The following is a 72,089-nucleotide window of genomic DNA, read 5'->3' as shown; positions in this document are numbered from 1 at the left end:
TTTACTCTGATTGGTCGAGCGAACATCTTAAAAATGAATATTCTGCCGCGGGTATTATATTTATTCAGAGCTATACCTCTAGAAATATTGCCATCTCAATTGCAGAAGCTACAGGCACTTTGCTCCAAATTCTTATGGGCCCCCGGGAAACCTCGTAGAGCCATGAGATTTATGTCACTTCCAACTGCAAGGGGTGGATTAGAAGTACCTGATTTCGTCTTGTATAATTATGTTTGTTTTTTACAGAAATCAACCAATCAATCAATCATGGCATTTATATCGCGCACTACTCACCCGGAAGGGTCTCAAGGCGCGTGGGGAGGGGGGTCTGCTACTGCTCGAACAGCCAGGTCTTGAGCTGTTTCCTGAAGGCGAGGTGGTCCTGGGTCAGTCGCAGGTGGACGGGCAGGGAGTTCCATGTCTTAGCTGCTAGGTAGGAGAAGGATCTTCCTCCGGCGGTGGCTCTCTGGATGCGAGGCACGACGGCGAGGTTCGCCGATCGCAGCTGGCGGGTGGGCGTGTAGAAGGTCAGGCGGTCGTTGAGGTACCTAGGGCCCAGGTCGTGGAGGGATTTGTGTGCGTGGGTGAGGAGTCTGAACGTGATCCTCTTGTTGACAGGGAGCCAGTGTAGGTCTCTCAGGTGGCTCGAGATGTGGCTGCGTCGGGGGACGTCCAGGATGAGTCGGGCGGAGGCATTCTGGATGCGCTGGAGTCTCTTCTGAAGCTTGGCTGTTGTTCCGGCGTAGAGGGTGTTTCCATAGTCCAGTCTGCTGGTGATGAGGGCCTGGGTGACCGTCTTCCTTGTCTCGGTGGGAATCCATTGGAAGATCTTGTGGAGCATGCGGAGTGTGTGGAAGCAAGATGAGGAGACGGCGTTGACTTGCCTGGTCATCGATAGGGAGGAGTCCAGGATGATGCCCAAGTTGCGTGCGTGGTCTATTGGCTTGGGTGCGGTGCCTAGGGCTGGGGGCCACCAGGAGTCGTCCCATGCGGAGGGGGATGTTCCCAGGATGAGGACTTCTGTCTTGTCCGTGTTCAACTTTAGGCGGCTGCTGTTCATCCATTTGGTGACGTCTTTCATCCCTTCGTGAAGGTTCGCTTTGGCGGTGTCGGGGTCTTTGGTGAGGGAGAGGATCAGCTGGGTGTCATCGGCGTAGGAAATGATGTTCAGGTTGTGGTTGCGAGCGATGGCAGCTAGTGGTTTCATGTAGATGTTGAAGAGAGTGGGGCTGAGCGAAGATCCTTGCGGGACGCCGCAGATGACTTCGGTGGCCTCCGAGCGGAACGGCGGGAGGCGTACTCTTTGTGTTCTTCCGGAGAGGAATGAGGTGATCCAGTCCAGGGCCTTCCCCTGGATGCCGGTGTCGTTGAGTCGTTGGACTAGGGTGCGGTGGCAAACAGTATCGAATGCAGCGGAGAGGTCTAGGAGGATGAGTGCTGCTGTTTCACCGTTGTCGAGCAGGGCTCGGATGTCATCAGTGGCTGCGATGAGGGCGGTCTCGGTGCTGTGATTGGCTCTGAATCCGGACTGCGATGGGTCGAGGGATCCGTTCGTCTCGAGGAAGGCCGCCAGTTGCTTGTTGACGACCTTTTCGATGACTTTGGCCGGGAAGGGAAGGAGCGAGATGGGGCGGAAGTTCTTGAGGTCGGTCGGGTCTGCTGTTGGTTTCTTCAGTAGTGCGCTGAGCTCGGCGTGCTTCCAGCTCTCAGGGAAGGTGGCTGTGTGGAAGGAGGTGTTGATGATGTCTCGGAGATGGGGTGCGATGGTGGGGGCCGCTTTGTTGAAGATGTGGTGGGGGCACGGATCGGTCGGCGATTCGGAGTGGATGGTGTTCATCATGCTTGTCGTGTCTTCGGGGTTCACCTCGGTCCATGTCTGGAGGATGGCGGCTGGGTGCGTAGGTTCGACCGGTGGGTGCGGGGATTGAGCGCTGAAACTGTTGTGGATTTCGGAGATCTTGCGGTGGAAGTACGAGGCGAGGGAGTCGCAGAGGTCCTGTGAGGGGGTGATGTAGTTGTTGCCGGTGCTGGGGTTGGAGAATTCCTTGACGATGTTGAAGAGCTCCTTGCTGTCATGGGCAGTCTTGTCCAGTCGTTCCTTCAGAGATTTCTTCTTTGTGGTGCGGATGAGCTGGTGATGTCTGCGGGTGGCGAGTTTGAGGGCGGTCATGTTGTCGGTGGCCTTGTTGAGGAGCCAGGTCTTCTCGAGGGTGCGGCAGGCCTTCTTGGAGTCCTTGAGTTCGTCTGTGAACCAGGGAGCCTTCTTGCTTCTGGGTCTGGTGAGTGGGTCCTTCAGTGGGGCGAGGTCGTCAGCACTTGTGGTCAGCCACTGCGTGAGGTTGCAGGCTGCTGTGTTAGGGTCCGTTGTTGTGACGGGTGGTGTATTATTGGGTGGAGCGGATGTAGGTAGTACAGCAATAACTAGTTCTATTTTCTATTTAGTATTAGGAACAGTAGCTAATCGGGGTTTATTTCAGGAAATTGAAGGGAGTTACTATAAGAGGACTAGGTTCAAGATTATGGATGCAGCCTTAAAAACATGGAGGGAAGTACGTAAATTAATTGTCTTAGAAGCTCTTTCTTATTATACACCCATGAATGCGACAAAATTGCTCCCCACAATATTTTGTGATAGGGTGGCTATTGGTTGGCGAGATAAGGGTGTACATCAGCTAGGATATTTATATGACGAGGGGGGACTTATCAAACAGTATGCAGACCTGGCTAAGTTATATAATTTACTGCAGTCACAGTTTTTCAAGTTTCTTCAAATACAGGTTTTTTTGTTACATAGAAAACTGAATCTGATCTCAAATCCTCTGATTGAGGCTATTAAATTTCAGAGCAAAATAGGTGTGTTGTACAAAATATTGATTTCATTCAAAAAGAATGATTTGGAGAAACATAATTTACATTGGTCATCGACACTGGGAGAAAGTGAAACTGATGTATCAATAGAAGATGCACTTGCAAGATCAAAGGAAGTTTTCTTATCTGCAAATTTAAAAGTGCAATTTTTTAAAACTTTATTTAGATTATATTACACCCCAGCACGCATTCATAAGTGGGGTGACCGCTTTGATGGTAAATGTTTTTGTTGCGGGGTGATAACGCTGATATTGTGCATATATTTTTTAGCTGTGTCAAATTGAATAAGTTCCTACAAGATATTGAATTTTTTTAATCTATTATTCTTGGGTCTACGCTTAATATTACTCCGGCCTTAATGCTCTTAGGGATGGTGTGACTAGTCACAAGAGGGAGTGTTTTTTATAAACATCGATCTCTATTGTTTGTAGCAATGACAACTGCTCATTTGTGTATTGCTGGGGACTGGTTATGCCCCGAGCCACCAAGGTTTGAAATCTGGAGGGCTAAAAAGTATCGATTAGCTAATCTAGAATTAAGTTTACATTAAATAAAGGGGGCAAGGAAACGTAAATTAGGAATGAATATATGGGAGCTTTTCGCCACTCATATGAATGTATGATTTATGGTTTTCTACTTTGCTTATTGATATGACTTTCTATTTTATTTTTATTAGCTCTTTTTTTATTATTATGGATGTAATTTTTACTTATGTTTGTTTATCTGTTATTGCAGAACTGTGGAAATAAAATAGTTAAAAAAGGATCAAAGTATGCATGTGAGAATATGATTTATTTTGAAGACCACTCTTTTTCAGGACACTCAATTAACTGTGTTTCCTTTTTTAGGTCTCGGCTAAAAGACGCGCGTAAGCGCGTCTCCGCCGAGATCTTATGTCAGCGAGTAGCAGTCCCAGGAGACAGTCCTGGCCACGCGCATCCTTCCAGGCGATTTCTAACTGGAACGCGCGCTGTGGCCAGGCGCTGTCTCCTGGGAAGCGCAAGCACCCCACACGCATGCGCATACACACACACAAGCGCCCATGCACGCACGCACATACATACATACAGAGACACCCCCCCTGACACATACACACACGCGCGCACACACACACACACACACACACGTGCACCGAGGCCCCCCCTCCCTCCCTCCCTCCCCCGCCGTCACCGTCGCACGCATACATACACACACGAGCATACACGCACACACACACACAAGTGCACCAAGCCCCCCCCAGCCTTTTTTTGAACTTACCTGGCCAATGTCGGGGACTCTGCTCAGCACGCGGCGCCCAACCTCCTGCTGGCGCGGCCCCGGGGCTCCACACCGCTCACAGGAGCCCCGGGCCGCGAGACGCAACGACTCCGCCTGCCTCCTCTTCCGCTCTGAACGTGGCTCCGCCCCCGTCACAGGCGACCGTGCCTGACTTCCGGGGCGGGCGCGGCGGCATTCCGGGGGCATACTCGATTCTATATTTAAAGTGCCTCCTACTGTGTAATGTGACAGGCGGCCTGAAATTATGTTTTGCGAGACGTTTTCATGATGTAAACTTTTAAAAGATCTCTTTGAAAGAAGAATTTGCAGACTAAACAAAACGACGGCATTGGAGACAAACAGGAAATGTACCCGCATTTTACAAACAAAAGACGAAGTATGGAACTAAATAGTGACAAGGAAATAGAACAGTCTCTCACAAAAGTATGCAGAAAACGGTGAGACCTATTAAATGAGTGCAGAGTGAGTGCAGAGTTGTAATGCAGAGTAGTGAGTAGTGAGTGCAGAGTGGTAATGCAGAGTAGTGAGTGCAGAGTAGTGAGTGCAGAGTGGTAATGCAGAGTAGTGAGTGCAGAGTAGTGAGTGCAGAGTAGTGAGTGCAGAGTAGTGAGTGCAGAGTAGTGAGTGCAGAGTAGTGAGTGCAGTGTAGTGAGTGCAGTGTAGTGAGTGCAGAGTAGTGAGTGCAGAGTAGTGAGTGCAGAGTAGTGAGTGCAGTGTAGTGAGTGCAGTGTAGTGAGTGCAGTGTAGTGAGTGCAGAGTAGTGAGTGCAGAGTAGTGAGTGCAGAGTAGTGAGTGCAGAGTGCAGAGTAGTGAGTGCAGAGTAGTGAGTGCAGAGTAGTGAGTGCAGTGTAGTGAGTGCAGTGTAGTGAGTGCAGAGTAGTGAGTGCAGAGTGTAGTGAGTGCAGAGTAGTGAGTGCAGAGTAGTGAGTGCAGTGTAGTGAGTGCAGTGTAGTGAGTGCAGTGTAGTGAGTGCAGAGTAGTGAGTGCAGAGTAGTGAGTGCAGAGTAGTGAGTGCAGAGTGCAGAGTAGTGAGTGCAGAGTAGTGAGTGCAGAGTAGTGAGTGCAGAGTAGTGAGTGCAGTGTAGTGAGTGCAGTGTAGTGAGTGCAGAGTAGTGAGTGCAGAGTAGTGAGTGCAGTGTAGTGAGTGCAGTGTAGTGAGTGCAGAGTAGTGAGTGCAGAGTAGTGAGTGCAGAGTAGTGAGTGCAGAGTAGTGAGTGCAGAGTGGTAATGCAGAGTAGTGAGTAGTGAGTGCAGAGTAGTGAGTGCAGAGTAGTGAGTGCAGAGTAGTGAGTGCAGAGTAGTAATGCAGAGTAGTGAGTGCAGAGTAGTGAGTGCAGAGTAGTGAGTGCAGAGTAGTGAGTGCAGTGTAGTGAGTGCAGTGTAGTGAGTGCAGTGTAGTGAGTGCAGTGTAGTGAGTGCAGAGTAGTGAGTGCAGAGTAGTGAGTGCAGAGTAGTGAGTGCAGAGTAGTGAGTGCAGAGTAGTGAGTGCAGAGTGCAGAGTAGTGAGTGCAGAGTAGTGAGTGCAGAGTAGTGAGTGCAGTGTAGTGAGTGCAGTGTAGTGAGTGCAGTGTAGTGAGTGCAGAGTAGTGAGTGCAGAGTAGTGAGTGCAGTGTAGTGAGTGCAGTGTAGTGAGTGCAGAGTAGTGAGTGCAGAGTAGTGAGTGCAGAGTAGTGAGTGCAGAGTAGTGAGTGCAGAGTAGTGAGTGCAGAGTAGTGAGTGCAGAGTAGTGAGTGCAGAGTAGTGAGTGCATAGTAGTGAGTGCAGAGTAGTGAGTGCAGAGTAGTGAGTGCAGAGTGGTAATGCAGAGTAGTGAGTGCAGAGTAGTGAGTGCAGAGTAGTGAGTGCAGAGTAGTGAGTGCAGAGTAGTGAGTGCAGAGTGGTAATGCAGAGTAGTGAGTAGTGAGTGCAGAGTAGTGAGTGCAGAGTAGTGAGTGCAGAGTAGTGAGTGCAGAGTGGTAATGCAGAGTAGTGAGTAGTGAGTGCAGAGTAGTGAGTGCAGAGTAGTGAGTGCAGAGTAGTGAGTGCAGAGTAGTGAGTGCAGAGTAGTGAGTGCAGAGTAGTGAGTGCAGTGTAGTGAGTGCAGAGTAGTGAGTGCAGAGTAGTGAGTGCAGAGTAGTGAGTGCAGAGTAGTGAGTGCAGAGTGGTAATGCAGAGTAGTAATGCAGAGTAGTGAGTGCAGAGTAGTGAGGGCAGAGTAGTGAGTGCAGAGTAGTGAGTGCAGAGTAGTGAGTGCAGAGTAGTGAGTGCAGTGTAGTGAGTGCAGAGTAGTGAGTGCAGAGTAGTGAGTGCAGAGTAGTGAGTGCAGAGTAGTGAGTGCAGAGTAGTGAGTGCAGAGTAGTGAGTGCAGTGTAGTGAGTGCAGTGTAGTGAGTGCAGAGTAGTGAGTGCAGAGTAGTGAGTGCAGAGTAGTGAGTGCAGAGTAGTGAGTGCAGAGTAGTGAGTGCAGTGTAGTGAGTGCAGAGTAGTGAGTGCAGAGTAGTGAGTGCAGAGTAGTGAGTGCAGAGTAGTGAGTGCAGAGTAGTGAGTGCAGAGTAGTGAGTGCAGAGTAGTGAGTGCAGAGTAGTGAGTGCAGAGTAGTGAGTGCAGAGTGGTAATGCAGAGTAGTGAGTAGTGAGTGCAGAGTAGTGAGTGCAGAGTAGTGAGTGCAGAGTGGTAATGCAGAGTAGTGAGTGCAGAGTAGTGAGTGCAGAGTGGTGAGTGCAGAGTGGTGAGTGCAGAGTAGTGAGTGCAGAGTAGTGAGTGCAGAGTAGTGAGTGCAGAGTAGTGAGTGCAGAGTAGTGAGTGCAGAGTGGTAATGCAGAGTAGTGAGTGCAGAGTGGTAATGCAGAGTAGTAATGCAGAGTAGTGAGTGCAGAGTAGTGAGTGCAGAGTAGTGAGTGCAGAGTAGTGAGTGCAGAGTGGTAATGCAGAGTGGTAATGCAGAGTGGTAATGCAGAGTGGTAATGCAGAGTAGTGAGTGCAGAGTGGTAATGCAGAGTAGTGAGTGCAGAGTAGTAAGTGCAGAGTAGTGAGTGCAGAGTAGTGATGCAGAGTAGTGAGTAGTGAGTGCAGAGTAGTGAGTGCAGAGTAGTGAGTGCAGAGTAGTGAGTGCAGAGTAGTGAGTGCGGAGTAGTGAGTAGTGAGTGCGCAGAGTAGTGAGTGCAGAGAGAGTGTGCAGAGTCGTGAGTGCAGAGTAGTGAGTGCAGAGTAGTGAGTGCAGAGTAGTGAGTGCAGAGTAGTGAGTAGTGAGTGCAGAGTAGTGAGTAGTGAGTGCAGAGTAGTGAGTGCAGAGTGAGTGTGCAGAGCAGTGAGTGCAGAGTGAGTGTGCAGAGCAGTGAGTGCAGAGTGAGTGTGCAGAGCAGTGAGTGCAGAGTGAGTGTGCAGAGCAGTGAGTGCAGAGTGAGTGTGCAGAGCATTGTGTGCTGTTGAGTGCAGAGTGCTGTGTATTGGCAATGTTAATGACAATGCCATTTATTTTTGATTTAAAGAAAAAAAAATGTCATGAGCAATGCCAATAGCTCTACCTTTAATGATGCCGAGACCATTGCATTGCAAATGCTTGTTCTTATTTGTTCATGTCTGTCACACTCAGCATCTAATTGCCGGGTTGCAACCCGATGAATGTTGAGCATACTGGCTCATCCATTTCTTCCTTTTGCAAAATCAATAAAAGAAATGTTAACAAAAAAAATAAAAGAATGAATCCCACAACCACAGAGTCTCAAGGCAGACTAAATTATCCCCTCACAAATTTGTCACTTCAGTGAAAAATCCCCCAGCAACAACAGGTCCACCATATCATGGTGGCAAGCCAGACCTTACAGCATATCATTTATTTTCTGAAGACATACCGCTAAAGTAGGGTTTGTTTTGGTCAGTCAGTCAGTCAGTTTTTATTGATTCAAACCTCTGCAGAGATCAGTAATTAGAATAAATACAAAGTCAATACATTATTACAAAGCTTAATGTTTATAAATATAACTTTTATTGAAACTGTGATACAAATATTAAAATAATGTATACAAATTGTAACAGACGGATTAATTTGGGGGTAAATTAATTAAGGGGATCAAGTTGTTAATAGTAACTAGAATATATCTAAAACATATGGGTTTTAAAGAGTGAAGTCGAGCTTGTACTGGGACTTTATTGGGCCAAATATATAGCAAGTGGGCTAAATCTTGTTGTTCTCCTCTACATAACTTGCATAATCCTGTCTTGTCATGTGTTTTGTCCCAATATTTACTATAAGCATTTAAAGACAAGATCCCTAAATGATGCATGATAATACAGAGTTGAACGCTGCTTTGCAGTGTAATCTCAAAATATTTTTGGTAGGTCTTGTACTCTAGAGAACCTGTATAGGGCCTGTGGTGGGATAACTGAGAACAATGTGCAGTGTCTAGGTCGAAGCTTAGGAGCTGTGTCGTATTTTTTAAGAGCAATTTTAAATGTGCGTGTGACCAAAACTGTAGAAGTGATATAGGGCCATATGTATCATCAACCGGATTTGCGATTCTGAAATAGCGATTTTTTAGAAATCGCTATTTCAGAATCGCAAATTGGGATGTATGTACAAATTCGCTATTTTTTTGCGAATTGTTAGTATGCCTTAATTGCGAATAGCAAATTGCGAATCACAATTAAGGAATACTTTCCCATTCATTTCTATGGGCCAGGAGGCCCAAAGGAATGAATGGGAAGTTATTCTCAATTTGCGATTCGCAATTTGAGAATCGCAAATTGAGAATAATTTCAAGGGTGCAGGGGTGTCCAAAGGACACCCTGTTGCACTCCAGAAATAAGCATGTGTGCACATGTGGCGCACATACATAACCTAAGGGCATGTATGTGTGTCACATGGCACTTTGAAAAATGCAAAAATTTGCATTTTTCAAGGAATTCGCAACTTACCACCAACTTGAAGTTGGTGGTAATTTGCGATTCCTTAAGGACAATTTGCTAATTGTTTTTGCTTCATACATTGCATTTAAGGAATCGCAAATTTTGCGATTCCTTAAATTCAATTGCAAAATAAGGAATCGCAAATTTTGTGATTCCTTATTTTGCACCAGATTTTCCTTAATACATACCATTTAGCAAATTTGCATTCTCAAACGCTGAAATTCTGCGAATTTCGGCGTTTGTGAATGCAAATTTGCTTGATACATATAGCCCTTTGTGCCATAGAAGTGTAATGTACCTTCTGCTAGATTTTAGTTAAAAGTACAATTACTCATCCCAATCTTGAAGGTCTTGTGCTTTAGAAGAGCTCTCAACGTATCTTTTTCTGCATGTAATATATTATATGCCCATCTAATTACGTTGACCAAGGCACTTGCATAGGCACTAGCCAACGAGAATTCTAACAGAGTGCCTGAGCTGGAGTGGCTTGACTTGTTGTAGTTATTTTTCAGAGTAATTTCCCTTCATTCTTATTCAGGATATGTCATTTGTTTATCAGAATATATTCTAATGCATATGAAAAGGTGGGAGGGATGTTTGCACAGAATATTTGGAGAAGCGGATAAAAATTTATTTTTCCAGAGAAAGACTACAATCTCTTTAATGCACTTATGTGGGCTGTAGCCTTATATTCCAAGTGCTGAAGATTGGAATTATTTTCAAGTGTATGTGCAAATACAATCGCTAGGTAGGTATATGCTTTTACTACCTCTACAGGTTTCCCACCCAATTTCCAGTTAAAACGAATATGGTGTTTCCTTCCCCTGAATGATACCACTTTTGTTTTCGAAGATATTTTTACTTTCAGGAAATGATTTTTGGTATATCTAAAATGAGCGTCTAAGTTACTTTGTAAGCCGATTGGTGTTAAGTCAAATATAACTACATCATCAGCGTACATTAAAATTTGCATGTTGTGTGATGCTATTTTAGGGGAGAAATTCTTTATTTTGAAGGAGCACTTCAGTAGATCATTTAAAAATTAGGAGAACATTAGAGGGGCTAATAAGCCATCCTGCTTCAGGCCATTCGAAGTGGGGATCTTATTGGTTAAACCCTTGAACCCCCACTCCACCCATATGGACTCTGCACCATGTTGCTAAATGTAAGGCAGCAATTAACCTTAAAAGAGACTCCAGAATCCCCATTTTCTCAAATTTTCTCCATAGGGTAGGTCTATCGACCCTATCAAAGGCTGTCTACAAACAGACTTTAAACTATCTGCGACTTCGTTGTAACATACTTGTCAATGAGTGTTTGTAAAAGTCAAACGTTGTTGGTCACGTAATGCTTAGGATAAAAACCTGCTTGAGCCATCGGAATCGCACTCCTGGAGAAGGCCCAGTCAGATGGTCTAAAATACTTGCCGCAAAGATTTTCCCAGTTGCACCCAGAAGAGCGATTTGTCTATGGTCACTGGGGGAGAGGCGGGAGCCTTTCTTTAAGAGTGGCATGACGATGCTTCCTGTCATGATTTTGGAATTTGGCCAATATCATAGCTGTAGTTGAAAAGTGGAGCGAGAAACTTGCCCCATCCTTCAGGATTGCTTTTGAGAACTTTTACAGGAATCTTATCTGGACCTATTGCTGCAGATGCTCTAGCCGTCCTTATATATAATTCAATTGGTTCCTCAGTAGGTTCAGTTATCCGTTGATCACTTTCGTTCACAAACTTCAAACAAAAAAGTTCTCCCTTGCAAGATTTAACCTGATTTGCTTTGTAGAGCTCGAGAAGATACTTTCCCCATATGTTTGGGGGACCGGAGAAGCGTTTAGGAATTTTCTGCTTCCAGTTGCTTTAGCGATTAGACAACAGAATAGCTGTTTTTTTGTTTTTTTTCGAGACTGCCGCCTGCAGATCTACCCAGTTTTTGTCCATTATTTCTCGATTTCTAATCTGCTTAATTAATTTTTTTCTGTAAAGTAGAGCTTTCTTTCTTTCTTCCTCAGGGTTGAGAAGCTAATAAATTGCTGTCTAATTCGCTTATTCAGCCGTCCTTAGATGCCGTCTATTAGATAGTCCGATTTTCTTGAAGTTAAAAGTGTAATATTGAAAGGCAGCCAGCTTCTGGAATGCGCCTGCCCGAGGCCACGCAGTGGCCATCAAGAGGGCGGGTACCTAGTCAAGGAGGGCGGTCCCGCCCCCCACTGTAATGTCCGGCACCTCCGCCTCACCGGTTGGAGGAGGCGGCCGGCCGAGAATCTCGTCCGGGCGGCAGGGAGGGGCTTGTGGTGTACTTATGCCGCGGCGCCCCTTCCCCGAATCCTCTTTGCCGCCCGGATGCCTTCGCGACCTCGCTGAACACTCTTTTCGTTGTCTCTCGTCGTTTTAAGGTGAGCGTGGCCTCGGGCCTTTAGCATCCTCCCCCCCCCCCATTTCCTGTATTTCCGCCGGCTCCCTCGTGGCGAGGTGCGAGCCTGGCGAGGTGGCCCGTGAGAGCGGGCTGCTATGGGGGGGGAGGACGTCCGGGGCCGTTGCGGTCCCTGTCCCCTGGCCAATGCGGTATCGGTCGGTACCTGACGTGGCCCCATAGTGATCGATGTAATTTGTGTGGCCGGGTGGGACAGGGCCTGTATTCCCGGGGGTGTATTGCCTCCGCTCGCCTTCCCCGCCCCCCAGTTCTCCCGTCGGGGTGGCCATTTTGTTTTCTGATCGGCGTGTTATTTGTTGAGGGGGGGGCTGTTCGCGTGGGTTTAAGGTATAATGTTTGGTTTCCTCGTGTGTCCGGTCCCCCACTGCCTGCCAGTCGCGCATGGGATGATTGCCGCTCAAAGTGTATTTAAGCGCTTTTCTTTCTAAGTGTGCAGATTTTCCATGTTCGTAGTGTCGAATCATTTCAGGTTTGTGCATTTGTGGTCCATGTTCAAGTGAATGCCATATCCACGTATAGTGCAATTTATCCTCCGATGATTGAAGCATTGTGTTACCTTTCATGATGGCGCGGGGTATGTTTCGAGGGGTTGCGGGGAACCAGCCAACAATTTTTGCAGGCACATTCGTCTCTTTATCATAGCAACTGTTTGATTATGCACTTCGATGCGCGTGTTGCCTAGTAAATTCGCTATGCTCAAGGGCTCGCTTTGTTTTGATTGCGCGGCGGATGTTTTCGTAATGATGCCTGATAACTGTTTCAATGTATGTATCGCGATGGCGCGGCGGATGTTTTCTCTCGTATGATGCCTTATAACTGTTTTAATGCATGTAGCGTGATCGCGCGGCGGATGTTTCCCGAGTGTCTCTCACTCACTGGTAGTTATTTCCCTGCACGGTGGGAGCAGTGGGGGGTTTGAGGGGTAGTGCATTTTTCCTATCTGAGAATGCCACATTGCACATGGTAGACCTGTACAAAAAACGCTGGTGAGTTTTACATTGGAAGTAATGATCTAAATAGGTTGCCTTCTCTCTGATAGCCTTTACAGAGATGGGAGCTGAACGCGATGATTTTCAGGACAGCAGAGACAGGAGCAGCCCCACCATAGGGACAACCACCCATGTCACATTCTAATAAAGGCTAGGATTTGAGAGATGGGTGAATGGAACAGCCACCAGTGGACAGCATTTGAGGTGCTCCAATATTGCAGTAGGGTTCAGAAGTAACATGATGAATCCCACAGCGTTTATGGAGCAAAGTTATGTGCGAATAGACAGGATGAAATCACTGGAATGCCTCAGGAAATTAGGAATTCGTAATTCTTTACAATTGGAAGCTTAGAGCTACAAAACCTCCCACCAACAGAAACAATCCTTCTCTCTGGATGTCACCTCTGCTTATAACTCTCTTAACACACTCCTCACAAACATCTAAAAACTCATCTGTTTTCACTCCTACATGTATGCCCTTAGTCTCTGTGACAAATCCCTGCTAACATTATAGCGCAGCCAGTGTGTCGTGGGCCCTAGTACAAGGAAGGAAATGGGCACCCTAGCTGCTGTTTGAATGATAAAATAGGCACTAAGCAGGCTTTAGTGTCCCTGCCCCCCCCCCCCCCCCCTCAGGCCTGTGCCCCTGGTGCCACTGCACCAATGGAAACCACGCCTCCTGAATATAACCCCGGAGCATCTGATTTGCTCCATTATTGCAGTGGATTTCAGAAGTAACATTATGAATCTTACATCGTCTGTTGAGAAAAGTGAAGTACAAATGGACAGAATGAAATAACGCGCGTAGGCAATACTTTTACGAGATACCTGGGTTTATATATACCACAAACACAAAGGAATCTTCAAGGGCACCAAGACACTCATATAAGCACCACCAAAGCTATCTCAGGGCTATAAACCTTTATTTCATTTTTGGGTAGTTTTATATAGCATGAACTCGACATGAAGGTATTGGAGCGCTTTACATGCACACCAGTTACGTTACACAAGGACACATTCATTCATTTTTTTTGGACATGGTGAAATTAAGTGACCTGAACCTGGTTCCCAAGTTTCAAAGTTGGCAGCTCTGGCCGTTACGGCACATTTCAATCACTCCTGTCCAATGTATTGTTTATGGCTTGGAGTAGGAGCTGAGGGTTACATTCTGAATCCCTTGCAAACAGGAGTCTGCAAAGGGATCGGAATTCTGTGTTGTGTGTGAGTTATGGTGGCGGATTTTGGAAGGCCGGGCCTGCTGAATGTATCAGCTGAACAGACCTGGGAAAAAGGTGACACTTGAACAATTCATTGGGTTAAATACTGGTTCCGTATGTTTGGACTCAATTCTAAGTGAAAATCTTGGAATAGGTGGTATTTGGCGGACCTGGAAAGTAATTCATCTGCAGTAATAGTAGTTACTGGGTGGGTTAACTACTTCACATTTTTCCGACCTGCTTGAAATCCGGGGCTATGCCTCAGCACAAGCCCCGGCTGGTACTGATGCCATGGAAAGACAGCACCGCAGCCAACATGTGGTACTCTTTCTGGGTATATCTTAATGTATAGCAGTTTTCCTTACACCTTTCTTTAACCACCCCTCATACTGAAATCAGGCTTCTTATTTTGTAAGTTCGAAAGCCTTTATAAAGTTGTTCTAGCTAATGCCAAAACGTTTTTAGATTACTTTTGGGCACACAGCTCTTTGTCTCTTCAGTGAGGGGCATGGACGTGAATTCACCAAAATGCCAGGGGTAGCAGAAGTGTCATTGCCTGCCCTTTGACCTTAGTGACATCACAGGAAGTGACATAATTTGACCTTTGCCCCAGTGATGTCATAGGAAGTGATGTTCCACAATCAATGACACTGTTGTCATGACCGAAAGTGGCATCACTGAAATCTAAAATATAAACCAACTAGGGTTCCATGATGAGGTTTCAGGGGTGCTGCTGCAAAAAATCATCAACATAAATGAGGGGGACTGCCATAGTAAACCAGCTCCAACCACCTTCCTCTTAAACATACCTTCAAATTTTCAGGCACAGACCTTCAAATGTTCAGGTATGTAGGTAGGCCAGAGGGGCTCAATTAATTTTACACCACAGCCATAGCGTTGAAGAATGACGTCATTGTACCCGATCAAGCTGACTGACGCAGCTTTTTCTGAATCTACACGCGGAGCGCTGTCCCGCTTTTCTGATCTTTTACCGAGAGAAACTCTCAGTGCAATGTCACTGTTAATCAACAAAGGGATTCTACAACGTTACGGCTGTGGCGTAAAATTAATTGAGCCCCTCTGGCCTACCTACCTACCTACCCACATACCCAAGCCAGCTGATAAGGGAGGAGCAATAGTCATTATGGATGTTGAGGACTACACACAGGAGATATATTCACAGCTGAGAGATGGGGTTAGCTATCGGCCAATAGCAACCAATCCGACAAGTGAGATCAGACTCCAGATCCTTGCCATCACGGAGAAAGGGAAGGAAGCAGGTTTTCTCACAGAAAAAGAATGCCTGTACCTGAATGTGAACCAGCCGCGCATCCCTACCATCTATGTCCTACCTAAGGTCCATAAAAACCCTATAAAACCACCTGGACGACCAATCATATCGGGGTGTGGCTCCCTTCTGGAGCCACTCTGTAAATACGTTGATGTCTTTTTGAAACCGCTGGCGGATGCAACACCCACCTATCTGAGAGACACTATGCAGGTGATTAATCTTGTAGATCAACGACCATTTGACAAAGATAATCAATTACTCGTTACAATGGACATTGTGTCACTGTACACGAGCATTCCTCAAGGACCAGCACTGACAATGATACGGAGAGCCTTGGCATCACGACCACAGCCGGCAGAGGTCCCTACAGAATTCCTAATTGACTTACTAGAGATTGCAATGACGAAGAACTTTTTTATATTTCAAAATAACTTCTTCATGCAAAGCAAAGGGGTGGCCATGGGGGCAGCCTTTGCCCCGGACCTGGCGATCCTCTACATGAGTGACTACGAACAACACTGTATTCTCTCCCCCCACAATCCCTACCTTAACAAAATTTCTGAGTACCGTCGCTATATAGATGACATTTTCATCATATGGACAGGACAACAACAAGAACTTGAGGCATTCACCCAATGGCTCAACACCCAATCACAGGACATTAAATTTACCAGCAGTTGCAGTAACGATTCAATTGACTTTTTGGACATTAGTATCAGAGAACGGGATGGGACTCTATATACTACACTGTATAGAAAACCAACTGAAAGGAATACGCTGCTAAGATATTCGAGTCACCACACTCGGGCCTTACGTGACAACTTACCCTTTGGTCAGTTCCTCCGTATCCGGAGGAACTGTACCTGGAAGGAGGATTATTTTACGGAATCGGATGAACTCATTTCCCGCCTGTTGGAAAGAGGCTACCCCAAAAGGCTCTTAAAAAGGGCACGGAAGAGGGCGTGGTTTAGCAACAGAGAAACCTTGCTTGTACCTAAAAATCGACAATCTCAAGAAGACAGGGTGATCTGTGTCACCACCTACTGCAGCAAGAGTAATGCAATACGCAAGATAGTCAATAAACATTGGAATATCGTATCAGATGCAATTGAAATGCCTAATCCGCCCATGCACGCTTTAAAAAAAGCTAAAAGCGTCAGAGATTACGTAGTGCGTTCTATGCTGGACAGCTCACCGGTTCCCACCATTCAAACAATGTGAAATTTACCTATCACACTTGGAAACTATAAATGCAGCAACTGCAAAGTGTGTACATTGTGCCTAGAAACGAAAACAATCACGCACAATAACTTGACAATCACCCTGAAATCATTCACAAACTGCAACAGTCATGGAGTCATCTACGCTATTTTTTGCCCTTGTGGATCCATCTACATAGGTCAAACTAAGCAAAAAATCAAGAACCGTGCTTTGCAACATTGCAGTAGAATAAGATGCCAAACGGCAGGGGCTCCTTTGGTAGAACATTTTCTAGCTAATACTCACACACCTGAATCGCTGAAGTGGGTAGTCATTGAGAAAATTACACTGGGACCACGGGGGGAGATCTGAACTCCATCCTGAATCTAAGAGAATGCAAATGGATGCAGTCCTTTGACTCCGTCCAGAATGGATTAAATGAACTGGAGGCCACATTTGCCCAGATGGCTTTGATTAACCCTGAATGACAGTTTCCATAACACAGGTGGTGACGCATTGTGACTAACATATAATACAGTAATAATGCACAACAATCATGTTTTTATGTGTATATATATGTATTCATGCCTAATGGATAGATATAACCGATTTCCCTCTCACGTTGGACTCGGCTTTGATATACTTAAGCTGTATACTCCCTATCAAGACGAAGAGATACTAACTCCATTTTTTCTCTTAGGTGAGGTTTGTTAAATATTACGAGTCCCTCTGCCCTGTGTTACGGCGGGATTTTTGATCTCTTATCAGATCACTATAGAGCTAGATCCCGACTCAGGTCGACTGAACCTTTGTTACCTGTCATAGAGTAAAAAGCAATCCACTACTAGGTTAATCAGTTTAAGACTTGCACAACTCTGAAGAACCACTTACTACGAATAAGTTTTAAAAGTTTTATTTTAAAGCCAAAGATAACTGGAGATACAAACATCTCAATATAAGGTTCAAAAGATACACTGGCATTAGTACAAACATGAATTCTCTAAATGCTCTTAGGCGACAGAAGAATATCACCAAAACTAATTCAAAAATCATCAAGGTTGCAAGAATAGACACAAGTTGTAACTTGTGTGACATTTACAAAAGGGAAGGAAAATCCAAATTAGACTGTCCCTACACTAGACTAAGTGACATCCCTACTTAGCAAGATATTAACCTAAAAAGGTGTCAGCCGTGGTGACTTCCAAAGAAGATCAATCACTTTCCCTTAGTCTTTGTTGTAAATCTGTGCATCGCAGTTATGCGCTATCTGCCTACCCATCCGCTCTCTTAGGTTCCTCAGGCCATCTGCTCTACCTCCACCCAGGGGTGCTGTCCCCAATACAAAATCACAATTACAGTAGAAACGCCCCTCAGAGATGCCCCTCACGTACACCCCTCACGTGGTGTCAGTTCTGGCTTTTTCCATGCTGATACTCCTCTGGGCTCCTTCGTTAGCGTTGACCTTGCTTCTCAGGCTCTTCTCCGGCAAGACGGTACCCCCCAGGAAATTCCTGAACCCTCCTCCAGGCCTGTGCCTGTCTCCCAGAACAGAGCTCTATTCATCACTCTCTTGATTGGAACCCCCTCGCACCTGCAAACAGACACCCATGAAGTGGGCCCCAAATTCCGGCATCCAGCTTATCTCACAAGTCGTAAACCTTCGAGCATGGTCCACGATTTATGCTTAACACGACCTGATTCTAACTAGCACATGCAGATCAAAAGAAACGACCTTATCTCTTCAGGCCTACTAGAATTACATGAAACGGGCCTGTGCACACTATGAACTTTATTTCTCAGCCTAAACAGTATTCTAACTTATTACACACAACTGGTTATAGGGAACACTTCTATAAAACGTATATTTTCAGTTCTATGATCAATAATACTTTGAATTATGACAACAGTAATCCATATCATGTGAAATTGTAAAGGCACGTATTCTTTCTCAGTGAACTGCCATGAGGCCTACACATTTCTACGTTTAGCAGCATTACATTCTCCTCTGCAACAGCCACATAACATGGAATTTAATATCATTCTAACATCTCTAAACACTCCTACATTAGCTTTTCATACTGATATATGCACTCTGTATTAATTAAACACTCTTATATGTATGCACTCTATAAATTCGACACTCTTATATGTTCCTTTAACTAGACTGGTGCAACGTGCTTGTAAATATGGTGCACCTCTACATTTTACTTGATGTGCGCTCTCTCAGTTCCCCCCTTTGATGACCTTTAGAGGTCATCACCATCACAACACCATCCCTGAGGGTATGAATTGAATCAAACAGAACTCGTTGCAGTGCTCCCTCGCTTCATCATCTCTAGAGCCCTCAGACTCCTGTACTGGTTATCCTGCATCGCAGCTAACCTCTGCTCCTGCTCTCTCATGGATCTTTGCAACCTATTTGATCTATACCATTGATACAGCCGCACCAACCCCCACAATGTGATTACGCAAATCACTATTATGATGATAGGTTTCAGTATGTACCAAATGAAACCCTTCTCTAGGTTGGCAAACCAACCTCCAACTTTACCCATTCCATGACCCACTTTTTCCCACACATTCACCTGTGTTAGATCCTCACTCTCATGATGAATTTCAGTGATGTTCTGTTTATATTTTTCAAGAGGTTTTGAATTGTCTGGAATGTAAGTGCAACATTCCTGGACCTTCAAAGCCTTACAGACTCCTCCCTCTTTGGCTAACAGAACGTCTAGAGCAAGTCGGTTCTGGAGAACCATTGCCCTTATCGATTGCATCTCTCCCTCCACCAGCATTAGTGATCTAGCAGTACTGGCAGACAACCTATCTACAACTGTTGCCAATCTCCTAATCTTGACGTCATTCAGTATTAACCCTAAAAGAGGGAACATAGCACCAAATACGTCTCCAATTACCTCATCATTGCTGACATCCCTTCTCCCTCTGGCTTGTTTTCCTCCCTCTATGATTTCTAGATCCTTATTATGGTATATTTTGGGGAAGACAATTGCTAAATAACATGATCCGTACCAATTATCCGGTAGTTTCACATATGCATTTCTTCCACAGACAAAATATACATTCGGGATCACCTGCATTCCTTTCAAGAAATCCTTTGTATAGTATTCTATTTAGAAAGCATGTTCACAACTTACTTCTCCCACAAACACATTCTCATAGTAGGTTTTACCCCTGTATATACACAGTTTCCCTCTTTGCACTTGATCTAAAGCTATTGGACCATTACTACCCTTCCTTTTGTGTGACTTTTCCTCCTCGGTCCAATCTGTTTTCCATTGGCCCGAAGCCTTTAGGATCTTCTGCCTCCTATATCGATCATCCACCTGCCCTATAAACTTTTTCTCAATTTCTGACACTTTACAAGTCAAATTATTTCTTCGGGCATATAAAGTATCCAGCGTTCTCCAAGGAATGAAAAATTTCCTTAATCAATCTTCACTCTTATAGTAATCCCACTTGTTCATGTGCTTGTAGGCCGGGACCTCTGGTAAAACAGCGTCAAAGTTTGAAAAATAATACTCAAAGCTATTGCGTCCATAAAATATACTAAGCAACAAACTACATGTGATTCCATAAGTCAATGGAAGATGATGGTACCTAATACCTTCGTCTACAGAAGCTGGCAATTGCATGCAGACATAGCAATCCTTTGCATCCATAGCATCAACGTATTCATAAAGTAATTTAGCATATGCATTTGATTTGAAATTTCCTTGTGATTCATCTACGTGCAACCTACGAGCTTCTGCTGCTAGCAGCGCTTTCTCTTTCTCTGTATTGTCCCCCTTTTGACCAGCAGTAGTAGGTCTCGGTGTCACTACAACCTTTGCTTCTTTTGTTGCTTTCTCTTCATTTTCATGTCCCACTATATATGATACAGTAACTACTAAAACTATAAGAAAAATTACTCCCACTAAAAGTGTGCCTACTATGCATTTTGCCTTGCGGTTCGGGTTGCCGGCCTCCATGATCTCAAGACAGTGTAGTTCTATTTTTCTGCCACAACACAAAGTCTCTTTTCTTTGCTCCTTCAACAGTGTTTTCTTTGCTTATTCGGTCTTTTCGAACCACACCTGGAAGCTGATAATCCCTTGTGCAAGATCAGTCTTTTGAATTATAGCAACAGACAACCCTAGCCCTTCTCCGTCCACTAAATGGAAAAGTCCCTAAATTTCTTCTTCTTCTACTTGGCGCTAGGTTATCTCTCAATCTGTTTATTTACAAAGTCTTTAGCAGTCTGTAATCATGCGTGTTTCAGCGGCTCTAATCACGTATTCTAAAATTTCTACGCGAAGAATGATCTCCTCGAGTGCTGGTATCGTTGGACCAAAAGTCAGAAATTCTACTCTGTTTAAAACCAGTTCTCTTATTCTGCTCAGATAAGGAGGATTGGGGACAGTGAGTGTCAGCAACCCTTCGATCTCAAGTCCAGGTACCAACAACACCACTTCCAATGTTATGATTGGGTCAGTACTGGTCACTGTCACTTCCCTCACCCTCCCGGATCTCCGTGCACTAGACATCTGCTGCTAGGTCGGTCCACTCAGGAGTGGCGTATCTTCTGCAGGGCACTCGCACCCTCCTTGATCTTCTTGGACCCTCCTGTTCTTGATACTGTGCACCTTCGTCCAGATCTGAGTCTTCAGATATAGGAGCAAGAGTTCTCTCTGGAGTTGGCTTCAAGCTCAGCCTCTTCTTCCTTTCAGGCCAACTAGCTTCTCCACGCCTTGTTCTCCTATTTCTTGTCCTCACACTCGGTTCTTGATCACGTTTGGCTTGATCAGTGTCTGAGCCGTATTCACAGCAACTTTCTCCTTCTGTGGCAACTTCAGTTTCACTGTCGTCCTGTCTTTCTTCCGCTTGATCTGAAGCACTCCCAGCTTCCTCCGACACCCCCACAGCTTGACTGATCCCCTCTAGTGGTTCGCCGTCCACAGCTGGATTTTCATCTGTGAGAGGAGCTGTTTCTTCCTGGGGTGCTGGAACTCTTCGAGTATGGGAGGCGTGAATCCAATTTGGCAGCCCCCCACACTTCACGGCAGTATTCGTTGTCAGAATTATCTGGTAGGGTCCCTTCCAGCGCACGTCTAGGCAGTTCTTCCGGACGTGCTTCTTCACCAGCACCCAGTCACCAGGGCACAGGTCGTGACATAGGTCTCTGGAAGATGGAATTTCAGCAGCCTGCACCTTAAGAGACACAGAATGAATGACATCAGAAAGTCCCTTGCAATAATCCAGGATCAGATCATCTGTGATATTCAACAAAGCTGTAGTTGGAACAGATGGAAGTCTCATTGCCCTCCCCATTAGAACCTCGTGTGGGGAGAGGCCTGTTCTCCTGTCTGGTGTGCTACGCATACTCATGAGTACCAAGGGCAGGGCATCAGGCCAGCTTAAGGACGTCGATGAACACACTTTGGCCATTCGGGATTTTATAGTTCCATTTATCTGCTCCACGATCCCCGAAGCCTCTGGTCGATAGCTACAGTGCAACTTCTGATCAATATTTAATGCAGAGCAAAGTATCTTCACAACTTCACTGTTGAAATGTGTCCCTCTGTCTGATTCCAAAGAGGTCGGCACCCCGAAGCGTGGTATTAACTCTCTAAGCAACAACTTTGCTACTGTGAGTGTATCGCACCTGCATGTAGGGTATGCCTCGACCCATCTGGAAAATATGCATACAACCACCAGAACATACCTGAGGCGGTTGCTTTTTGGCATCTCAATAAAGTCTAATTGCATTCGGTTGAAAGGCCCACCAGACCTTCCAATGTGACTCAATGTAACTGGTGTCCTTTTCCCTACGTTCAATTGCTGACATGTTACACACCTTTGACACACTGCTTCTGCGGCTACTCTGAACTTTGGGTTATACCAAGTCTGCCTAAATACCCGCAGCATGGCATCTCTTCCTAAATGTACTGGACCATGTATCTGCCGTGCCATTGGACTCACTAACTCATTTGGTAATACTGCCCTTCCATCTGCTGAAATCCACAAATCCATTTCACTTTTTACACAACCTGCAGTTTCCCATGTCTTTTTTTCAAAATCTGATGTGTTCTCTTGCATGTCTTTTAAATCATCCCAAGTATCAACTGTTTCTAGCATCATGTTTAACTCTGTCTTTTACTGAGTCCCACCCACTTCCACTTCCGTGAAAGAGTATCCTTGCTCCGCACAGTTGCGAGCAACCTCGTCGGCATAACGATTTCCTTGGGACACAAAATCTGTACCTTTGGTGTGTGCTGCACATTTAACAATGGCAATTGCTGCCGGACCTTGTAACGCTTCTAACAATAGTCGCACAAACTCCCCATTTCGAATAGGCGAACCTGAAGAAGTTATGTAACCTCTCTGAGACCACAATTGCCCAAAGTCATGAACTACACCGAAACCATATTGGCTATCTGTGTAAATGGTGACTCGAATTTTGCTACCTGCTAAACAGGCACGTGTCAATGCAATGATTTCGGCTACCTGAGCGGAGTGTACTCCTTCCAGGCAAGCGGCTTCCACAACTCCAGTAATGGTGCAAACTGCATACGCTGCTCTCAACTGACCAGTATCGTCTCTTACACATGAGCCATCAACAAAGAAAATTTCATCAGGGTCAGTCAACGGCTCATCCACAATATCTGGTCTTGGCTTGGTGCATAGTTCAGTCACATCAAGGCAATCGTGATCTTCACATTCCTCGTCTTCTATATCATTAGGAAGTGGCATCAAAGTGGCAGGATTCAAAACAGAGCACCTCTTAAGGGTCACGTTCTCCGCAGCAAGAATAACTTGCTCGTAGCGCGTGAGCCTATTATTGGTCAAGTGCTGTGTCTTGGTCCTGGTCATTAACAGTTCTACAGAATGAGGTACATACACCACTAATTGGTGTCCCATCACAATGCTTTCACACCTTTCAATGCTGACACCCGTTGCAGCAACGGATTTGAGACACCCGGGCAACGCTGCGGCTACTGGGTCTAAAGTAGCCGTAAAATATGCAACTGGTCTACGGGCATTTCCATGAATTTGTGCTAGGACTGACAAAGCACAACCTTCTCTTTCGCAACAGTAGAGTAAAAATGTTTTTTCGTAATCAGGCATTCCCAAAGCTGGAGCACGGCACAAGTCCTCTCTCAGCTGTAGGAACGACATCAAACAATCCTTGTCCCATGGTACCGGATCGCTCACCTCCTTGTGCGTCAGTTTTTGTAAGGGTTTTGCTTTCAGGGAAAGGTTAGCTATCCACTGTCGGCAATAACCAACCACTCCTAGGAACATCCTGACCTCTCTTTGTGTCGTAGGCGAATTCATCTTCATGATCGCCTCTATCCTGTCTGGTGACACCTTCCGCTTTCCTTTTTCAATTCGGTGACCCAAGTACTGTACTTCTGTCAGACAGTACTGCAATTTGCTCGGAGACACCTTATGTCCATTTTCAGCTAAATGGTTCAGCAAGGCGATGGTGTCTATCTTACAAGCTTCTTCTGTTCCTGACGCAACAAGTAGGTCGTCTATGTACTGAACTAGAACCGAGTTCTGTGGTAGTACTAGACTTTCAAGATTTTTCTTCAGCAGCTGGTTGAAAATCGATGGGCTTTCTGTATACCCCTGTGGGATACGACACCATGTTAGGACACGATTTTCCAGCTTAAATGCAAAAAGAAACTGGCTCTCCTCATCTAATGGAATTGAAAAGAAAGCCTGACAAAGATCTATCACTGTGAACCACTCAGCTTGGAATGGTATCTGAAACAATACCACTGATGGATTCGGTACCACTGGACAACATGAAACAACTATGTTATTAACCCTTCGGAGATCCTGTACTATTCTAAATTTCCCGCTAGGTTTCTGCAAACCCATAATCGGGGAGTTGCATGGACTACCCACGATTTCCTTCAGTATTCCCTGCTTAATCATGGAGTCGATCACGGGTTTTATTCCTGCAATCGTTTCCGGGGTCAATTTGTATTGAGGCGTTCTTGGATATTCAACATTTGGTTTTATCATGATTTTCACTGGTTCTACTCCTTTAATCAATCCTATCTCTTCTCCAGTGAAATCCCATACTTCAGATGACACAGTATCTCTTAAGTCCCAAGGGAGCTCTTCCACCGTCAGGGTAGGATACAGTTCTACGCATACTCTTGAATTTGCAACTTTAAAGGTGGCATCATCGTCGTTAGTCTGTACCTCTACTCCCTGAGGCGTGCAGTATATTGTGCAATTTAGTTTGCACAATAAGTCTCTTCCTAACAGACACACAGGGCTCGAATAACATACTACAAACTGATGTTCATCGCTGTAGTTTCCTATTCTCACTAGCACTGGTTCCGTCAAAGGGTTAGTCATTCTCCTATTTGCGACTCCTACCACTTGAATTGTTTCCCCCGACATTGGCAGATCCGGAACCACGGCTGATCTCAAAGTTGATCGAGTAGCTCCGGTATCTACTAAGAATGTCGTAGGACACCCCGCCACCTCAGCCTCAACAAACGGTCCTCTTTGGTCCACCTCTAGAACTGCCCTGAGGGTACAGTCCTCCTCTCTACTCACACGCCGTCCAGTTAGTGGATCAATGTAGTAACCCTCTTCTCCTCCTATTAAAAGAGGCATTTGTCTATAGGTCTTGCCCCCTGTCGTAATCTTTGGTGGTTGCGGGAACTGAGCTCGAGGAGCCAAAGTCCCCCCTTTGGCCACCTTACCCTTTGGTACTGTCACCCCTTGGACTGGAACGGTCTGAACTTCCTCCTCCTCTACTTCCAGTTCTCCGTTTTCAGGGTTATAGGGACACTCGCGTTTCCAATGTCCCACCTGGTGACACTGGTGACACTTTGTCGTCTTTTTCAATGTAGCAAAGTCTATTCTAGGTCTCGGATTTTCCTCGTTGTCTCTATTCTGACTATTTGATCTCCTTCCCATCGTCCCTGTTCCCTGTTGCTGCTGTCCACCCTTTCCAGCCGACTGCATCTGAACCATCATCAACTTCTCCTTAAGTTTCTTTGCTTTGGAATCTATTTCATCGCTGCAATACCTTGCGTATCTCAAAATTTCATCCAATGGTTTGTTTTGCCAGCAAATTAAGTGTTGCTGAATCATCAAACAAATATCAGGTCTCAACCCCAAAACGAACTTCGATACAAACTGTCCTATGTCTTTGGGATCCATTACATCTAATCCACTGTATTGTTTGAACGTTTTCAGCAATCGCTCATAAAATTCATGGACTGTCTCCTTGGGTTCCTGTCTAGTTCGGTCTATTTTCACCCTATCTATATCTTGCGGTGGCACCTTCTCTTTCAGCCATGTCATCACCCTTTCATATTTTATCATTACTCTTTCTGACGGTCCATTAGTACGAGCATCTCTTTTTGGTTCTGCTGTGGGCCATTCGACACTAACTTTGCATGCTGTCCACAAGTCTCCTGGGACCACAATGTCGAATAAAGTGTTCAAATCAATCCACAGTACTTTTGAAATCTTGACAAACCTCTCTACCTGTTTGTACCATTCTACAGGATTCTCTCTTAACTTCGGAAATGAGTTGGTAAACGCAGCCAAATCTCCCCTACTCCAGGGCACATGTACATAATTCCCATTCGCTATTTCTCGCAAAGGAAATGCCTCCATCCGCAGTGGCCCTCCCTCCGGGGACATCACAATCGCGCTCCGCCTGACAGTCCCTTTCTTGGACCACCTTTCTTCCCATTTATCTAGATCTCTCCATGCTCTTATTCCTGTGATCAGTTCCCTTATGTGTGTTTTTAATCCAGTTGTCCTCCTCTCATCCAGGTCCTGATCTGAATAATGCAGCCTATGGTTACCCTGTAATGCCTTTGTTCTCGACAAGTCTACCATATACTTGTCTGCCAGATCAGACAATTTCTCGTGAGTTGCTCTTGCCTTTCGAGTAATATCCTTTGCTATAAACAGCAGCTCATCTTGCTCGTACATGTCAATCCTTTCTAAAGGCAACGCACCATCTATTATCTCGTCCAGGTCAGATTTTAAACTGGTCACATCGAGCCTTTTTGCCTTTATCACAGCTTTTAGTGTGCTGTCTCTAGAGAGCCCATTTACGTCTCTCCCATCACAGCTCTGAGTCCTACGTCTGGGCTCAGGCGTGTTATGGGGAGTCCTCCCATGCTCCCATCTCTCCAGGTCCCATGCAGTTCTATCCTCCCTTGGTGTATGGTGAAACACTTCTCTACTCCCCGTAGTCCCACATTTCCCATTCTTCCTGGTTTCTCTAGGTGCATGGTAAGACACTCCATTATTCCCCATACTTTCGCAATTCCCCTGCTGTCCATGATCGCTCGACGCATGGCAAGACCCTTCGCGGCTCCCCATGTTCCCGCGATCCCGCAAAACACCGCAATCTGACAACGCATGACCCTCATTATACTCACTCTCGTCCGACTCTGCTGCTTTTCTCTCGCAGCGTCAGCACTTTCTTCGGCAGGCGATTCTTCTGCTGCTCATCTCTCGAATCTCTAGGGGCCTCGGGGTAATCTTAACCTAGTCTAGATCACCTTCCTCTAGAAGGTAACCATCCTACTCTGCTACCAACTGTTACGGCGGGATTTTTGATCTCTTATCAGATCACTATAGATCTAGATCCCGACTCAGGTCGACTGAACCTTTGTTACCTGTCATAGAGTAAAAAGCAATCCACTACTAGGTTAATCAGTTTAAGACTTGCACAACTCTGAAGAACCACTTACTACGAATAAGCTTTAAAAGTTTTATTTTAAAGCCAAAGATAACTGGAGATACAAACATCTCAATATAAGGTTCAAAAGATAAACTGGCATTAGTACAAACATGAATTCTCTAAATGCTCTTAGGCGACAGAAGAATATCACCAAAACAAATTCAAAAATCATCAAGGTTGCAAGAATAGACACAAGTTGTAACTTGTGTGACATTTACAAAAGGGAAGGAAAATCCAAATTAGACTGTCCCTACACTAGACTAAGTGACATCCCTACTTAGCAAGATCTTAACCTAAAAAGGTGTCAGCCGTGGTGACTTCCAAAGAAGATCACTCACTTTCCCTTAGTCTTTGTTGTAAATCTGTGCATCGCAGTTATGCGCTATCTGCCTACCCATCCGCTCTCTTAGGTTCCTCAGGCCATCTGCTCTACCTCCACCCAGGGGTGCTGTCCCTAATATAAAATCACAATTACAGTAGAAACGCCCCTCAGAGACGCCCCTCACGTACACCCCTCACGTGGTGTCGGTTCTGGCTTTTTCCATGCTGATACTCCTCTGGGCTCCTTCGTTAGCGTTGACCTTGCTTCTCAGGCTCTTCTCCGGCAAGACGGTACCCCCCAGGAAATTCCTGAACCCTCCTCCAGGCCTGTGCCTGTCTCCCAGAACAGAGCTCTATTCATCACTCTCTTGATTGGAACCCCCTTGCACTTGCAAACAGACACCCATGAAGTGGGCCCCAAATTCCGGCCTCCAGCTTATCTCACAAGTCGTAAACCTTCGAGCATTGTCCACGATTTATGTTTAACACGACCTGATTCTAACTAGCACATGCAGATCAAAAGAAACAACCTTATCTCTTCAGGCCTACTAGAATCACATGAAACGGGCCTATGCACACTATGAACTTTATTTCTCAGCCTAAACAGTATTCTAACTTATTACACACAACTGGTTATAGGGAACACTTCTATAAAACGTATATTTTCAGTTCTATGATCAATAATACTTTGAATTATGACAACAGTAATCCATATCATGTGAAATTGTAAAGGCACGTATTCTTTCTCAGTGAACTGCCATGAGGCCTACACATTTCTACGTTTAGCAGCATTACATTCTCCTCTGCAACAGCCACATAACATGGAATTTAATATCATTCTAACATCTCTAAACACTCCTACATTAGCTTTTCATACTGATATATGCACTCTGTATTAATTAAACACTCTTATATGTATGCACTCTATAAATTCGACACTCTTATATGTTCCTTTAACTAGACTGGTGCAACGTGCTTGTAAATATGGTGCACCTCTACATTTTACTTGATGTGCGCTCTCTCACCTGTATACAACCTAACGCTACTAGTGAGGCTTTACACTCCCAATGAAATAATCACAAAATCGGACCGAATATGTGTTCCCTAAGGCTCCCAGCTGGCTACAAAGGATCTTTTGCCACACTCCCTGAGACCAAACCGAGAACTGTCTCTTGATTGGCTGTCCAACGACAAGCCTCCCGACAGTATCTACCGACTGCACCTCGAGGCGGCTCATTCACCGATCGGAAGCCGACCTTGTGAGATGTACACACGAACATCTCGGTGTTGATTAGGTAAGAGATGACCCTTTTACCAACTATTTCCATTACGGACTAAGACTATGCAATTTCCCTTCTGATATCCCGCAATTGACATATACGGCAAACTATACTATTTAAGAATTTAAACAACCGGTGCTTGCCGAGCCTTACTAGACGAGAGACCATATATTTTCTGATTTACTTGCGGTGCATGACACCAATACATAGCTCCTACCGCAAATATGCTATATACACTAGCTGGGTTTGTGGATCGTGTCCCGATCAGAATTCAGGCATGACCACTCCCTCCATGTTTTTAACGCAGCGACAGACTATCTCAACAGACCTATTAATGTGTTCACCACCGGGTCAGTGAGTCTTTCCACGCACCCCCACGGCCAGCGGTGGACATACGACAACTTTGAAGTTTACAGACAAGTTCACTGGAAAGCGACTTCGTCCCAGTAAGTGCCCCCTTGTTATTTTTATCACTCATTATGTACACGAGGGATTCCCTCCTATATCCCATTGTAACACTGATCCTTTTAAATAACTGCAGGCTACATCCTTCAACATAGGAACCCAGGATGGTCCTATCCTAATGGCCATTGGATTGGCCCTACGTAAAGTATGTACTTTATTTCCAACCCAGTCCTAGTGCACAAATGCCTCTTTTCAGTGGGTCGATACATTCATTTTAATTGTATTATTTATAGGCGCTCCTGTCCTTTCCGTGTCCTGAAGAAGACCCCAGCATGAGGTTTCTAATAACCCTTAGACCAGGGGTCGAAACGTAGACGACCAGACCACATCATCCCTCTATACATAGGAGAAACTAATGGAATAACACAGATCCTATGTTAAAGAGTACTATGGAACTACTGATCTAAACCAGACTGTAAAGGCTGCACTGAATTTCACTGTGATTGTTTTATGGTCACAACACCTTTACCTAGTCCCCACTTATATCCCATCACACCTATCCCATCCAACTACCTCCTTTTCTTGATCACTATGAGCGTGTTGATATACCAGAATGTAAATAATATGTGATAATTCTTGAAAACTTTAAGTCATACATATGAAGAGTTATTATTGAAGTGATTCATACTTCTGTTTTCAAATTTATTGGATTCAATGAAATAATTGATATGCTTTTTGTTTTGATTCAACAATCTCTGATACTTATTGATTGATACTAAGTATCCCGTTAACGATGTGCAAAAATAAAATATGCACTGCATTTATGGACTGTTTATGATTTGAGATACATAATGTTTATTTGTGACATTTGATGCCTTAAAAAAGCAATAGACTCTGACCACCTTTATACGTACCTACCTACATACCCAGGCGTGTAGCTAGGGAGGTGCGCGGGGGGGGGGGGGGGGGGGGGGGGGGGGGTCCGCCCCAGGCGGGACTATTTTCAGGGCGGCACATGTCACTGATGGACTGATGGCCCATGGCGGCGGGCTTTATACTTTATTTGCGGACACTGACAGTGTCCCCAAATAAATTATGAAGTCCACCGCCATGGGCCATCAGTCCTGCGCAACGCTGCCGGCGGCCGCCGAGTATGTGGGTCCCAGAGCCATCAGTGGTAGCGCGCAAAAGCGCTACCAATGATGGCTCTGGAAAACGTCACGTACTCACCACGCTCTCTCGAGTCTGGAGAGTGCAGGGAGATTTGTAGCAGCTTGCTGAACTTGTTTTAAAGAACACAACAAGAAGTTGTTAGAAGCGTGTTTTAAGAACATAATTGAAACCAGTGCGTGTTTTGTTCCTGCTGAACACCCATCATAAACTGGGATTTTCAGCAGTCTCATTATCCTGTTTAACTGGCTGCATGACTGCATTACCTGATTACGATCTGGACTCTTAAGCTTCTGTGAGGGTATGTGATGGACCTATGATATTTCTATCTGCTTTATTGCTGGATGTCTGGCTGCATGGAATGGTGCTTTAAAGTTGTTCTATTTAATTCAACTCACCAATGTTAAGATAGGTACAATACACGGTCATCATTCAAATATTTGGATCTTTGAGTAAACCCCTACAGCTGAGATGTTACTGTTTAAAACATAAAGGATGTACGTGTACGCTTCCTTTCTACCCGGGAACCTAGGTAAGTGATGCAACGTTCTGTTTTAAAGACACTGTATCCATTGCCTTATGTTTTTGGATTTATTTAGTGCACCAAGACAGACGCAGTAGGTCCATTAATTTTTGGTATAGAGCCTACTAACTCCGGGTGCCCTTTGTGCCCCTCTCTCAGCATCTCTTACAAATTTTTTTTCATTTTATTTCTAAATCTTTGTACCTCGCCAAATATAGTTTATTTCCTTCTCATATGCACTCCTGTAACCTGGACCCTTCGAGTGGTGGCTCAGAGTTTTACGTTCATTTCTCACATTCACCGTTCTCGTAGGTCCCCACCAAGAGGCTTTTTCCTAGTGTTGTTCCATTTGTCACGTATCCATCAAAAGGTCTTTTTTTCATTTGCTGCATGTCATATCGTTTTTCGTCTCATGGTTTGAGTGTTCTTTAGGTTTGTTCCTAGAACCAGTTCTGGAGTGTGCTCTGTCCTTAACATTTCTTTTTTAATGGACTTTCTGCAACTATTAGACTGCACAAACCCTATAATGTGCTTCCACCCGTGTCAAAGGAGGAAGGTTGCTTTGCCCTGACTCGTCGATGGGTGGTCTGTGGGTGGTGTATGATTATCGAGGCTGGCTTGATGATGTCAGGGAGGTCACGGCGGCAGAGTGCATTCAAGCAACGAGGCACGGTTGACACTGAGTGAGTTTATGTACAACAAAATAAACGCTTTGTGGTGGTAATGAACATATCCCAAATGACGTGCAGCCGGTTTGATCCGGCTTTATTGAAAAACATTTATGTTTGTTGGTGTTGCAGGGGTCTTTGTTACGCCACTGGCTCGGCCAGATTTTAATAATATCGATGATTTCCATGTTGCCTTTTCTCAATTTGCTTAATGACACATATTGTATTGTAATTGCATTTATTTAGCGCTCACTTCCCCTGAAGAGGCGGCAACGCGCTTTTCGGTGAGTAGCACGCTACTCTGGAACTTAAACACCACGATTAGTTAATTTGGTGTAATGAAATATGAAAGTAATTTGAGCTTGGACATGTTAGAATATTAATTGCACTGAAAAGGAATAGTGGGGGATATGTGGAGTTGGACGAGAGGAAGTCATTGGGCCTCTTTTCATATTTAAAACCTATGTTTTGTTTGAACTAATATTTTTTGTATTTCTACTGCAAACAACGTGCCAATCACAGGCAGTTTAGACTGCTTTGAGTTCACTTAACAATTGATTTAACGTCTTCCTCTATTTAAGTGTCTTGATCCATAATGCCTGTCAGAGTAGTGTGTATGTGAGGGGGTTGGGAGGGCAGCTGCTGGAAAACGATTCCTTGTTTTAGGTTTAGGTTTCTCTCGAGTTTTCCAGATCCAAGCATGAGGAGCTCACTCAGTGAATTTCTTTCCCCTTTCCATTCTGGAAATTGTAGTGTTGAGTTTATGATGGGATGAACAGGACTGGAAACCCCTGAGTGCAATGAAAACATATGGAGGGAATGAGCTACTCAAGCTTGGAAATGGAGAACCTGAGAGGTCTGTGGTTTATCAGAGGAGCCCGTGCCACCAGAAACATCTCGTTCCAGTCCTGAGCTTTCCTTTTAGAAATCATTGCCATTTTGTACTGTAGTCCAGTAGGCTCAATTGAAGTGAATCATGACTGAGACTCCCAGCATTCAATAAGTTGTGACATAAAAAGCAGAGACCCGAACATGGTGTCCCATTGAGAGGATGTAGCATTAGGGCCAGACTCCACCAACTATGAGTGATACTTCCGCGTGAGCAAAATCAAGCAATGAAGATGAGGGAAACATATAAATATTATAAATTACAGCCATTTGAACAACGAGAAACTATAAGATCTTGAAACGGCTGGAAAGTTCCAGAAATGGATGGGCACGCACATAGCTAGGGGGTAACAACCCAGGCTGGAAGGTACTTAATGTGGTGATGAGGAATAAGGTTAAAAAACATGATAATGGGATGGAATAATGATGGAATAATGTAGTATGTCTAACGTTATGATGTAAAGCATACCAAGAACGTCAGAACACCAAAGCAGTGTGCAATTTCTCTAAGTCACTAGGCCTTGTGTGAAATGAACTTCTATATATCAATAACAAGCTGGAGGTTTTTGGCGCGACAAAGCCAAGCTACATGGTTGACTTCATTGGGGGCTCCGGAGCAAATACGTCCTATTTTTCTGCAGCCCTCTCCCCTACTCCTCCCGCTATCAGCCAGGGGCGGCAATCTGAGGGATAGCTCCGGGCGCCAGAAGCTCTGGCTACGCCACTGTACATACCCCATTGGATTGACAGCCTGTCCTCACATTGAGTACCCGGACGGGTCATCATGTGAGTAATCCTTTTTCCTCTATTCTTCACGTGTGGCACATAATTTTCACAAGTCTGCGCAATCATAAATTCAGATTTCCCTTCATCAATAGTCCTGAAGAGACCCCATATTATTTTGAGGGTCGAAACGCCGTCAACAAACAGAAGAAGCGAACCATTTTCCCAGCACATATCATTGAATATAGCTGCTGTTCACATAGAATTATTTTGATAATGGTCGACTTGTACAAACTGTGGAAACCTTGTATATAATATTCACATTGTTACTTAGATTAAGGTTCTCTTGGGACACTATGCACAAATGTTGTTTTGATGTATAATGTTTACTCTTAACTTTATTGTGCTACTGGTTCGTTCGCGCTCTGCCATTATCTAACCCTCCATATTGCGATTGTGCTTATGTATCATAACCTCATAGTATTTAATTCCACAGGAACCACTGTTTTTCCTATATAACTATTACCCTGGTTTCTTAGTGAGTAGGGTTCCCCTGTTTCTCTTGAACTGTGTTAGTTTGGAAACACAGGGATGCAGTATATTTACAACAATATGTTGCATCTCTGTGCTTCCCCCTGCGCTCCTGCACAAACTGCTGCCATGCGCCCAAGCAGGCACCCTTGCACCATGGTGCTAGGATGATTGCGTCACGGGGATGATGTTTTATGTACAGGAAGGGTTCCCTTTCTGCACATAAACAATCAGAAATGGTGTTTTCCAACTTCTATGTGTGCTGCATTAGCACACATAGAACTTGTAAAAAGTCATTTATTTAAAGGATTGTTAAAGTGCAGGAAGGGTATATATAAACAATCATTAGAGGTAATTTCCTTTTTCTACATGTGCTGCAGAATGCAGCAAGCATAGAAAGAAGAAATGAATGCCTTTCTTCTCATTGTGCCTCCTTACGTCTCCCCTGAGGAGGCATAGCATTCAGACGCATTTCCAGATTTAGGATTTCATGCAAATCTGGAAATGTGTCTGGTTCCATGGGTGTTGCCTGGGAACACCCACAGCAACTCCCATGGAACGCCCCTTTCATGCAAAGTGCTGCATGTAAAGGGGCCGTATTTACAAGGGTAGGGTGGCTTTTCCTGTCCTTGTAAATATGGGTCAGAAAAATGGGCTGCCAGTGTGTCACAAAAAGTGACACACTGGCAGTGCAAATCAGCCCCTGAGTTACATGTTCACAGTTCAACACATATTCCATACAGAGTCAGACATACAGGGCCGGACTGGCTGTAGCAGGCACTGGGCTTTTTCCCGGGGGGCCCGCCAGGGTGGGGACAGGCTTTGGGCTCCTGGGGGGCCAGTTTTGTTAGAAGGGCCTGCAATATCAGCCTCCGGTAACAAAATCGCCATATACCGGCCATGGCAAACAGCTGGGCCGCACCCCACACTCACACCCCCAGCCCCAGGGGCCTGCCAAGCTGTTTGCCAGGGACAGTCTCGGTTCTCAGTCCAGCCCTGCAGACATATATTTCTCTCCCATCCTGTCTCTCTCATACCCATAGTCATGAGTTATGTTAAGGTAGTAGGAGTTATACCTTTAAAATGTCCCAAAGAAGAAGAATTTAAACATTCCCCACCTTATTCACACTGCCTGCGGGGTTCTCACATATAGAGATGAAGTTACCTACCACTAACCACATGCATCTTAGCTTCCTATGAATATCCCAATAGGTAAAGTATGGGGTGCTATTTAAAGTACCTTCTACTGCTATTGTTTTTTTTTTCTTTTCTACTGCTATTGTTTTGATTGCCATCTACTGCCATCACCACTAGGCCCAAGATTTTAGTCATCACATAGAAGGAAGCACCCCAGGCACACTCTGCTAATTTTGTTTTGGGTCCAGGCAACATTTTTGTTACAAAGGCATAATCTTGCGAAGTTTTGGGCATTTTTGTGTTATACTTATATTCAGAGGAGGAATCAACAGCATTGGTTTTCTTTGTTGTGAAAAGCTCTCCTCGGTTGTGAACCCTGGCTGTATAATTTATGTATTGGTGACATTTTTTCCATATTAGTAAAAAAAAAAAAAGCAGGGCGGAATTTAATATTGAAACCGTGTTTAGATAAGACATACTTTTTTTAGTAGCTGATTTTAGGCAGATGCTTGTTTTGGCAGATCGCAGCATTTCAGAGGTTTGTAAACTAAATAAAACGAAATACTCTGTGGCTCCAGGTACCGGTTCTTCGGCCAAATACTCTATAAACTACACATTGCAGTTTGAGAGAGAGAACAAACGTCCTGCGTGAAGTCATGAAATCAGCAAATTTGGATTCACTAGTCACGTGTGTGTGAGTGTGTGGTCACTCAAGGGGTGGGGTGTGGGGGGGGCTTCATTGGCGCAATTCTGCATCCAAGGCTGTGAGCAATGCAGCCCCTGCACACAATTGTGATTGAAACTCGATTCAACACAGCAGTAAAATGAAAACATAGTCACGGTTCGTCTTGTACTGTCTTGGTGTCAATTGAACACACAACGTAATGATGTGTTTCTCTATATTGCAGCTTGACCAAGGTAACAAGTAAGTCAAATAAAATATGTTTTCATTTTAATGACTGGGCCGCAAACAACCTGCTCGGGGTCCCAAGCTGCAACATAGGGGTCGCAGATGCGACCCCCGGCGATCCCTAATTGACGACTATGGGGGGGTGCTCCTTCCATGGTGGCCTTTCTCTGCACACAGCAGGGAGAAGGTGCCCCTCACATGGCCTATCTCTTCATTCCAACCTTCAACATTCATACATTTTAACACAGTAGTAGCGGTGGAATCTACATTGTTACTCAAAGTCAAATGACAAATGGTTGCAGAATGATCGAAAACAGATGTGGGGACAGAGCTGCGACCTGTGCTGTATTTACAACAGAATCAGACAGCACAAATAAAGCAGTTGTCAAGCTAACAGCCACATTTGGATTATTGCCCAGAAGCTGATACAAGTTAAATCCACAGAAGACAGAATTGTTACTGACGACTCGCAGCAAAGACCAAGGCTCCAAAAGTTCCATAAAAGCCGCATCATATGTTTGGTGATAAATGCTGCACAAATAACTGATGATTTCTACACAAGCAATCGCCTGGAAAAAAAACTACATACATTAAAGCAATCTGCAATATTTCACATGTACATGATTTAAAACGGTGCTGTTAGACTTGTTCCCCTCAGGGTGGTCGTCCCCCAAATTTTTGCCCTCTTCCTCCATTTTGTTGAACTTACCTTTGCTGACTTTTGGGCACTACTAACCAGTACTAAAGTGTGTGTGCGCACTCCCCTAAAATATGGTTAGATTGGCTTATATCCAATTGGCTTATATATTTTTCTTATTAGACACTAGTGGAGTGGAATATCATATACCTAGAGCCTATACCAGTCAACCTATTATTGTGTAATCTACTTACAACAGGACCCATGCCTGCTACTGCAGCCTGAATGCCGTTTTAAACAGCCATGTCGCCTTGGCATTAAAATCTCCTTGACAAGCCTTAAATTCCCCTGTTATAACATATAAGTAATCCATAAGGTAGATCCTAGGAAGCCCATAGGGTAGGGCGCTGTGTAATTGAAAGTTTGGACATGTACTTTTAAGTTTTACAGGTCCTGTAGTGAAAATCTCCTAAATACGTTTTTCACCAATGTGTATAGGATAAAACTGGAGATTGCTGTCAGGACCTGTGCCTCAGGGGTGTCAGTTCCTCACTTCCACACCTACGCTACCTCCTTTCTACCTAAGATATGTGGGCATGCCCACTTCTCCACGGCCAGGGTTCCCTGTCATCGCTCCTGGTGCGGGCCCTGCTTACACCCTCACTCTTACATATGGCTGACACATATCAGCGGACACCTTTCCACTCCTCCCTCCACATCATTGTATTGAAGGTGCACTTTTGTCATACTGTAGGGGCACTTTTGTCACACCTGTACCTGCATAGGAAACTCAGGCTTCCCAGTTTGATAAGGGGCCTTTCAGCCCTAGTTTTTGTCTAATTGTTGTGTCTCTTATATTTTTAAGGATATTTGAGCTAGCAAACTCTCGCGAGATCACAGCTAACGTGGAAGTCTCATCCGCCATCTTGCCTTGGGAATGGGCTCTATATAGGACGAGTCTCGCCAGCTCTGTTTCGCTTTTTACTGAAGCAGTTGAGCTGAGTGGTAGTGCGGAGGTTTGCTGTTGTGGTGGAGCTGTCCTGTTCAGTCCTACAAGGCTGAGCACTTCAGTCGCTGCCTGCATGTTCCCCTGTCAAGTCTGTGATTCTCCAGCAACTTTCCATTCCTGAATCACGGTAAGGGATACATGGATCTTAGATACCCTTGCGGCGTGCAAAACGTTATGAAATGACTGCCGAAAGATTGCTGAAGAATATAAGTCATTGTGCCTAAACTAATCGTTGGATATGAGAGTGTTTACAGTAGTGGCTTCATATTTTCACTTGGTGGTGTTAGTATCAGAAATGGTTCTGAATACTGAACCTGGGGTAGTAGAATATACTGGAGTCCACATCACAGGGTGAAGCAAACCACTGTGAGCCTATTGTGGTAAAATTAAGCCCATGTAGATCATTGGTAGTCTTGTGACTCTACAATAAAGCGATAGACCATTATTAAAGGAAGTTTCACCAAAAGTATTTTCTAATACATTGTTGAGTCTATTCCATTGTGAGAGCATATATGTATGTTTTGGCAGAAAAAAACCTTTTATTTTCAGATCTCTCTCCATACAGTATCCTCCCCAAAACCCTTCCCCTCATCTGGTCACTCTGAAATTCTGGTAAGAAACTGCACAGTCTGTGTTAATTCAGATGGTGGACATGTTGTGGGTACTGATCCTGAGGAATTAAAACTCCTGTCAATTCCATGTTACATTTCATAACCTGTAGTTTCCAATTGGGAGCACGTATCTATGTCATGTTTGATGTCTTTGGAATCGTAATGAAAAACCCTATTTAATGGTAAAGTTGGGTTTTTGATTGCATTTTTGGACGTACCACCTTTAGAAATATGGCATTTTTCTACCCCTAGCCCTTTTGTGTGTTTAGCCTGTGTTGGGTCACATGACTGGGTCTGATTGACAGTTAGACTTTGTGAATTCCTCCCAGACAGTCATACAATAAAGGGATTAGGTGTGCCTGAATGGGCCATCACCTGCCAGGATGGGGGGGCGGAGCTGAGCACAGACCCACTTACAACTGAATAGGGAATGCTCTTCTTTCACACAGAGGACCTATCATCTCCATATTATCATTGCCACCAGCTTTGAGCCGGGACAGGAGAGTCAGCAAATTTCATGCACTTAAAAGCCCCTGTCTAGAAGCTTCTTCCACCTTCCAGAACCATGCCACCAGGGTATACAAATAGTGTCTCAGACACTAACTCTTCAGCACACTTTTGGATCTGTGGGTACTCAGCCAGGAAGAAGGACTGTTGTGCTGGTAAAAGGACTCCCACTGTGCTGTACTGCTGACCTGTTGCTGCCCTGCTGATTTGGTGCCTTTCGGCTATGCTGCCCTCTTGCCTGGGGAAGAAGGACTGGACTTGCAACTTTATTCCAGGACCAGCATTGTGCCTCCAAAGGGCTAGTTTGCAGGCCTCCTGATCTGAAACTTAGGCTCCCTTCACCTTGGACCCACACCAGAACCCACTCTGAGTGATTCCTGATCCTTCACGTGGTTTCCCACCAGTCCTGGACCTTTAGAAGTGGTGCTGACGGTGACTAGATAGCTGGAATCCAAAAGTGGTGACTTTTTTGCCTAAAACCCGCTCTTAGAACCAGGAGGAGACTGAGACCAACCTGCTCGCCTATCCGTCCGAGTTGTTTTTGGCTACAGCCCTAAGCCTTGCCCTGCTGGAGATTTTCGACTTTCATTTCAGTGACTAAGTCCAAACGTAGAAATCTTCACAATGGTTTTGACCCAAGGCTATCCGAAGATGACGTTCCCTCCTCAGGCACCATCTGCAGCCTTGAACTTTACCATCTCAGAACATTTTCTCAAAATGTCTTCTAAGTCCGAAAATACGCGCTAACTGGTTCCAATCCACTTTGTGTATCTAAACTGCGCTCCATTGGATTGGACATATTTTTTTACTTTGACCTGGTCTTGCGTAACTATATGCCCGGGGTTGGTGCTTTGATCTTTTAGGCATAGTTTTTACCAACAACTTAAACAATTCATAACTTGGATTTGTATAGTATTTTTGCCATTTTGGTGTGAAATAATTTATTCAAATTTACTATATTTTTCTAAATTGGAGAGGGATTTTTCTTGTGTTGTATTTTTGCTGTATTATTTTTTGTGTGCTGCATAAATACTTTACACATTGCCTCTAAGTTAAGCCTGACTGCTTTTTGTACCAAGGTATCCCAGGGTTAAGCATAGCTTTTAGTGGTTCATCCTGCAAGGATTTGTGGCTGTTGCTTGACCAGGGCTGACACCCTGTCACCAACAATCCAATTTCTCACAGGCGCCATTATCCAAATCCAGTTGTAAGTTTAACATGTATTCCTGTTTTTTTCCAACGTCTTTTTGTAAAGTAAATTTGAGTGCTTATTGGGAAAATAAATAAAAATGTGCATATCATGAGAAAACAGTGATTGAAAAGGGGAGATGTGCTTGAATCATCTCCTTTTAGATTACAATTTTGGGCAACTTTGCTTAATACAGTGGGACCAATTCACAAAGTCATTTCTGAGTACAGTAAGTAGCACTGCAGGAGTATTCTTTTATGGACTCTTATATGCCTTTGTATATTGGCCCTGAAATGTCCAACTCCTTATTAGTAAAAGTGCAAAGAGGGACATAGTTCTTCTATTTTTACAAAATGTTTATGAATAGTCCCTGAATATTCTCATTTTATTCCTCGTTTTGATGTTTGGAGGTCAATTCACAAAGACACAGAAAAAGTACATAAAAGAGTATTATAGTAGCACAACTTTCATATTGCAAAATGCTTGTGAGACTAGATCCCAATACATTTTTGATAGCATCTGGCTCAATGCCCGAGAATTATGTCTGAATTAAACTCAGTAGGGTACTGATACTGGGGTGAGGATCGGCACAAGCCTTCTCCCTAATAATTACGGTTAACTAATTTATGGGTTTTAGTGATTTTGTGTGTATTTGAAATGGTGATATGAACAAAACATATTATATATGGTATTATATAATAACCAAATTCATTCAATCACTCATTCATCATCAGCACTTGCAAATCTACCCACAACAGTTATTCACAACAGCACTCATAGCATCATAACAGCCACCACACTCTCATCAAGGCACTACTCTTTTTCAACCCTAAAAACCTACAGCTGTTAACCGCACTACATACTAGCTACACCACTCATCCACGGCTGTTCAGTATGACTCTCAGTTACATCGAATTACTCGTAAGATTATTATGAATACGATTCCTTATGTATGTTTTCTTCAACATCCTATTCATCCTCTATATGAGTTTCCTACTCACTGCCACCTCCTAGAGTAAGCTTTATCGGTGTGACTTTATTAACCATGGAAAGTCAAAGGTAGTCATAGAGTAACTTGGTCATTCACCTGGAATACAATAGTCCTTATAGCTTGGAGACAGAGGTAAAAAATACAGTACCCACCACCCTTACTATCCATTAAACGCAGATTTTACCAGGACTTAAGGGACATACATGCGTGACAAGCATCATCATTCATCTGGTAGATCTTGCAAAACAGAATATGTACTCAACACAAACAATCCCCAGACAGGCGCACATCCTAACATTCACTCTCCCCAAACCCTGATTTGCAGTTAGATTTAATGATGAAACCCAATAATTAATATCCCACAATGCTCTATGACCTTTATATCACAGATACATAAATTACATTCAACACCTACATCATATTAGTTGATGTATTGTCAGAGAATGACTTCATTCTGATAGAGCACGCATGTGCCAAACAGGAAGTGATCTCCACTCCTTTTTTAAAGCACACAAACCTACTTTGGCCTCAATTACAATTAATGAGGATTTGTGGATAGAGATACCATGGTATTGGAAATAGGGTTTCCAGCTGGTATCCATGTGCATAAATATGGCTATTACATGCTAATCCCCATGTATTGGTAATGACCTTGTGAATGCATTTTTGTCTGGATCAATTTCTGATTCCATTAACCATTTGCTCTTAACTGGCGGGAAATGGAAGTGGGTGGGTTGGAGGTGACTGGAGATGGGGTGGCAAGATTGGCATATGGCAGGAAAGGGTATTGCAGCATTGCAAATACATTTCATTCCTACAATTCCTTACTGCTCTAACCACACTGGGCTATTTATGATTAGACAACTTACAACAACTCCATTTACCACAGAGGTAAGGATACTCTGATGAATCTTTCTCCGCTAATAGGAGGGAGGGAACTTAGGGTGTCCAAACTCCATGTTAGCTGTACAATGAGGACCATTAATTGATAACCAACCCATAAATTTGAAATCAGATTCAGACACCACTCTTAAAACCATGTGGTAGAATTTAAGAATAGCAACTGGGATACCCAACCTCCTGAAGAAGTTAAGTTGAGGTAAAATTATACAAACCAAAAGCTCTGTAATAGCTACACAGAATAAAAGAAGCAACACGCGAAGTTTTGATAGAGCTCGCTGATTCTCCCTACAACCCATTTAAAACATCAGGTCAGAGCACAATTTAAATGGAAAAATCAACAGGAATCATAGTCATAGTCAATTCAATTGTACGTTAATTAAAACCTTAACAAACAAGCATAAAAACTACGAGAGTTTAGGATATAAGGCTTAAAACAGTGCAATATTTGGACACACTGAACAATATTCAGCACACAAATATAAAAGCAGTCCAATGTAAAGACTGACAGACAATATGAAAATACCAAGTGCAAAGCAGCATTGATAATCGGTCCCATGTAAATTGGGGGAGACTTTATAGCTCAATCAGTCGAGTGATGAATAAGCGCAATAATGGAATGGACTGGGAGTATATCATTTGCTTTCCAGTGCTAAAACCAGCCCAATTGAAAGCACACAGTACACTTTAAAGGGCTAAATGCAAAGTAAAGTTATGCAAAACAAAATTTACTGGCTCCCGGACCGCCTCATTGTAGAAGCAGATAATATAATATAAAATGCAGAGTACAAGCTAGTAATTTTGAATGATGACTCAATGAGAAAGCAAATGGAATAATGGAACAATATAAAATGACAAGTGCCAGGCAGCATTTTTGATTGTGCCATATAGATCGGGAGTCTTTTTGGCTCGCTCAAGAGAGCAGTGTGCAAAGTTCAATAACCACACTGCCCCATAAGGAGTTCTATTGTCAAGACAAGGTTTTGCACTGTTTCGTATAGTTCAGGGCGTTTTTCAGCACAAACCTGCCCATTATAAACATAGGCAATATTTGATTACATGGAGTATTACACGTTTTGTTTGTGACGTGCTGTATGATAAAGGGCCACGCGCAAGGTAAGAAGTGTAGTTAAGTTGCAGCACTCACAATTTAACAGCTGCCATCTCAGGAACTTAACAGCTTTGTCATTTAATATGGTGTTGGCAGGATTCAGACTGGCTATTACTACCTGCCACAGGTGTGAACTCCTAGGCAAACAAAATCACTGCGAAAGAGACTTTTTCTTGCTGCAACAGCAAAGGACAGCTACATTAAATGTGAATTTAGGTTTCCTTTTCCTGGCTGCAAAGTCGCCATCTTGCATCGTAGGGTTTTGGGTGGTGCCCTGCCTGGAGGTGAGCTTGCATATTCCACTCTCCCAGTCTTAGTGACTCTAACCTTGCCTTTATCCACATAGGATATGTGCAGGTAATATAGTTCAGTTGTTTGCTGGAGATGTAGGAGTTAATTATTGACCATGCATGGGAGCACTTGCTCAGTGGAGCCGTATCCTCTATTGTTTTTACAGAACTCAATAATATACTCAGACAAATTTAGATTAATTTGGTTATTGCATTAAAGAATCAAAGTTCATTTAAATAAGCAATTTCTTAAGAATTTTGGTCGCGAATATCACAGCTTGAATTAGAGCACCAAACATTTATGCACATCTTTATTTGAAGGTTATCACTAAAATTCAGTTTGCCGAGTTACAGAGTCCCATTACCATTAAGGCAGCAGGATGGTACACATTTCTAATAGCTCAAGTCCTACAAAGAAAGGGTTCAAAAGCCCATTAGGCACGAGTCCAGTAGCTTAGAGTTAGAGATTGGGGCCTAGATGTATCAAGATTCCATTTTGCGAATCTTAAATAGCGATTTTTTGCGAATCGCTATTTAGAATTCGCAAAATGGAATGTATGTAAAAAATTGCATTTTTTTTGCGATTCCTTATTTTTCTTTATTTGCGAATTCGCATTTTGCGAATTCGCAAATAAGGAATAATTCCCCATGCATTCCTATGGGCCATGAGGCCCATAGGAATGATTGTGCAGTAATTCTCAAATTGCGAATTCGCAATTTGCTAATCGCAATTTGAGAATTATTTCAAGGGTGCAGGGGTGTCTCATGGACACCCTGCTGCACCCCTGAAACTTACATGTGTGTGCATATGGCACACATACATGCCCTATGGGCATGTATGTGTGTCACATGCCACCTTCAAAATAGTCATATTTTGTTTTTTAAAAGGATTTCGCAAATTAACACGAACTTCAAATTGGTGTTAATTTGCGATTCCTTAACCCGAATTCGCAATTTTAAAAAGTTCCATACATGCCATTTAAGGAATCGCAAAAGTGTGATTCCTTAAATGCATATGCAAAATAAGGAATCGCAATTTTTTGCGATTCCTTATTTTGCTAATTTCTGATACATCCCAAAAGATGCTAAATGTCCGTTTGCGATTCCTTAAGGCCGAAATTCTGCGAATTTCGGCCTTAACGAATCGCAAAAGGCTTGATACATCTAGGCCATAATGTAAACAAAAAATAAGAACTGGCTTGGGAAAGAAGGTTTCAGTCTATCAGCTACTGACTGTCACATCGACAAACAGTCCAAAAGTAAAAGAGCGATCAGCTTAACATCTGGGTCTCAAGTAGAAAAAATCAGAATGGCGGTTGTTGACCCTCCTTCAGGGTTTCTTTTTTATAGAGTTTTTAGCAATGCCCAGTGACACCACCATCGAAAGACCATCCCATGGCCATATTTGCACCATGTCACCTGAGTTATTTCAAACATCGAGCTGGTCTCCCATGGTAGTCATGATAAACAAGGAATTCGAAAGTCTTCATAGGCCTAACATTGGTGGAAAAGAAATACAAAGTTACAACTTACAGCAATAGCTGCAATTCTATTCCCACAGGAATATTTCACTGTGAATGCTGACGAAACATTCAGGAATGTCATGGGGTACACATGTACAGAACAAATAAAGCAACATTTCCCTAACACAAAATGAGCCATTGTATTAAATCAAGGGAAAGGTCATAACCAGAGAAGAGCATTTCTAAAAGGTCATTTAAGTTAGGATCGCACGTTTAAAGGAAATGAGCTTTAAACTGACATAAAATATAATGACATCAAATCAATCCAAATAAAGAATGTGCAGAATGTTCACCATTCATTATTACATGAAAATCGCTAGCTCTAGAAAGAGCGTACTACCACACATTTTCACCATATTCGTTTTAGGTTTGCCATAAACTATAGGTTTCCTAGTATCACTGTGGAACAGTTCCAGCCTCAACTTTATATCCACACGCTTTTGCACTGACTTTTATAAATAGTGTATCCTCAACAAAAAGCATTCAAAAGGGCTAAGCCACTTCACTTTTCCATCAATATACGTTAATAAGCAACATGTGCTTAAGTAATTAATTTATTCTACTGGTTTATATGTGTTATTTTGTACATACGTTTTCTTCATCTCATATTTTAAAGCACGCGTTAACGGTGCTCCGACTACACTTGTGTCTGTTTCATGTGTCACTGTGTCTAAAGTGTGCAAAATTTACTTTCAACGTTTCATTTTTTCAGTTCGCAAATGTCATGCGTCGCCCGGCAAGGGAGGAGTATTACATGTTTCCTCGTGCTTAATGAGGGGGTCACCCAGGTACTGAGGACCGGGCTGAACTGCCCTTCTAGCTCAAATCTAAAGCTAATTTATCAGACAGATTTTCCATCTGATCAAATTGGGTTTGTTGCTTCCACACCCAGAAATTCCATGTACAGGACCACTTGGCCAGTTGTAGTTGTGCAAAACATTTCACAATGTGGGTTACCACTCGCTCCAGTTTGTAACTGGGCCTACAACGTTCAGAGCTAACCATACTACCCTTATTTGACACTTCACCCAAGTCCTCCATTCAATAGTCCTCTGTGACAAACCAATGGACAAACTTTCAAAACAATAATAATTGATTTCAGCTCTATGCACACTGTTAAATGCAACAATGTTCTTGAATGAAACAATATAAAGCATATTTCATAAGAAAGTCTATTTCCCAACATACTGTGCTTTCTGCTGCGGATGGAAGCGCACATTCTGGATTGTGCTTTTGCCTTTTCCAGTGATTGGCGAACATTTACAAAGATGTGGCCACCTGTGACTTTGCGCCAGTGAAGGGAACTGAGGCAAAAGCATTTGGCATAGCAGTGCATTGCTTGCGTCACCTCCTAGTACTGCACCAGAATACCTGCACCCTTTCTTTATAGAACATACATAGTCACCTCCCCATATCATGTCCAAGGTGAAAAGTGCATAGGGTCTGCTTGAGTGCAATGAGGTAAGTCTTATGTCAGATCCCATGGGTGGAGAAGTTCTACAAGCACATTACGCATTAAATAAGTATCCCGATAGTGTCAAATCAGCAGCATCGTTTTCTTCTGGTCCGTTTTAGATTAAATCAATTGCACTTGCTCTTCGCTGAACCTAAGGGATGGAAAAAGTTGGAGGATTTAAATATATGTACTTGTGACAATTTCTCTACTCAGGAGTCCATGCATTTTGTTTTATTCTGTGAACACTTTTTACAGACTCGAAATCGGTTTATAATTCCTATTTTAAAAGGCAAAGGTTTTACTCAGGCTAGAACGGCCTTTGTTTATCTTCAAATGTTAAATAATATATGGTAAACTTTCAGTACTGCTAGCTTTTTAACTGTAGCCGTTAGAATAAAGAAGAAAGTAGGATATGATAATAATTTGTGTCCACTGTTAGAAACTTGATGAGACTTCTATTAGTGTGCACATCGATCAATTTGGTTGTATTTTATAATATTTCTTGGATATTTTTATTGTACATTTGTAGTGTGCTTTTATGGTTTTAATTAACCGAATAAAGTGAATTTGACTGACTGACTGAAGTATCCCGAACACCCCTTTTCTAATATTAAAGCCAAGGGGTGATTGCAGTAAATGCAATTTTATTCACATTGTACATTTGATACACATTTAGGAGAGCCTCTGGCCAGTAAACATAAAGCCATACACTCTTTATAACTATATATAGGGGGAATCCAGAGGTAATAAAAGTGTCTAAAATCCATGACAGATTTATGTCTTGCATGCTCCCAATGTTCATGACCCGTAGTTGCCCTTCTAGATCACAGTTTTGTGCAGCAGAATGGTGGCTGAAAGCAGATTCTGCACAGCAAGAAGTGTGCTGGAATGCTAGAGAGACATGCTGATATGGCTAGACAGTCATATGTTGCTAGAATTCTGAACATGAACTTAGTTCTTCTTGATTCTTCCAGTGTAGTCGAAGCCCAACACCTCCTTGTGTCCACTATGTAGGGAGAAAATTGGAGCTCATTAAGTAGAGAACAAAAAGGGGATAAGGAAAAAGGTGTGCGTAGAGAGGAGGGCGGGGGGGAGCTGGAGTTGCACCCTAGTCCTCAGTCGAATGGTTTGTTTTGAACACAGTGATTATGTGTGCATAGTATGCTCCTACCAACCCCTATTGAATATTCAGATTTTGGGGTGCAGTCTCAACTCTTTTATACACACTAGCAAGTGTGGAATTGGCTCTTTTCCCCCCTCTCTATTTAGCTGGCCACCCAATTTCCCTACTATGAAGGTTTGGGTTCCATTCCAACTGTCTTTGGTTTTTATTGCTTTTTGTTGTGCCTTCCTATGCTCCTACTGAATTTTTGCAAAGGCAGAGGCGGCTATGACATGGAAATGCTACCAGACTTGACTCTATGGCACCCCTTTATGTTTGTTTGGCCTGCCGTCTTTGCCCTCTTTTTGATAGGTCCAAGCTTACTCAGGTGCACCCATTTTCCTGTAACACTCATATTTTAATTTTTTATTTACTTGGTTACTCTGGTTTTCCTTTTTTACATTGTTTATGGAGTCCCCCCTGGATTCTCACTTCACACATATTTTTTGGGGGAGAGTGAACTCCTACTTGAATCGTATACTGCACCACAGAACATGATGGATGAGTCGACAGAACATTTTTGGTGGTTGAATTTTTGTGCATAGACTGGCACAGTGAAATGACGGCAAAACATGTCATATATTTTTTTTACCACCCAAAAAATATTGTTTCAGTCACTGCAGACATTTTCCATCTACAAGTCTATCTCTATCCATTTAAATGGCTTCGTTGAGATTGCCTCTTGCATAGGGTGTGGAAAATAATAATTATGCTAGCAAAATATTGTGTAGATTCAGATTATTGGCCTACCTTTACCTTGCAAGGCTAACAGATTTTCTTTTGTTTGGGGCCTTGTTAAGCTTTTCCTTGCAAACGAGCACTAGTTCCATGCAAGTGCTAGCTTGTGGTGAAACTGGAAGTACATTTTTAGGCCGAGCATCGGCAGTGCATGCACTGCTCTATGAGGCATGCTATATCCAGAATATGTGCTTAAATCGGCTCCTGTTAGTGCCCTTCCTAATTGCTTGCTTCTCTTTGGTGGATATATTTAATTAGTCCCACCTTTTGGTGTTTCTGACCCTCCCAGCTGACTGCCCCTGTTACTGTGGTCTTACTCTTTTTTTAATGTATGTTCCTTCCTGAGCAATCTTTTTTTTGCTTTTCCTCAGCTAATGAGCTTGTGCTCCGTTAGAAATTGTTGAGCATTCCTCATACTGTTTCCTGTAGCCATTGTTTTTGTGATGATCATTGTGTATTTACATTATATATATATATATATATATATATATATATATATATATATATATATATATATATATTTTCTTTTTTTTTTTAGGGTACAGGTTTACCGTTGCTGAGACTCGAACTCGCGAGTTGCCGAGGGCAACACCTGCTATCCAGGGTCTGTCCCTCTCATCTCCATTGTGATGCTCTCGCCCTCCCTCCCACTCTCCAGTGGTGGGAGGGGACTGGACTATTTTCATGCTCTTGGGCAGTTATTAGTGAAGTTAGTGCATAAAAAAAGATCTTTTTATTTCCGTTACCCTTGCTTTTCCAAACCAGATAGTTACACTGCACTTTGATTTCAGCTCCGAGGCAAGAGTATTGTGCAAAGGTGGAAGCTACCAGTTTCAAGGGAGAGGCAACGCCGACTTCCCACTGAAGGTTATTTATACCAGACCCTGCTTGGCAGTCTGTCTGCAGCATTTCCAAGTGGCAATGTGAGCTTCTGCTCAGCTGCTGTAATCCATTAACCCCCAGATTGCCGGCCATGTTATTAGGTTTTCTGCCGCTTGCATTTCATTGAGCCGCGTTTCAGGCGGTCGCAGGCATTTAACTGCCTACCAGGATGATCATACGACAGTCCGGGTGTGGGCAGTCAGCAGATGAATTTCTGACACTTGAGTTAAAAACAAGTCATCGATGAGAGGCACGAGACAGGGGTGCCCACTATCCCCAGCACTCTCCCTACTCTCATTAGAACCACTGCTGTGCATGATTAGGACCAGCCCAGAAATAAAAGGAATCCAAATCGAAGGGAACACAGTCAAGCTAGCTGCTTACTCAGATGACATACTCATCACTACAGAGAACCCAGGCCACTCAATAGCGGCCCTAATGGCCACCATTGAGGAATACGCACAAGTCTCGGGCTACAAACTCAATAGGGACAAATCAGAATGCAAACCTCTAAGCGTGCACACCACTAAGGCAGTACTAGGGAGCTCAGGGTTGGCATGGCAAAAAGGAGCTCTGAAATACATTGGGCTACACTTTGAGAGAGATCTCAAAACAACACTGGACCACAATGAAAAGACATTTCTAAACAAAGTGAAAGAGAAACTTGGGATGTGGACACCAAAGTTTGTCAGCTGGTGGGGCAGAGTTGAAACAATAAAAATGATGATAGCACCCATGATTAACTACCTACTCGGCATGCTCCTGTTAATAACTACAGAAGACTTCCAGCGCCAGGAAACATATGGTGACAGAGTGCTTTACAAGACTCCCTTAAGATAAGATAAGATAAGAAAAACTAGATACCCTGATAAACAAATTCCTATGGAAGGACAAGGAACCCAGAATAAGTCTTCAGAAACTAAAGTTGAGCAAAAACCTAGGAGGTCTCAACCTCACTAACTTCAAAACATTCCAGACGGCATGCCTAGCCAAACAAGGGCTACACTGGCTTTCGCCAAGACAAGACTATACACCGGCTTAGCTAACGCTAGAAAGAGCAATCCTAAAAGGTCTTGACCCCCCTAGCCCTACTCACAGCCAACAGACACCCCGAAGCTAACATCACCATACTCAAAAACACCAAGAACGCCCTTCTTAAAGTGGACAAAAGAATGGAGAATAGCATAAAAACACAAGGTGGGAATCCATTTGGTTCAACACAAAAATAAAATTCAAAGACAAGATACTAAACATGAACTCCTGGTACGAACGGGGCATCTCCACCCCCAACCAACTAGAAAAACTCAGCACTCCATTCACATTCGACACCCTAAAACACCTCCACAACCTACCAGGCATAGAATTCTACAGTTTTCTAAAAATAAAGGCGGCGCTCACCAAGGCAGATCTGAATAAAGAAGCCCCAACAATCCTGCAATACTCGGCTAACCTAAATAAAGTTGGCCACCAAACGTCGCACCTTTACAAACTGCTAAGCCCAACTTCAACAAAACTAAACGCCAAGACACTAGAGTACTGGGAAGGCCAACAAAATAGGTGCCTCAGCGAAAGGGAAAAAATGTGCCTGTGGAACTCAGTAAGCTCAAACAAAGTCACCCCAATCCTAGCACAGACGAAATACTGGCTTCTCCACAAAGCATACTGGACTCCGGCCAGACTAGCGGCTGTAGGGATCCGGGACAACGACCTATGCTGGAACTGCCACAAACAAAAAGGAGACCTAGCTCACCTTATCCGAAGTCAAAACATTCTGGAACAAAATAAGAGACTTCATAAACAACATAATGGGATTCCCCCTGCAAACAGACTTTGTAGGGGTAGTCGCTGCCTTCATAACTCATGAAACTCAATCTAAGAACGACAGCGAGCTAATAGACATCTTACGCAGAGCAGCATTCAAAACAATCCTGGCAAACTGGAAAGACAAAGGGAAAGCATCCTTCAAAAGCTGGTTTAACTGGATCACCTTCCTTAGAGGAGCAGACAATATAACATCAAAACACACACCCAACTCTACCACGAAGGGAGAGATGTGGCACACCCTGGACAACTAACTGGGCTCACACAAACCACCATAGGCAAATTACAGAGACCGGGCCTCTCACGCACTCCCCCCACATACATAAGGTGAACTCCAGTAGGATTGTACTCAGCAAGAAGCGCCAACCACCCTGTCCGCTACTCTGATTCTCTTTTCCGACTTTTCTCTTCCACCCTATGAGGGCAATATAAAACACGGCCAAGTCGTAGTACGCCTAACCTATGACAAGCTAGACAGCGTGACGCCAATTGTAACCGTACCGGCTTACACTTACACCAATAATGCCTTCACCATATCTGTACTGTACCTACAAAACTCTTCTAATAAAATCTTTTGAAATTAAAAAAAAAATAGGAGAAAATGCCTCTGCGCGCCTGATGATAAAACGCAGAGATTCTACATTGTACATGCTATATGCATGCGTGCAATGCTCCTTTTAAAATATAGTTTGCCCTGCATGGTATTTATTAAGTCGTGCTTCCGGAACATTATTTCATGGGTGGGTGGGAACCTGGGAGGAGGGGGGTGGAGGTTAGTGGAGTGGCAAGATGGGTGCACAAAGTGTCACTGCTTCTTATCCCACTCCACACAGCCATTTGTATATATTTGTTTATGGTGGCGTAGATGCTGATAAGCACATTTATTTTATTCAGGCATGGTGATGAGCAAAGTCCTGCAACGACTCAGGAAAAACACACTCCAAACCGGCTAAGATTGGAAATGAAATGAAAGTCGGTAGTTCAACTGCATGTTTTCCCAATAACTGCATGTTCTTTTGTAGCAGTCTCAGTATTTACATTGACAGTGTTAAAAGTGAAAACGTGTTCGCTTTTCTGCTTAAATACAACCACATAGGCAAAAAACACCAAATGTACTGTACTGGGTAAACAACGCTGCTCTGCAACATAGCTTAAAGACATTGGCAAAGCCAATAAGTTTGGCTAAAAACTTATATGGTCCCAAGGTGAGACCTATTGGCTTTGCCAATGCGTGTTCTTATGAGTTATTGTTAAAACTCTTTTCCTTGTGACTATATGGATATCGGTGATCTTTCTTACTTCACAATAACTTAAAATGGGTTTGGAAGTTCTGATTTTATTGTGAAAACTCACATGGAGAAATGTTTGTGAACTATGAGCTGTAATCTTAACATTTATCAAATTACAGCAAGTGCACAAGATAAAATCTTTGCAGCGTCACATGCCTCAACTCTTGTGTTTTGATATATGGTCCTGACATTGCAGGACCGGATTCCTGGAGAAGGAACATCTGTGTCAGCGATGTTGTTCACGGATCATCATTCTCGTGGTCTGTCGTGGCTCATTTGTACAAGAACAACTACTTTTAAAAGAACAATCACAATGTACCACATCAGTCCTTTGTGCTTTCATCTCATTAATGGTGCATTCTAGGGCGGGTATGAGAACAATTCAGTAACTGCCATTTGAGGACAAACCTCATCACAAAGGTGCTACTGCCATGGGTCTATTTCGTATATATATATATATGCTTAATCTACATTCTTAGGTTTGTAGTTACGTTAAGAGGCTTTGGGTCAGCCATCTTCTGCCACTACTTTCTGGTACTCCATATTCTTCAGGCAATGGCTTGAACTAACGAGGTCTGCTCTGACCAAACTGCTTGCTCTGTGCTCCTAAACCCTCCTCCCCTTACAGATCTGACCCCAGGACTCTTTATTGCCCTCTTTAACACATCCTTGGTCAACAGCTGTGAAAGCCTCTGAATTGTGCAAGTTGCTTAAACTTGCTTTCTGGTCCCTTGTGCCCTTATATTGCTCTATGTTCCGTGCTTGATTGACACTTCTATTTTGTATATGATATGTACAACCATATTTGGCCTTGCCACATCTAAGGAATTTGCAGATAATTGTACTTTCTGCCCCATATATTCTGTGAATATCTATGAGGGGCAGAAGAAGCTTGTTCCAAGACGTGACACTGCGTCTGCCTTCTGCCTTCTGCCTGGGCATGCCAATAAACGGACAAAGGTGCAAGAACATTTCCTGTGTTTTGTGGCAGCTGGGGTCTGTTTGCTTTGCGTTGCTCTGAGGAGGGTTGGAGGATTTATTACCCAACAAATGGATTTATTACCCGACAAAGTGGCGTCAGAAGTGAGATGCATTGAAGGACTGTAATATCACCAGTTGGTAAGTAGTCTGTAAAGCTAAAGTAGCTTGATGGAGTTACCTTTCAGTGTTTTAAATGCTCAGTTAGAACATAGTATTTTTTTTAAAGAGAGGGGGTAGCAACTGGCATCTAATCTAACTAGGGGGCTGTAGAGAAACATTGATTGATTTTTTTCATCATTGATTGAATTCTTTTCCATCAGTGATTGAAATTTTTATCATCAGTGAAATCTTTCTCTGTATCAATACATTGGAGTTGATATGTGACAGGGGTGAACGGGACCCCATACAGAACAGGAGAGCCTAGTCAAGACAATAACTTATGACCCAAAAGTAGAGGGTCGAAGAAATAAAAACAACCCTCCCAGAGTGTAGCGTGGGAAGCATTGACTATTAGCTGGCTGCAGGACACAAGGAAATGATTTTCAAATTTGCTCTATGCTGTCATTGATCAATGGACTTGTTTGAAAGACGTTGACTCTTGGTTAACGAGTGGTTTGACAATTTCCACCCTTGTGTATCCACAGGATATCTGGTTCAATTCAAGGCAACATAAATGCAAGGAAGGTAAAAATACAAAAGAGAGCTGGAGAAGGTGGGTTTGTACTGAAATAAATCTTTACTTCAAATAAATGATGCGGGATGAAAACATAAGTAAATTCAAGCAGTGAGAGTCATGAACTAAGAAAGACAATCAATTTCTCAATAATTCACAACCCTACGTATCAGCTCCAAATGATATTAACAAACAACCCAGATTAAATAATAAAACGTGGTTGTAAGATGGCGTCAAACGACAGCATTTAAAGGAGATGATAACTAGATGTCGACGTTTCGGTCTTGGTAGTGTTCATCAATAAGACCTTCATCAGGACGATGTTGTGTTTCAATGCTGTGAACAACTCCCTATATGAAAATAAATCAATTATGATTATAAACCTATTAAAAAATAAATTAATTCACATTTATTCTTGACCCTACCAAAGCTCTATGAACAATTTTTTATGAAGAGAAGTATCGACCCCTTCCTGGTGATACTTCTCTGCAGTTAAAAATCAAATGAACAGTCAATATGACTGAGTGTTAACTTATGCGGATATTTACGTTAAACATTGTTGATAAAACATTCAATCCAGCATTAGTGAAAATTTTTAAAAAAAAACAATTTATAATCCTTACTTGGAGAGTTTTAAGAAAAACTTAACCTTAATGTATCTCGTCAAGGAAAACCTAACTCATATATATTATACTTAACATGTCAGGACATCATTATCAGGGCATCAAAAGACACACTTCTTAAAATACACCAACTTTTTGGGTACCCAGACTAAACAAAATGGGCAACATTACATTTTTATAATTATAGTCAGTTGACAGGTAAATGAAAACACAGAGTTTAAAAATACATTCGAGTTTGTCACCATGAATCACAATTTCTATGTCACAACATGGCAAGGATGGTGATCCATATCATACCGGAGAGTGTTAAGGAAGGGCCGCATACAAGTGTTCGGGCGGTCTATGGAGCAATCTACAGGAAAGAAAAAGACCCCATCAGACTATATGACAAAGGCCAATGGTCCATGTAGATCCAATTAATAGAGTAAAAATTACCTAAAAACTAGACAAAGGTAAGCCCACGTTTTTTAATTGTGGTGAATAGTCCAGGCCAACTAGTTATCTGTTCAATCTGGAACCAAGAGAGATCATAGATATTAGGAACGTTGAAACGTAAGGGACTATTTATTTTAACTGGTTGACATTCGTATAAAAAATATTAAACTGGGAAGAATTTGTGCAGTAATTAAGGTAAAAATAGTTACAGGGCTCGACGATTTAAAAAAAATAGGGATTTAATGAAACTAACAATGCTCCTTAAAAGCGTGAAGCCTCGCCTGAGGTCGAGCGCAAAACCTCGCATTAAGTTGATAAAAGTTCGGAGCGCAAAAGCCTCGCATTGAGTCAAACTAACAGTGCTGGATTAAAGCGTAAAACTGTATTTAATGATGTTTATGTGTTGATCTTTTAAAAGTATTGCCCCGCCATCTTTATTTGAAATGCTCCTTTGAGTGATATCAAAACAAATTGCATCAGAGAAGTCAAATTGTTTTATGTGGTGTCTGAGTGATACACAACTGCAGATTTTTTCTCTCAAGTCTCTATATCCAAATCTTTACAAATCTTTCCTTCCAGGAGACAAATCTGTTTAGTGTGAAACAGTCACTACTATAGCAGGAAATGGAATGATGATGCATGAAGAATTGTCAGAAACCCTACTAGTTTCTGTTGATGACTTTACAATGGCCCATCATTTTCTGCTGTCTCCAGATGCACCCATCAATTTGCTGGGGCGAGACCTCCTCTGTAAATTGAAGGGGAATATTATATTTTTCACAAAATGGGATTTATTTACAAGTACATGAGGACAGGTTAGAATGGGCTAATAGAACACTTACTGCTTGCAAATTAAGTGAGGACTCTGTGTTATGTGCACCCCCGTCTTGTCTCTCTCTCCAACACGTTACCAATGGACTCCATCACATGGAGATTTCTATGAAAACATATTTCAAGAACTGTTTAAACACTGCCCTGACATTGAGAGTGAATTGGTCACTCATTTAGTACAGTTGACATTAGTACCTGGGCCCATACACTGTACTGCAGAATTTTTTACAGGAGCAGTGCCTGAATGGTATGCCTACAGGGCAGACAAACATTTCCACTGGACAAGGCAGTTGCTTGAGCACACATTATATGTAGTAAAAGAAGGGTGTGCAGTGAACATTAAACTAGGACCACAGGAAATGAGGTTATTTCAAGTGCCAGATTCTGCACCACATGTATCAATAGCTGTAGCACCAGGTTACTACCCTAAGGATTTGGGCCCCATGGTCAAACACCTTCAAGACTTACCGAGAACTAAGGATTCTATATTTCCTTTAGGAATAGTGTCTGTGTTAGGAGATGGAGAAGGGTGGTTTTGCATGTTGTGTATGAACAGAAAGGACAGGACTGCAGTTTTTGACAAACTTGAAGGGAATATGGCTTTGCAGCTGACTAAAAACAAAGTCCTAGAGCAAGTGAACTCAGAGGTTTGGGCAAAAGACAAAAATGAGGCAGGATTATTGAAAACATGCCCCCCCATAAAGTGACACTTAAAGAGAATGCTGAATTACCTTAAGTCCGTCAGTACAGGCTGTCACCTCAGGCAGAGGAGGGAATAAAACCTGTGATTGAATCTCTCTTTCAAAAAGGTATCATTAAAAAGACATCCAGTGCCTGTGATAGTCCTATCATTCCATTGCACAAGGGCAATACTGGGCAGTATAGGTTCATACAGGACTTACGACAGATAAACAACATTGTGGTTCCCTTAGCATCTGTTGTGCCTGACACCAATACTATATTATCTTCTGTACCTGTAGAGCAAAGTACTTTTCAGTAATTGGTCTCTCCTCTGAGTTTTTCAGTATTAGAGTCCATCCAGAAAGCAAGTACTTTTTGCTTTCACAGTGAAAAATACCCAATTTAATTTCAGAAGACTGGCACAAGGCTGTACTGAGAGTCCCACGGTCTATGCGCAGGCACTAAAGAGAGACCTGGATAGTCTACAACTGAAAGGAGGTAGCATCATCTGGCAGTACGCTGATGATCTACTTGTGGCATCTCCATCACTTGAGGCCTGTGAAAAAGACACTGTAGCGCTGCTGAATCACCTCCAGGAGAGAGGACACAAAGCTTCATTGTCAAAATTCCACTGCTGCCAAAAAGAGGTGACTTACCTTAGTTATGTGGTATCCAAAGGTACACGCCGCATATCACCTGACAGGATAAAAATGATTCAGAGCATGCAGCCTCCGTCCACCAAGAAAGGAATGCTGTCATTCCTGGGGATGATGAACTACTGCTGCCAGTGGATCCCTCAGTACAGATCCTAAGATGCCATTCTGCGACAATGTACACTACAAGATGCTCCCACCAACATTGTATGGACTAATGAACTTCTGTTTTAAGAAACTGAAAGAGACTTTGTGTACTGCGTCAGCCCTGGGGTTGCCTGATTACAAACTTCCCTTCCATCTCTATGTGTCAGAGCAAAATGGCATTGCAAATGGTGTGCTGACGCAGCAGCATGGCTCTGGAAAAATACCTATGGCATATTTCTCTGTGACTTTGCCTGCAGCAGTAACTGGGCATCTAGATTGTTTGAGAGCAGTGGCATCAGCAGCTGTGATGGTAGAGAGGATGGCTCCCATTGTGTTGGACTACCCTTGTATTGTTTATGTGCCACATTCAGGACAGTTTTTGTTGTCATCTGCAGCAACACAAACTTTTTCTGCGGCCAGGCAAACAGGTTATGAGGTCACTCTGTTGTCTAACACTAATATCACCATTAAAAGATGCCCACATGTTATTTTGGCAGCATTATTACCCCCACTAGGTAATTCAGATGAGACCTCTGTCCAGGTCTGTGTTGAAGTTGTAGAGACATGCACCACACCCAGACCAGATTTGCAGCAACCACCATTAGAAAAAACTGACTATTAATGGTACACTGACGGTTCCTCCAGCAGACTAACAGACAATGATTACAGAGCAGGGTATGCTATATCAACACAGTAGACACCATAGTTGAAAGTGCAGCCCTCCCCCCTGGCACATCTGCCCAGCAAGTCGAGCTGTATGCTGTAACAAGAGCATGCATCCTAGCTGAGGGGAAAGATGTTAATATTTACACTGATTCATGTTATGCCTTTGGAGTTGTCCATGATTTTGGCCAGCTGTGGCAGTATTGAGGTTTCATAATAGCAGTAGGACACCCCATTCAAAATGCCCCTTAGTAAAGAATTTGCTACAGGCAATACTACTGCCCAACAGAAGAGCAGTAATAAAATGTGAGGCACATACATGAGCTAATACTGAGATAGCCAGAGGTAATGCCATGGCTGACACAGCAGCAAAAGAGAGCCTGTTACAGCCAGTACAGATGGTACCTTCAATGGCAAAAAGTATTCCAAAAATACAGCTGATTCAGAAACAATTGTTGCTAGTTGATGTGAAAGAAGCACAATAGTCTGCACCACCAGAGGGAGAGAGAGTGTAGATCGATGCTCGATGTGAACTAAATGATGAGGGATTGTGGGTCCACCAGGATGGGAGGCCTGTGGCCCCACGCAGTATGTTCCTGCCCTTTACAAGGCTTGCCCAAGGACCCACTCACATGGCTCAAGGAGGGATGAATGCTTTGATTAGACAAGAATGGTTTGCACCAGGGATAACAGCTTTCACTGCACAATTCTGTTCCCAATGTCTTGTCTGTGCCCAACATGCTAAAGGTCGGTCCCACGCTACCCATGATCACTTGCCAGTACCAGAGGGTCCGTTTACCAGCATTCAAATAGACTTCGGCTATATGCCCCCAGTGAAGGGATTAACATTTTTGCTGGTATGTGTGGATCAATTTTCAAAATGGGTGGAGACGTTTGCCACTAGGAAGAATGATGCAGCAACTGTTGTGCGATGCTTGATGAAAGATTTAATACCCCGACTTGAGGTCCCCCAGAGCATAAACCGTGACAGAGGGGGTGAATTTGTTGCTGCCAATGTGGAAAAGATGTGTGACTGTTTGAGAATAGAGACGAAACTGCATGCCCCTTAGCACCCACAAAGTTCAGGCCAGGTGGAGAGAATGAAAGCCACAATAAAACATAAATTAGCCAAAACAACTAATGCAACAGGCCTGAAATGGCCAGATGTGCTGCATTTAGTGCTGCATTCCATAAGAGCAACACCATCTAGAACAACTCTCCTGTCCCCTTATGAGGTATTGATGGGGCAGTGTTAGACCCGTCTGCTTCTGAGAGTCCCCTCACCACTATGATTTCTTTTGTTCCCCTGTACCTCCCAAAATGTGTCGCTTTTCTTTGTCTACCAGGACCTTTTGTGTGCTGTTTCATGGGGCTAGATGTTCCTTGACGCCCAGTTGTTCACAAGGTTTTTGGCACCTATTTACAAGACACCTGGCGAAACCTGTGACATTATAGACTGGGATTGGCAACCTGTATGAATGACCTCAAAATGGTGGCCATTCATTTTCCTCATGTGAGTGACTCCCCTTGGAGCCTCCATGAACCTTGACCTTTCAAGGTTTTGGCGCCCTTTTGCTTGGCGCGCATTCCTGACAGGAATTACTTTATTTCCCTCAGGTACACAAAATGGCTGCTCTAGAACCCCAGTATGGTGGCTGTTAGGGTCCCAAATACCCCAGAAGTGCCATGTCATTGGCCTAGCCCAAAGAAGGTTCTAGAACCTACTGGCACGAGCCAGCACCTCAGGGCACTGGCTATATAAGGTCCAGTCCCTGGTGGCCATTTTAGATGACCAAAAGACTAGATAGGATAATGATGTTCCAGATCTAGGTGAAGAAGGAGATTCCAGACTTGACACCAGATTGACACCTGCCCTGTTGACCCCTGAGGCAGCTGGTAGCGCGGGCAGTAGAGCAAGCAAGAGTCACTGGCGTGGGTCCAGACTGGCGTTCCAGTCAGCTGTGTGTGTGCGGTGACCTCGCGCCTACAGTGCCTGCCCAGCGAGTGCCTCGTCACCCCCAAAAGACTTTGGCCGTTTTCGTGTGCCTTCCCCGCCCCCCCGGTGGTGAATTACGACCGACTCGGGTCGCGAGGCGAGAGCAAGTTCGCCGCGACCGCGAGCGTCTTCTGTGCCCCTTGTGTGACAGATGCCTCCAGCGAGGAGCTCGGACGTCTCCGAGCTCCACCGGCATAGAGTACTTCCTGCGCAGACTGAGGTGAGGTGGTGCGCCGGGGCGGGGAAAGGCCGGCCTCCGTTGGGTGGGACTACTGTCTCTGCCCCTCCCCAGTGAATCGGCGGCTGTAACTGTGGGCGGGAACCATCCCTGTTTGAGGAAGTCGGAGGGAGGTCCGTGGAGCCCCTGAGAACCCGTCGCTGGCGAGAGAAGTGCTGAACCCGACTGAATCGCTTTTCGATTGCAGCCGATGTGAGGCGGGCCCGTTTTTTCAGGTGGGAAGCGATGATATAATGGAACTGTGAACCGGCATTTACTTGACTGAGCGCGAAGATTGTGTGACCTCTTCGGCAGCCCCGTTCGTCAGTCTAAAGACTTTGAACTGGTGCCGCCTGAGTGCTAGCGGTAACAAAGCCCCTAGGCGCGCTTAGACCCCACCGGCAAACAGAGAACTCAACCCGGTGGCAGCCGAGTGTAAATGAAGTGCTCACTGTGTTTCCTTGCTTTGTAGATATACGTGCTTATCCCCCGAGTGATTCTTAAAGAGTCCCAACACTCTTTTGTGCCCAGAGAAGCCTGTATTATTAGCAGTGAAGTCATCATAAACTGTAAGAGTAATCTTTCCATCCTGAAACGTATTGCAAGTCAATGTCCCTGACATATTTAATTGGTGGCAGCAATACCAGAATGAACATGTGTTTGTTTATTTAAATGAACCAGTATTTATTCTGCTGAACAAAAAGTGATATTTATTCTATTTATTGATGATATTTATTCCTGATATTTATTCTATTTATTGATGATATTTATTCCTGAGATATTTACTGTATTCAACCCGAAATCAAAACCCAGTAAATTGTGGCCAAGATAAATGTGTATGTGCTTTCCCAATTGATCCCCATTCACAACAGAGAACTTTTACTTAAAGGAATCATATTTTTCTACAACAGTGGTGTGGTGTCCTTCTTTTTGGTGGTTGTTCAAGGAGATATTATTGGGTCAAAGCCGGCTTAACGCGACAGCCTTCACTTGCCTTGACACTTGAGCCAAGCTACCCCCTTTGTGCTGGGCTTGCCCATCGCAGGTCCAACAGGCAGCCTATGTCAGTGCGGTTTGAGGTTGCCTCTCACAGCATCCCAAGCAGCACTGCTGTGGACGGATGAGCAGATTTCTGACTATGCTGTACAATTGTCAGTGGTAATGAGGCATCACCATCTCCAGGTGAAGGAAGCTTTGCCCCATCCTTCCTTAGGACAAACACACCCTTTTAAACCTGAAGACATGGTCATGGTGAGAAAAATAAAAAATGTTTCTCTTACTTCTAGGTAGACTGTACTCCTCACATTGTGCTCCTGGTTACCAGAACATCACTAAAGGTGCAGGGATGCCCCGAGTGGCTGCACGGAACAGGATGCAGGGCTGCACCAACAACGCCTGAGGCAGAGGCACCTTTAACAGATGAGCACCGGCCACAAGTGAAGCAGCGCCAAACACAGAACAAGGGGGAGACAGACCAGACCTTTACTAACAACAACGCTGAAGGTCCATAATCAGGTGTCCCAGGAACAGTGACACCAACTGATGCTGTTGAGTGAATCACGCAGGGCAGGTCCGTGAAACCGCCCCTTAACAAGACGACTACGAACCAGGAGGAGAAGCAGATGACAGCGCACCACAAGAGCTTTCATTATTGACACTTACAGAAAGTACCCAGGAACTGAGACAGAAAGACACTGCCTAACAGTATTTTAAATTCTGAAAGTGATATTTACCACTGCCAAGAAAATGCATTACAATATGCTAACAATATTTTTTAGTACCTTACGTATGTGTATGCTACCTGTACTGAGGAAATATAAATTTTATGGTCAAGTTGTGTTCCCTAGCGCGTACCCCACCGACTCCATGTACCAGCTTAAAGTGCATGTAACTTCCCTCCTGTGTCAGTTATGAAGACGCAAATACATTTGCGTCCAACGTTAACTTGTCCTCTTTCAGATCCACCCTGAATGGATTAAATAACCCGTTCCTAAGTATGCTATGCCAACGTCTTTTTGTAGTGTACTTTACATGTTTTCCTGCTCTGGCAAAGTAGGCCCTGAATTTCTGCCATCGAGCCTCTTTTCTGGCTTCTGACTCTGACAGCCTCAGCCCGGGCTGCCTCTGTATCCGTGAACTCTGACTTACTTCCAGCGCGGCCCATCGCGCTCAGCTCAGCCTGCTGCCTGCCAAGACTGACTATAACCTTCGAGTTATCTGTTCCGCTCTTCGAAAATGCATTCCTGCCTACTAGCTTCAGTAAACATCCTCCCCAGCTGCAGAGCCACAGGGCCGACCTGTCTCAGTGCAAGTAATTCATAGCTTCTGTTACCATGCTTCTATGGAAGGCCCCGTGCCCCCACGCTTCTCATGCAGACACTTAGGCGCTTATACACGCATCCACAGTTAGTATAGAATGGCTTCTGCCCTAGAGACCTTTCCGTCCAGATAATATGGTTCCTAAACATCAGATATCAGATATGATAGAAGTACAAGTTGATCTGACATGCCAGACTTCTGTCTCTCTTGTCAGTGTAAATGTCAAGTCCTCGGCACCCCTCCAGTTTCACGTCTATCACACGTCATGCAGCTGCGCGCGCATCCAAGCTTCCGATTTCTGCTGACATTGCAACATTTCTGTTAGTGCCACCCCTTTGTGACACCCATCTGTGACGTTTCTAGCACACACCTCCAGTTCACGCCTAGTCTACGCCTTCTGATTACGTACTAGTAACACGTGTATACTGTTATCTTGTCTTCTCTCAGCTGTTACGCCTACTATATTGTTTCCTATGACATGAATTAAGTATATAAGCTATGTACTGTCAATAAAATGTAGCGCTCTATCCCTTCTTCCACCCCTGCGGTGGGAAGAACATGATATTATGGTCCTGACCATTCCTTTTGAGGAATAAAACCCCTAAGAACTCTAACACCACGGACTCTGGTTCTTTTTTTCCGATTTGAGTTATTATTGATTAAGTACTTACTTGCATAGAAATTAAGAGAGTAAATTATATATTTACGTCAGTACTGCAACAACCTGCTGACCATCCCCTCATTGCAGTACATGAGAAAGTTGCCCAGGCTTTAGGTCTTCAAAATTGCTGGATTTGTAGGGAATTATCCAGACACCCCTGCTACCCAATTGGCCTGTATGACACACCAGTGCCTATACAAAATTATGCGCAAGGAATCGGATGCCTCGTATCCAATGTAACCTGGGATTGTGGAGAAAGAAGGATTGGATGGTACCCACGTTGTACCGTACTGCTAAATATTCAAGCCCAATATCAAGCGGCTCCTACATTAGAATACAAAGACAAGGAAAACACACTTCCTGTATGTATAAAGCATCATGTTTCAGGATAAAACCCAGCGTCGCGATATTTAGAACATTTAAAAAGTAGCCAGTGTCCTAACATTAGAATTTGATAATATCACAGGGAATTGGAACATAAAAGACAGACAGTTAGTAAGTAGGAACTGGACAGCTAAGGTACGAGGAAAACAAGTAAACTATACTTTGCATTACTGGAACATCACTGTATATGGAAAGACACTATTAATAACACCTGATGGTCTTCTATATGATCCATTTATTGAGCAAAAGAATAAGCATGCTAGAGCACCAAATGTTATTTCTAAAATATTAGAATACCCCGTATGGTCAGCTCATACATGGCACCATGGGCAAATGTTACACTTATAAATTCTTCATGGATTGATTACAAATGGTGTGATCAATTCCAAAACACTTTTCCTGAAGGGGTAGGTCTTTGTCTCAGTAAATATCACACATTGGACACACAGTTACAGGGCTGAATGTATTTTATTTGTGGCACTCAAGCATACAAGGTGCTTCCTCGGCACTGGGAAGGCATGTGTGCTATTCCTTATCTTATACCAAACATTTCAGTTGTGCCTCACATTGCAGCCCATGAGACACTAACCCCCAGATTTATCATCGTCATGTTTTGCGAGTCCTTAATAGCGATTATTAAGGAATCGCTATTAAAGACTCGCAGAACGGGATTCATGTAGAAATCGCAATATTTATTGTGATTCCTACAGCTTCCTAATTTGCGATTCGCTAATTGCAAATCACAAATAAGGAATGACTCCCCATTCATTCCTATGGGCATAGGCCCATAGGAATGAATGGGGAGTCATTCCTTATTTGCGATTCGCAAATAGCGAATCGCAAATAAGAAGCGATTTCAAGGATGCCAGGGTGTCCAAAGGACACCCTGTAGCACCCCTGAAATGGCAATGTACACTGGTGTTGCGCACACACATGTCCAAAGGACATGTGTGTGTGGGTATACAACTGTTACAACAAAGTTTTTACAACGCACTACCATTACAACGCAGGCATTACCACGCATACCATTACTACGCATTGCGCTGGGGGCGCTCTAGGATAGGGAATAAGTTTAATTTTCTATCCAACACCTTCCCTAGTGTCCACGGGGACTGGAGTTGGAATAGAAAATTATACTTACCACTATCCAGCACCTCTAAGCGCTATGGGTTGTAACGGTATTCGTTGTAAATACCGCGTTGGAATGGTATGGTGGTAAAAGTAGGCGTTGTAACGTCATACATCCGTGTGTGTGTAACATACAACTTAGAAAAATGCACTAAAGTGCATTTTTCAAAGTTTTCGCTATTTACCACGTAGTTAGACTTTGTGGTAAATAGCGGCCCCAGATTGCGAATTCGCAATTTTTAAATGGTTCATGATTTGCATTTAAGGAATCTCAAATTGAGATTCCTTAAATGCAATTAAGCGCAATTTAGCGATTTCTAGAGTAGCGATTTTTGCATTTGGGATGATGAATCCAAATGCAAAAATAGCGCTCGCAAAGGGCCAGATTCTCAGAATCTGGCCCTTTGCGAGCCGATTTCGGCTTCATGAATCTGGCTGTAAATTTGGGGAGTTTTGCTCATAGATATGAAAGAGATATACATGCACCTATTCTGGAAACTTGACAAGGTCTATTCTTTGAACCTTGTGCGTATATTTATTCCTGGATATGGGCTATATGATTTAGAATTGTCCCTAGTTAATATGTCTGCTGAGCTAGCTGTAGCATACAATGCAACAAGAGATGCACTTCAACAGCTGCAGATGGAAATTAATTCAGTAGCTGCCATGACTATTCAACACCGAATCGCACTTGACCTCCTGACACTACAACAAGGAGGACTGTGCGTTTTATTCAATTCCTCTTGCTGTTATTTTTTAAACAAAAGTGGAAACATAGCAAGGGATGTGGCACAAATTAAGAATGCAGTTCAAATATTCTGTGGAGCAGGATAAATTACAGATTCTGATGACTGATTCTGGCTATGGTCATGGCTACCAACAGGATTGTTAAAGCACTTACTTTTAGCGCTTCTGGGTATCTTTTTAACAATAGTGATATTTTTGTGTTGTCTTCAGTGTTGCTGCTCCATGGTACAGAAATTGTGTAGTAAAAGCATCCATTCAATTTCCACTGTTACAGTCAGTCAAAACTTTATTTCGATTTTGGCAAAAAATCATAAAAGTTATTTAAAATACAGAACAATAAAAATCGGAGGATAACCACATGCCGGTTTTCTAAACTAACAACAATCGCCCTGTAACTTCATTATATAGCAATAAATAATTAAAATCATAATTAACACCAGTCTGACAACACATTTTAAAATTTCCTATCCACAATTAATATTTATACAGTAAAGTGCAAGTGCAAAGTGCTAGATTATAAGAAAAAAAAATACAACACTTAGACAAATGGATGTCAGCCAGTCGTTTTGTTTTTCCAGCGTATCACCCATACCCATGGCAATGGGTTTCAGCCATCTAGACCTTGGTTTATAATACAAGGACATACAAAAAAGATATGTAACTCTGATTCCTTCATATCCTCACAAAAGGGACAGTTGCTGCGATTAGTAGTACACCATTTGTTTATAAAAGCATTTGTTGGTAGGGATCCCACCCACCCTGAACTGATGGTACAGTTTCCTATCCCTTGTGGAAGTACTTAGATCCCAATAACTCTTGTAGGAGGCCTCATGCTTGGCATCAAGGAATGTATCAGTTAGTGAGGGTTTAATATTAGATGAGAATCGCTTCGAAACTAACATGTTCCAGTATGCTGCCTTGAGCTCAGATTTGGGTGGAAAAATGCTTTCGGCAGGTGCTGTCCAAAGGCAAATCATACCCATCTCACTAAATATATTTTTAACAGACCTTAGACTAGGGATTTTCCTGGAGACATCTAGATCTCTTTCTTCAAGTAAGGCCAATGCATAGCATAATAATTCAGGAGTGACCCAAAGCCTCCTCCAAAAGGCTATTGGCCTATAATGAGCTACATCACTGATCAACTAGCAACCAAGATCCAAATACAAGGGTAGTAACGGAGTAGATTGCGGAAGGCCGATTATAGACCTAAGAAACTTATTTTGGGCTAACGCCAAGTTATCCAGATTCGCATAACCCCACAACTCTGCTCCATAAAGGATTGCAGCAATAGTTTTGGTGTTATAGATTTGCAACAAGGGAGCAATTGGTTTGGTGTAAGATAACCTATGCTCCTTCAGAAGTGCCCCGGACAATTGCGCATGATTAATCATTAGCAAATCTGTTTGGGGCTTCCAGGTAATACATTTATCAAAGGTGATTCCTAATTATGAAAATGTCTCAGTTTGCTCCAATAGTCCCCCGTTCATTTTGACAGTACCCACAGGATTCTTTTTGTTTTGTAGGACCATATATTTGGTTTTGTCCACATTTACAATGAGATCAGGGTCCTCACAAAACGTGCTCTTTGAAGTCTGTCTTCGAAAGGATGAGGGTATTGTCTTCAAACATGTATAGGGGGATCTTGGATCTAGGGTTGGTGCATCCGTAGGGAAATTCTCAAAATACTTCACCACCCCATTGATGTAAACTGCGAAAAGGATTGGAGCCTACAAGCACCCTTGTCTCATGCCCCTTTCAGCTGGAAACTTGTTCGTAATATTGCCCTGTGCATTCCATTTGACTTGTGCAAAATGTTCTGTGTGTAGCTTAATCAGTAGTGCCAAAATATCCAAAGGCATGCTGATCTTCAGAAAGCAACACCACATTGTATCACGTGGGACGAGGTCAAACGCCGACTTTAAGTCGACGAATGCTGCATAAATTACACCCCTCCCTAATACTACGGTGCGCCAATATATTAAGATCAGCCTTAGCACCTGATCTATTGTGCTCATACACTAACAAAACCCCGCCTGAAGATGGGATAGAATTTTTCTTTCATCCAGCCATATCTGGATTATACCCAAAAGCAGCCTTACTGTCACCTTTTGGATACAATCTATGAGGCTTATTGGTCTATTATTCCCAGGTTGGGATTGGTCGTCCTTTTTAGGGCTCGGCCTACGCCCACGAAGGGGGCGGAGCTTCGAGATCCTAATGTTAAAGAAAAAAAAAGGATATCTAGGGCTCTGGCCAGACACATTCCTTAAATTCCTTAGTGTTTTATGGCATGTGCCTAGTGATTCGTCTTCGCTGTGCTGTCTATTTAGTAGCCTTGACGTGATAGGCTATATTTACTTTTCGTCCGTCATTGATGTTAGTTTCATGGCATTTTCTGTGCGTGAACGAGCACAGCAGAGGGATTAATCTTAATTAGGAGCTGTCAGAGTGCCCGTGTAATGCAATCCAGATGATGCGTGCGCTTTTACAGCGACGAGAGGCAGCAGGCGAGGCTCACAGAAGATGACTCATACATGCTCGTCCACACTGTAGTTCTTGTGTTTCCTGAATACTCTCATTTCCAAAGGGTGTCGCAAGCTGCGCTGCACTATTTTTGTCTGTGGTTTAAAAAACGGGGTTTAAAGGCGTTTTATTATAAAACATTTGGATTCTGGTTCTGTAAGCTTTGTTTTCTGAATTTTAATAAGTGCTGACATGCAGACTACTGGTTGAATAAATGATGAGGGTTAAAAGTGACCTTCGTGACACGTGCTGTGGAGCCTGATTCGCCGAGTTAACATGCAGTCATCATTATTGTAAAGTTTGTGGAAAAAACGTGAATACGCAATAATCATGGAAAACAGAGCCTTCCCGCTGTTACAATGGGAATTCACAAATGTCTTGTGTGTCTCACGTAATGCCAATGGCTATTTCATTAGGAAAAATTAGACTCATTGATACATGCACCACCACCAGCAGTACTACCAGTACTACAGCCACCAGTACTACCACTACCACCACCACCAGTAGTAACAGTACCACGACCACCAGTACTACCACTAACACCACCACCACCAGTACTACCAGTACCACCACCACCAGTACTACCACTACCAGTACTACCATTACCATTACCACTACCACCACCACCAGTACCACCACCACCAGTACTACCACCACCCCCAGTACTACCAGTACTACAGCCACCAGTACTACAACTACCACCACCACCAGTACTAACAGTACCACGACCACCAGTACTACCACTACCAGTACTACCAATACCAGTACCATCACCACCACCAGTACTACCACCACCAGTACCACCATCACCAGTACCACCACCACCAGTACTACCACTACCAGTACTACGGGCAGCAGTACCACCACCACCACTAGCACTACCACTACCGGTACCACCACCAGTACTACCACTACCAGTACCACCACCAGCACCAGTACCACCACCACCAGTACTACCACTACCTGTACCACCAACACCGCCAGTACTACCAGTACTACAGCCACCAGTACTACAACTACCACCACCACCAGTACTAACAGTACCACGACCACCAGTACTACCACTACCAGTACTACCAATACCAGTACCACTACCACCACCAGTACTACCACCACCAGTATCACCACCACTAGTACTACCACTACCAGTACTACTGGCAGCAGTACCACCACCACTAGCACTACCACTACCGGTACCACCACCAGTACTACCACTACCAGTACCACCACCACCAGTACCACCACCACCAGTACCACCACTACCAGTACCACCACTACCAGTATTACCACCAACAGTACTACCACTACCAGTAACACCACCTCCAGTACTACCACTACTACCAGTACCACCACCACCACCAGTACTACCAGAAACACCACCACCAGTACTACCACTACCAGTATCACCACCACCACCAGTACTTCCAGTACTACCACCATCAGTACTACCATTTCCACCACCACCAGTACTACCACTACTACAGCCACCAGTACTACCACTACCACCACCACCACCAGTACTACCACTACCACCAGTAATACCAGTACTACCACCATCAATACTACCAGTACTACCACCACCAGTACTACCACTACTACAGCCACCAGTACTACCACTACTACAGCCACCAGTACTACCACCACCACCAGTACTACCAGTACCACCACTACCAGTACTACCACTACCAGTACTACCACTACCAGTACTACCATTACCAGTACTAGCAGTACCACAACCACCACCACTACTACCAGTACTACCACCATCAGTACTACCAGCAATAACACCATCAGATTAGTGAGTAGAGTAGTGAGTAGAGTAGTGAGTAGAGTAGTGAGTGCAGAGTAGTGAGTGCAGAGTAGTGAGTAGAGTAGTGAGTAGTGAGTAGAGTAGTGAGTGCAGAGTAGTGAGTAGAGTAGTGAGTAGTGAGTAGAGTAGTGAGTAGAGTAGTGAGTAGTGAGTAGAGTAGTGAGTAGTGAGTAGAGTAGTGAGTGCAGAGTAGTGAGTAGAGTAGTGAGTGCAGAGTAGTGAGTGCAGAGTAGTGAGTAGAGTAGTGAGTAGTGAGTAGTGAGTAGAGTAGTGAGTAGTGAGTAGTGAGTGCAGATTAGTGAGTAGTGAGTGCAGAGTAGTGAGTAGTGAGTAGAGTAGTGAGTGCAGAGTAGTGAGTAGAGTAGTGAGTAGAGTAGTGAGTAGAGTAGTGAGTAGTGAGAGTAGTGAGTGCAGAGTAGTGAGTAGAGTAGTGAGTAGAGTAGTGAATAGTGAGTGCAGAGTAGTGAGTAGAGTAGTGAGTAGAGTAGTGAGTAGAGTAGTGAGTAGTGAGTGCAGAGTAGTGAGTAGAGTAGTGAGTAGAGTAGTGAGTAGTGAGTGCAAACTAGTGAGTGCAAAGTAGTGAGTGCAAAGTAGTGAGTAGAGTAGTGAGTAGAGTAGTGAGTAGAGTAGTGTGAGTAGAGTAGTGAGTAGAGTAGTGAGTAGTGAGTAGAGTAGAGTAGTGAGTAGAGTAGTGAGTAGAGTAGTGAGTAGAGTAGTGAGTAGAGTAGTGAGTAGTGAGTGCAGAGTAGTGAGTAGAGTAGTGAGTAGAGTAGTGAGTAGAGTAGTGAGTAGAGTAGTGCAGAGTAGTGAGTAGAGTAGTGAGTGCAGAGTAGTGAGTAGAGTAGTGAGTAGAGTAGTGAGTAGTGAGTAGTGAGTAGTGAGTAGAGTAGTGAGTAGTGAGTAGTGAGTAGTGAGTAGTGAGTGCAGAGTAGTGAGTAGTGAGTAGAGTAGTGAGTAGTGAGTAGAGTAGTGAGTAGAGTAGTGAGTGCAGATTAGTGAGTAGTGAGTAGTAAGTAGTCAGTAGTGAGTATAGTGAGTAGAGTAGTGAGTAGAGTAGTGAGTAGTGAGAGTAGTGAGTGCAGAGTAGTGAGTAGAGTAGTGAGTAGTGAGTAGAGTAGTGAGTAGAGTAGTGAGTAGAGTAGTGAGTAGTGAGAGTAGTGAGTGCAGAGTAGTGAGTAGAGTAGTGAGTAGTGAATAGTCAGTAGAGTAGTGAGTAGAGTAGTGAGTGCAGAGTAGTGAGTGCAGAGTAGTGAGTAGAGTAGTGAGTAGTGAGTAGAGTAGTGAGTAGAGTAGTGCAGAGTAGTGAGTAGAGTAGTGAGTGCAGAGTAATGAGTAGAGTAGTGCAGAGTAGTGAGTAGAGTAGTGAGTAGAGTAGTGAGTAGAGTAGTGAGTAGTGAGTAGTGAGTGGAGTAGTGAGTAGAGTAGTGAGTGGAGTAGTGAGTAGAGTAGTGAGTAGTGAGTTGAGTAGTGAGTGCAGAGTAGTGAATGGAGTAGTGAGTAGAGTAGTGAGTAGTGAGTAGAGTAGTGAGTAGAGTAGTGAGTAGTGAGTAGAGTAGTGAGTAGTGAGTAGAGTAGTGAGTAGAGTAGTGAGTGCAGATTAGTGAGTAGTGAGTAGTAAGTAGTCAGTAGTGAGTATAGTGAGTAGAGTAGTGAGTAGTGAGAGTAGTGAGTGCAGAGTAGTGAGTAGAGTAGTGAGTAGTGAGTAGAGTAGTGAGTAGAGTAGTGAGTAGAGTAGTGAGTAGTGAGTGCAGAGTAGTGAGTAGAGTAGTGAGTAGAGTAGTGAGTAGAGTAGTGAGTGCAGAGTAGTGAGTGCAGAGTAGTGAGTAGAGTAGTTAGTAGTGAGTAGAGTAGTGAGTAGAGTAGTGAGTGCAGAGTAGTGAGTAGTGAGTAGAGTAGTGAGTGCAGAGTAGTGAGTAGAGTAGTGAGTAGAGTAGTGCAGAGTAGTGAGTAGAGTAGTGAGTAGAGTAGTGAGTACAATAGTGAGTAGAGTAGTGAGTAGAGTAGTGTGAGTAGAGTAGTGAGTAGAGTAGTGAGTAGAGTAGTGAGTAGTGAGTAGAGTAGTGAGTAGAGTAGTGAGTAGAGTAGTGAGTAGAGTAGTGAGTAGAGTAGTGTGAGTAGAGTAGTGAGTAGAGTAGTGAGTAGAGTAGTGAGTAGAGTAGAGTAGTGAGTAGTGAGTGGAGTAGTGAGTAGAGTAGTGAGTAGAGTAGTGAGTGCAGAGTAGTGAGTAGAGTAGTGAGTGCAGAGGAGTGCAGAGTAGTGAGTAGAGTAGTGAGTGGAGTAGTGAGTAGAGTAGTGAGTAGTGAGTTGAGTAGTGAGTGCAGAGTAGTGAGTAGTGAGTAGAGTAGTGAGTGCAGAGTAGTGAGTAGAGTAGTGAGTAGTGAGTAGAGTAGTGAGTAGTGAGTAGAGTAGTGAGTAGAGTAGTGAGTAGTGAGTGCAGAGTAGTGAGTAGAGTAGTGAGTAGTGAGTAGAGTAGTGAGTAGAGTAGTGAGTAGTGAGTGCAGAGTAGTGAGTAGTGAGTAGAGTAGTGAGTAGTGAGTAGAGTAGTGAGTAGAGTAGTGAGTGCAGATTAGTGAGTAGTGAGTAGTAAGTAGTCAGTAGTGAGTATAGTGAGGAGAGTAGTGAGTAGAGTAGTGAGTAGTGAGAGTAGTGAGTGCAGAGTAGTGAGTAGAGTAGTGAGTAGTGAGTAGAGTAGTGAGTAGAGTAGTGAGTAGAGTAGTGAGTAGTGAGAGTAGTGAGTGCAGAGTAGTGAGTAGAGTAGTGAGTAGAGTAGTGAGTAGAGTAGTGAGTGCAGAGTAGTGAGTAGAGTAGTGAGTAGTGAGTAGAGTAGTGAGTAGAGTAGTGAGTGCAGAGTAGTGAGTAGTGAGTAGAGTAGTGAGTGCAGAGTAGTGAGTAGTGAGTAGAGTAGTGAGTAGAGTAGTGCAGAGTAGTGAGTAGAGTAGTGAGTGCAGAGTAGTGAGTAGAGTAGTGAGTAGAGTAGTGCAGAGTAGTGAGTAGAGTAGTGAGTAGAGTAGTGAGTAGAGTAGTGAAGTGAGTAGTGAGTAGAGTA

General features: G+C 43.6%; 1 pseudogene; it reads right to left on the bottom strand.

Moving 5' to 3' along the window:
* Positions 1 to 18,398: 18,398 nt before the first annotated feature.
* LOC147688703 (uncharacterized) lies at positions 18,399 to 20,147 on the bottom strand (annotated as a pseudogene).
* Positions 20,148 to 72,089: the final 51,942 nt, after the last annotated feature.

The sequence above is a fragment of the Lissotriton vulgaris genome, chromosome 10, assembly GCF_964263255.1.
Source record: "Lissotriton vulgaris chromosome 10, aLisVul1.2, whole genome shotgun sequence".
In the NCBI taxonomy this organism is placed as follows: domain Eukaryota; kingdom Metazoa; phylum Chordata; class Amphibia; order Caudata; family Salamandridae; genus Lissotriton; species Lissotriton vulgaris.
This window is presented reverse-complemented; position numbering and strand designations above follow the sequence as displayed.